At 33.3% G+C, this 72,089-nt stretch overlaps 4 protein-coding genes and 1 long non-coding RNA gene across 6 annotated transcripts; all 5 read right to left on the reverse strand.

Annotated features, from left to right (window-relative positions):
• Positions 1 to 17,510: 17,510 nt before the first annotated feature.
• LOC130591516 (uncharacterized) lies at positions 17,511 to 19,586 on the reverse strand. Its single transcript, XM_057394841.1, has 6 exons — positions 19,537 to 19,586; positions 19,267 to 19,446; positions 19,071 to 19,181; positions 18,918 to 18,984; positions 18,733 to 18,831; positions 17,511 to 17,629 (listed from the first exon to the last, which is right to left on the reverse strand). Exons 1-6 carry the CDS (start codon positions 19,554 to 19,556, stop codon positions 17,525 to 17,527), a joined length of 582 nt encoding a protein of 193 aa, XP_057250824.1. The 5' UTR covers positions 19,557 to 19,586; the 3' UTR covers positions 17,511 to 17,524.
• A 6,407-nt stretch (positions 19,587 to 25,993) lies between these two features.
• On the reverse strand, positions 25,994 to 27,519 carry LOC130591618 (uncharacterized; the record flags this gene model as incomplete). Its single annotated transcript, XM_057395135.1, has 1 exon — positions 25,994 to 27,519. A coding segment is annotated over exon 1 (1,467 nt), but the record flags the coding sequence as incomplete, so codon positions are not given.
• Positions 27,520 to 29,675: 2,156 nt separating this feature from the next.
• Positions 29,676 to 48,936, reverse strand: LOC104884894 (probable inactive purple acid phosphatase 27). The gene is made up of 12 exons (XM_010669597.4): positions 48,693 to 48,936; positions 46,812 to 46,903; positions 41,929 to 42,001; positions 41,658 to 41,780; positions 41,454 to 41,546; positions 41,206 to 41,335; positions 40,781 to 40,862; positions 40,562 to 40,694; positions 35,052 to 35,257; positions 34,100 to 34,225; positions 33,515 to 33,824; positions 29,676 to 30,191 (listed from the first exon to the last, which is right to left on the reverse strand). The coding sequence occupies exons 1-12, from the start codon at positions 48,870 to 48,872 to the stop codon at positions 29,886 to 29,888; spliced, it is 1,854 nt and encodes a 617-aa protein (XP_010667899.1). The 5' UTR covers positions 48,873 to 48,936; the 3' UTR covers positions 29,676 to 29,885.
• A 5,179-nt stretch (positions 48,937 to 54,115) lies between these two features.
• On the reverse strand, positions 54,116 to 56,136 carry LOC104884893 (uncharacterized). Its single transcript, XR_788804.3, has 4 exons — positions 55,963 to 56,136; positions 54,904 to 54,971; positions 54,742 to 54,819; positions 54,116 to 54,545 (listed from the first exon to the last, which is right to left on the reverse strand). It is a non-coding gene; the product is annotated as an uncharacterized LOC104884893 (long non-coding RNA).
• Positions 56,137 to 61,695: 5,559 nt separating this feature from the next.
• LOC125494063 (uncharacterized) lies at positions 61,696 to 65,531 on the reverse strand. 2 transcript variants are annotated; one of them, XR_008969271.1, is made up of 3 exons: positions 64,705 to 65,531; positions 62,619 to 62,777; positions 61,696 to 62,514 (listed from the first exon to the last, which is right to left on the reverse strand). XR_008969271.1 is itself a non-coding variant. In XM_048637571.2 (3 exons), the coding sequence occupies exons 1-3, from the start codon at positions 64,837 to 64,839 to the stop codon at positions 62,430 to 62,432; spliced, it is 384 nt and encodes a 127-aa protein (XP_048493528.1). In that variant the 5' UTR covers positions 64,840 to 65,531; the 3' UTR covers positions 61,696 to 62,429. The 2 variants fall into 2 exon arrangements, 1 of the variants encoding a protein (XP_048493528.1); XM_048637571.2 differs by having other exon boundaries at positions 61,696 to 62,519.
• Positions 65,532 to 72,089: the final 6,558 nt, after the last annotated feature.

The following is a 72,089-nucleotide window of genomic DNA, read 5'->3' on the forward strand; positions in this document are numbered from 1 at the left end:
TTAGGGTTTAGATTGTGGTTTCGGGTTGTAATTTTTGGGTTTGGGGTGGGTGCAGTGTTTAAGGTTTCGAGGTGGGGGTTGGGTGGTTTTAGGCTGAGGGTGTTGGGTTGTTCTGGGATGAAGGTGGGAGTGGGTATGGTGGTTTCAGGGAGAGTGGTGGTGAGGTTGTTTCGGTGGTGGGTTATGGGTTGGGGATGGTTTTGGGGTTTGAGTTTTGGGGTTGGGTGGTGGTTTCGGGATTCGGTGGTGGTTTTGGGGTTTGGGCTGGGTTCGATGGTGATTTTGCGGTTGGGCTGGGTTCGGTAGTGGTTTAGCGGTTTGGGCTGGGTTCGGTGGTGGTTTAGCGGTTTGGGCTGGGTTCGATTTTTAATGACAATGGTGGAGGGGCTAAGGTTTCGGTGTTTAATGGCGGTGGAGGGGTTGGGTTTCAGTGTTTAATGGTGAAGGGGCTGGGTTCGGTGTTTAATGGTGATGGAGGGAGTGGGTTCGGTGTTTTTCGGTGGTGGGGCTGCTGGGTTCAGTGGTGGACCTGCTGGATTCGATGGTGGTGGGGCTGCTGGGTTTGGTGGTGGTGGGGCTGCTGGGTTTGGTGGTGGTGGGGCTAAGTTTGGTGGTGGTGGTTAGTGGTGAAATTAGATTTAATTTTAATTCATAATAATTATGTGAAAGTATTGGGTCAGACCGTCTGACCCAATAGCTTTCGTCGGACGGGCCTGGCCAACTAAAACGCGCGGGCTTTCCTTTTTTTTTCATATTTGTTTTGTTGATCAGCAGTTTTGTTTATTTTTAGAAAAAACATATAACGGTTATTAGGTCATTATCTTTTTTCGATTTTGAAACTGTTTTTTGGATTTCTGCTTGATTCTCGCTAGTTTTAAAACTGATTCTTCTTCATTTCAAAGAAACCGATATATCATTTACTGATTATTTCTAGAATTTTTCTGCTCCTCTGCTTCTCTGCTTCTCTGCTGTTGAAACTTAGCGTGTTTTTTTGTTCATAATCCATTACATTTGCATCGCAAATATGGTGAAGAGGATTAGAATAATGATTCTAGGTATAATTTCGTTTGTTTTTGCTGTAAATTTTTTTTTGTTTTCAAAATTTGAGCGTTTTTGTTGTTGTAATTGTAATGTAGCCCGAAGTCGAAGAAGGTGAAGAGTCTTGGATCTTCAGGAAAAATTTTGGCATGTCTACTGCTGGGAAGAAGAAAGAGAAAGATGGTGATTATGATCCAAGGTAGATTTCAAGTTCTTAGAGTAGTTTAGATATTTTTTTTTTCTATTTTTGAATGTTTTCAGTTTATCAGAGTATTTATTTCATGTTTTTAGGGTTTGTGTTTCAGTTTTTGTTGTTTTATACAGATGTTTTCAGTTGTTGTTGTTTTTCAGTTGATATTATATATTCTTTCAGTTGATTATAATATTCTTTCAGTTGCTACTTGTATTCTTTTAGTTGATGTTGTTTTCAGTTGATATTTATATTCCTTCAGTTGATTCTTGTATTGTTTCAGTTTATTCTTATATTTTTTCAGTTGATTTTGTTTAGCAAATAAGTCTAACTGAAGAGCAAATAAGTCTAAGTGAAGAGTTAATAAGTCTAACTGAAAAACTAAATAAGTTTAATTGAAAACTAAATAAGTCTAAGTGAATCAGTCTAATGAAGAGTAAATAAGTCTAACTGAAGAGAAAATAAGTCTAACTGAAGTGTAAATAAGTTTAATTGAAAACTAAATAAGTCTAAGTGAATCAGTCTAACTGAAGAGTAAATAAGTCTAACTGAAGAGAAAATAAGTCTAACTGAAGTGTAAATAAGTCTAACTTAACACTTAATAAGTCTAACTGAATCAGTCTAACTGAAGAGTAAATAAGTCTAACGGAAGAGTAAATAAGTCTAACTGAAGCGTAAATTAGTCTAACTGAAGAGTTAATAAGTCCAACTGAAAACTAAATGACTCTAACTGAACACTTAATAAGTGTAACTGAAAACTAAATAAGTCTAACTAAAATCTAAATAAGTCTAACTGAAAACTAAATAAGCCTAACTGAAAACTAAATAAGTCTATCTGAAAAACAAACAAGTCTATCTGAAGCACTATATAGACTAGCTGAAAAGAACAAGTCTATCTGAAGCACTTTATATACTAGCTGAAAAACGAACAAGTCTATCTGAAGCACTTTATATACTAGCTGAAAACCGAACAAGTGTATCTTTAGCACTATATTGACTAACTGATAAAAGAAACAAGTCTAACTGAAGTAATGTAAATTTTCAATGAAAATTTTAAGTGTAATTGCAATAGAATGAAATGAAAGAAATAATTATACTAAATGAAATAATAAGGACTAGCTGATAAAGCAACAAGTTTAAGTGAAGCACAATAATGAAGTTACTTTGAATGACTGTAGAGACTATCTGAGAAACAAACAAGTCTAACTGAAAATATATAGACTATGAAAATTAACAAGTCTAACTGAAGCACTATATAGACTAGCTGAAAAATAAACAAGTCTAACTGAAGCACTATATAGACTATCGGAAAAACAAACAAGTCTAACTGAAGCACTATGTAGACTAGCTGAAAAATAAACAAGGCTACTTGAAGCACAACAAATACTAGCTGAAAAATAAAGAAGTTACTTTGAAGGACTGTAAAGACTAACTGAAAAATAAACTAGTCTAAGTGAAGCACAATCTATATAAGCTGAAATGCAAACAAGTCTAACTGAAGCACTATATAGACTATCTGAAACACAAAGAAGTCTAACTGAAGCACTATATAGGTACCTTAAAAATAATCTAGGCTATTGTTTCAGTTGATGGTGGTCTGCTTTTAGTTAATGTTGGTATTCTTTCAGTTGATCTTTGTATTTTTTCAGTTGATGCTGTTTTTTTTTCAGTTTTTGTTTGATTAAACTTTCTTTCTTTCAGATGTGATAAATCCTTGTCTAAGAAGAAAGGCAAATCTGATTTATCACCAATCAAGTTTTCATTTTCAAGATCTATAACCCGATCCAGAAAGACACATTTGATAGATCGTATGTTTTTTTCATTATTCTCCTTTTATATTATATGATTGTGTTTTTTTTTTATGTTTTAAAGTTATTTTGTTCATTTTGTTAGGAATTTCACTGAGCAAGAAATAAAGTCAATTAATCTACAAGTATTGTCAGACTATTCCCATTTAAATGAAGTGGTTAGTAATTTGAGTGATGAGCAAAAAAGAGACATTAGGGATATTGGGTTTGGGAGTCTCTTAGATATTAGGATAAAGAAGTTTTGTCCTAATCTGAATTTGGAGGTGTTGTTAAATTACAATGCATCTGGAATGATGTTTTCAACAAAGAATGGTAAACTGATTTTTAATAAGTTTACCATTAGTGATGTTTTGGGGTTACCTGTGTCAGATAGAGCAGTAGAGGTTATAGATGATGACGCCTTTAGGAGGAAAGGTAGTCAGTAGAGGCTGGAAGTGCCAGGAAGGATTGGCATAGGTTTCTTGGTATTTCTGATCCCAAGAAGGTATATATTGGTAGAAAAAATTGGGATGATTTGTTTAAGAAATATGAATCCGGGGATGATTTCAAGAAGTTATTTGTTATTTTTTCGTTGTCCAAGCTTCTATGTCCTATAGCTGATTTAGGGCCTGTGCTGAAATGTGCCAAGAGTTTAGAAGATGTATCTGCAATTTCAAGTTATGACTGGTGTGGATATATATTGAGAAGTCTTTGTGCTGCTGTTTTGGACTGTCATCAGTCTATTATGATTAAGAAGATTGAGCTTGGACAGAAGAAAGTATCATTCAAGCTTCGGGGATGCGTCAGCGCTTTGACTCTTGCTGTTATTCACAACTTCAAGTGTCGTAATCTGGATTATTCAAATGTGAGTAAGCCATTTATCAGTTATTGGCAGGATGAGAAGGATTTGACTGATGTTGTGAAGCAGTTTGAGATCAACATGGATTTTATTCTGCCGGTGAAGCGTGAAAAACAGAAGGTTGAGTTTAAAACTCCCATGTTAGTGTTGCTAGTAGGAAGTCTGGTTCTCCTATAATTAAGGTGGTTGAGGGTCCATCACCTTCAACTAGGCAGCTTATCATGGATCTTCCTCATAGTTTGATGACTGATGAGGAAATAGATGCTCTTGATGTTCCTGTGAGTTTCATTTATCTTATGTTTTTATTTTTTTTACTCTTGAACTCTAAGTGAAGACTGTTGACCTCTAACTGAAATAATGTCAGTTCTAGCTGAAGAGCAAATAAGACTAACTTAAAAGTAAAGAAGTGTAACTTAGAAATAAAGAAGTCTAACTGAAACTATGTAACTGAAGAGTTAACAAGTCTAACTGAAAATTATATTAGTCTAACTGAAGAGTTAATAAGTCTAACTGAAAATTAATTAGTCTAACTGAAAACTTAATAAGTCTAACTTAGAAGTAAATAAGTCTAGCTGAGAAGTAAATAAGTCTAACTGAAAATTAAAGAAGTCTAACTGAAGAGTACATAAGTCTAACTGAAAACTAAAAAAGTCTAACTGAAGAGTACATAAGTCTAACTGAAGAGTACATAAGTCTAACTGAAAAGTAAATAAGTCTAACTGAAAACTAAATAAGTCTATCTGGAAAGTAAATTAGTGTAACTGAAAACTAAATAAGTTTATTTATATTTCATTTAAGTTTTCATTTGATAGTTTGATTCTTTCAGATGGTCCTTATATTTCTGTTTATGTTGTTTCTGTGTCATCATCATATTGATTTGTTTGTTTATTCTATTTTGCTCTTTTAATTGAAGGAATATGTGAAGAACATGCACAAGTTGAAGAGGAATGCGCTTGCATTCTGTCAAGTTAATTTGGAGATTGCCCAGAATATTCGGGAGGAAGGCGAGAAGCTGTCTCAAGACAGTATTTCTCTGGATGATAGTGAAGTATTTAACCCAGATTTTCTGAGTCAAATTGACGACATATGCAAGCGTCATTTGGAAGCGAAAGAGAGTGCAAACAAAGTTGATCCTACAATTTCACTATTGGTGAAGCGGCCTGTTGAATTGGAGTTTGGAAGAATTGAAAATGTTCCTGATTTGGATTCTGGTGTTCATGGAGTTGATTTGAACGAAGGAAGTAAGTTCCTTTCATTATATTATTTTCATGTTGTAGTTTTGTAATCTGGTTGGAATAAAATTTTAGACTCTAAGTGAAAGAAATGTTTAACTGAAGAAGTGAAATAGCTAACTTTGATACTCTAACTGAAAGAATAAAATGACCAACTGAAAACTTTGACAGTCTAACTGAAATAATATGAGCACCAGCTGAAAATGAGATGAATACTAAATGAATTTTTTCAGTTTATTTTTTTTTTTCATCTGTTGGAAACATTGTTTCAGTTTATGTGTATTTAGTTGTTTTTTTATGTTTTGAATGAAGATGATGAAAAAGAAGGAGAGGAGGATGAGAAGAAGATGATGCTGATGATGATCAGCATAAAGAAGATGATGATGATGATGATGATGATAGGTGATGATAAGGATCACCAGAATTATAATGAGAGAAAGGATGATGATGCTGATGATAATGGTGATCCTGGTCTTCAAGGAGATGAAGACAAAGGAGTAGATAAGGATGCTGGTCTTCATGTAGATGAAGACAAAGGAGGAGATAATGGTGATCCTGGTCTTCAAGGAGATGAAGACAAAGTAGGAGATAAGGATGCTGGTCTTCATGGAGATGGAGAGGAAGGTGGAAGTAAGTTCTTGTTATTGTATTGTTTTAGTTTGCTTAAATGAAAAAGTTAAATAGCTAACTGAAAGAATAAAAAGACCAACTAAAAGTCTGATATTCTAACTGAAATAATATTAATACTAGCTGAATATCATATAAATACCAAATGAAACTTTTTGTATTTGTTTTTATTTAATCTGGTGGAAAAATAGTTTTAGTTTGTCAATGAATTTATTCATTTTGATTTTGTGTTTTTCAGTTATTGTGTATTTATTTATTTTTTTTATGGTTTTTGTTTTTGAATGAAGATAATGAGAAAGAACCGAAGGAAGATGATAATAAGAAGACTGGCAATGCTGATGATGATTGTGGTCTTCAAGGAGATAAAGAGGAAGGAGGAAATAAGGAGTTGGATGCTGGGGTTCATACAGAAGGACAGAAAGGAGGAAGTAAGTTTCTTTCGTGTTATTCCTGATTGAAAAGATTACTTGAACAATAATTGATGAAGTATTATAAAGTGTAGCTGAAAATGATTGTAATAGTATCAAATAAAAGAATAATTATACTAAATGAAATAAAATAAGGACCAACTGAAAAGAAAATAAGTCTAACTGAAAACTAAATAAGTCTAACTGAAAAGTATATCAACTGAAAACTAAATTAGTCTAACTGAATCAGTCTAACTGAAAAGCAAATAAGTCTAACTGAAGAGTAAATACGTTAACTGAAGAGGTAATAAGTCTAACTGAAAACTAAATAAGTCTAACTGAAAACTAAGTTAGTCTAACTGAAGAGTAAGTAAGTCTAACTGAAGAGAAAATAAGTCTAACTGAAGTGTAAATAAGCCTAACTGAAGGGTTAATAAGTCTAACTTAAGACTAAATTAACTATCTGAACACTTAATAAGTCTAACTTAATCAGTGTAACTGAAGAGTAAATAAGTCTAACGGAAGATTAAATAAGTCTAACTGAAGTATTATAAAGACTAGCTGAAAAAATAAACAAGTCTAATTGAAGGACTATAAAGACTACCTGAACAATAAACAAGTCAAACTGAAAGAATATTCAGACCAACTGAAAATTTTGATACTCTAACTGAAATAGTCTTAATACCAACTGAATATCATATAAATATCAAATGGAACTTTTTTATATTTTTTTTTTTTTTTTTTTGTTTTTGAATTAAGATGTTGAGAAAGAACAACCAAAGGAAGCTGATAGGAAGAGGAGGAATGCTGATGATGATCAAGTCAAAGGGGCTAAGGATAAGGATAAGTGTAAAATTTCTACACACGTCCCTACTCGCACCGCTGCTGGTATTGATATTGTTGATCTTCGTACTCCAACTCCTCCTCCTCCTCCTCCTCCTGTTGTTGAAGCAGTTGAGAATGTATATAGCAGAAAGTCTTGGAGAGTTGATTCTTCTGCTAAAAGGAAAAACATTGCTGATTTCGATGCCCCTTCATTCCAACTACTAACTCCTAGTCCTGTTGTTGAGGATCTTCCATACAGTGAAGAGAGTGGTGAGGGTGTTGGAAGTTCAATTCCAATCATCACTCCAGTAAATGTAAAATATCCTCGAGTAAGTATAGTTTTAGTTTCTGTTTTAATTTGTTTATTTTTGTTTCAGTTAGTGTATGTTTCTTGTCATTTAGTATATCTTTTATTTCAGTTAGTGTATGTTTGTTTGTTGTCAGTTAGTATCAGTTTATGTTTGAGTTAGTGTAAGTTTCATGTCAGTTAGTGTTTTCTTTTTGTCAGTTAGTATTATGTTATGTTTCAGTTAGTGTATCATTCTTGTCAGTTAGTAATTGTTTAATTTTCATTTGTTTATGTTTCTTGTCATTTAGTATCTGTTTTATTTTCAGTTAGTGTATGTTTATCTTTCAGTTAGTATATCTGTCATCCTTTTTTAATATTTTAATTGAATGCAGGGTGATGGCTCTTATTCTGATCAATCATCATACAAATCCTCCAAACCTCAGAAACAATCAAAGTCAGAAATCCCTGCAACACCTGAATTATTGAAGGGGTGGGACTATGACCCTTCTTCAGAGAAAGTTGGGAAAGTTGTGAAAGTTAAGGAACCAGGTGATGATTATGACGATGAAGGTTTGGAGGACCTGATTGATAGGATTGCTGATCATGGAGTTGAATCATCATCTGACAAGGCTAAAAAAGAAGAGGATGAGAATGAAGCTGGTGTTGTTTCATCTTCTACGCCTGGTTTGCATGCTGTTCCTGTCAACAACCATGGCATAATATTATGTCGAAGTTTGCAGCATTATAATAGATATTTGAGTGATCTGTCTCCTGACCAGAGGTTGCTGGTTGATTATCTATTTTACAATGAGTATGAAGATGTTGCATATATGTCATTGGATACAGATTCTGAGGAAGTGAAGATGAAAAATGACATTATGCAAAGTGAACTTACAAGTGATCTCATTGTGGATTTTGATAATCCTCATAGCAACTATGCGGTTCAGCTGTACAAATTCGACTTAATTAGCATGCCTCGTCAAGGTTGGCTGACAAGTGGAGTTATTGACGGATGCGCCTTCATGTTCAATAGGCAAGAAGAGGAATCACCTTCTGCAACAAGGAGATTTTGGTTTAATATTATGCCTTTTGTAAGTGTTGTTATTGCTTAGTTTTATATGTTTGTTTTCATTTGGTCATATTATTTTGTCAGTTGTCATCTTCTGTTTTTCAGTTTGTCATGTTTATGTTTTTCAGTTGGTCATATTATGTTTTCAGTCTAATAAAAAGTAAATAAGTGTAACTGAAAACTTAATAAGTCTAGCTGAATAAAAAATAAGTGTAACTGAAAAATAAAGAAGTCTAACTGAAAACTAAATGAGTCTAACTAAAAGTAAATTACTCTAACTGAGAAGTAAATAAGTCTAACTGAAGTTAATGAGTCTAACTGAAAACTTAATGAGTCTAACTGAAAACTTAATGAGTCTAACTGAAAACTTAATGAGTCTTACTGAAAACTTAATAAGTCTAACTGAAAACTAAATGAGTCTAACTGAAAAGTAAATTTGTGTAACTGAGTAGTAAATAAGTCTCACTGAAAACTTAATGAGTCTCACTGAGAACTTAATGAGTCTAACTGAAAACTTAATGAGTCTAACTGAAAACTTAATGAGTCTAACTGAAAAGTAAATAAGTCTAACTGAAAAGTAAATAAATCTAACTGACATTTTAAAAAGTCTAACTGAAAACTAAACTTAATGTTTCAGTTTGTCATTATATCTATTTTCTTTTGTTGTAGAACTATATCAATTGGTTGTGTGCTGAGAAGGTAAAAAAGGTTCAGTTTGAGAGTGAGATTGCTGAAAATGAGATTATTTTGAAGAACCTGGAGGGCACTAGGCAGTATGATCAGAAGTTTAAGGAAATGGGAAGAAAACAAGAAAAAGCTTATTACAAAAGATGATGATTTATTCTACAAGAAATGTAAGGAAGCTATTTCTTCATGGGTGAAATCATTTCCAGGAATGATATTCGAGAAGCTGAACTGGTTAGTTGTATTATTGTTAACCATTTTTTTATTTGTTTTTGATTTCTCTTTAGTTATTATTTATTGTAGTTTAGTCCTAGTTTATGTTTTCTCTTTCAGTTAGTGTAATTTTCTCTTTCAGTTAGTGTATGTTACTTGTCAGTTAGTCCTAGTTTATGTTTTCAGTTAGTGTATGTTTTTAGTTCAGCTAGTGTTTTTAGTATTTCATTTTGTTTTTTGTTCTCTGTCAGGTAGACTTATTGCTTTTGCATCTTATGTTTATCTTCCAGATTTTTGTTCCTGTTCACAAGGATGATCATTATACTGTCTTGGTGCTGAACAAGAAAGCAAAAAGGATTGAAAATATTGACAATCGTACAGACATGAAGGACATTGATAGATATAAGCATGAGGAATTTAACGGTCTTACATACTTTGTAGTACCTTTTTATGAGCATTTGTATTTTTTTTTTGTTCCATTTTATTACTTGTTTTTTAATTGTTGTTTTTTTTTGATCTTCAAATGCAGTGTCGTGCTTTTGATTCTTTTATGCAAGAGACTATGAGTGTCGTGATTTTGATCGTCTCCACCATTGGCAAACATCAACTCTTTACTTCCCTTGGAGAAGCAAGGACAACAATTTTGATTGTGGTTCTATGCAATCAAAACCATGGAGCTGTATGACGGTCAAATACTAACCATGTTGCACTTGTTGACCTGAAAAGGGTATGATTACTTTATTTTGCTTGTTACATTTCTGTTTTTGAAAGTTTTTTAATAGAAAAAGGTATGATAGCAGTTAGTGAAGGACTTGAAAGACTAGCTGAAAAACAAAGATGTCTAACTGAAGCACTATAAAGACTAGCTGAGAAATAATGAAGTCTAACTGAAGCACTGTAAAGACTAGCTTAGAAATAAACAAGTCTAACTGAAACATAATAAATACTAGCTGAAAAACAATCAAGTCTAACTGAAACACAATCATTACTAGCTGAAAGCATTATAAGGACTACCTGAAAAACAATGAAGCACTATAAAGACTAGTTGATGTTGTTGTTTATTTTCAGTTAGTTTTATTTTGTAATTGTTACATTTTTGAAACTTTTTTAATAGTTTTGATTTTTTTATTTTTTAGGCAGCCACCAAAAACCTTGAGCGGTGTAGGCTTGCTCTTCGTCTTGTGGACCATCCTTTAAACAAACTGAGAGAGAAAGTGAAGCATGACTGTTATGTTTGGTCTGCAAAGAAACCTGAACTGATGGCAAGACAGAAGATAAGGAAGGATAAAGAGGCTGTCTAGATAAATTAGCATTTAATCGATCAAAGAAGACGAATAGAAAAGAAGCACACATTTTACGGCGAAGGAGGGATCATGAGGCGAAAGTAGAAGATGTGTTGAATAATAATTTTGGAGACAAAGTGAAAATAGAGCAACTGTTGAAATTTCATTATTTTAGGTGCCAAACTTTTTTTATTATTATTATAATGTACAGTAGAAATAGACACCATTAAATTTTGCAATGTACAGTAGAAATAGCATAGAACTCATTTTACATTTTATATCTGTGTTCTTTAATGAATTGTACATTTACACTTACTTTGAATGGAATACATTTTGTGTAAATGAAGTTGTTTGAAAATTATTTGGAAAAATACAAATACCAACTGAAAAAAGAAAAATCTAACTCATAATAATAAGTGTATGACATATATTTGTAAATATAAATTTTAAGTCTAACTATGAACACTGTAAATAGTAGCTGAAAAACAAACAAGTCTAACTGAAGAGTTTAAGTCTAACTGAAAAATAAAAAGTCTAACTGAAGCTCTATAAACACTAGCTGAAAAATAAAGAAGTCTAGCTGAAGCACAATTAATACTAGCTGAAAAATAAATAACTCTGACTGAAGGAAAATTAACACTAGCTGAAAATACACAAGTCTAACTGAAGCGTAATTAATAGAGCTGAAAATCAAATAAGTCTAACTGAAGCAGAAAATATACACAAGTCTAATGAAGACAATTAATACAAGCTGAAAAATAAATAAGTCTAACTGAAGCATTTAAGACTAGCTGAAAAAGACACAAGTCTAACTGAAGCAGTATAAAGATTAGCTGAGAAATAAATAAGTCTAACTGAAGCAGAATTAACACTAGCTGAAAAATAACAAGTCTAACTGAAACTAATTAATATAAGCTAAAAGTAAACACGTCTAATGAAGCACTAGAAAACTAGCTGAAAAATAAACAAGTCTAACTGAAGGACAATAAATACTAATATTACTGAATTTCGAGTAGCTTAGAATAAACAAGTGTAAATTTCAATACAATTACTGACTGGAATACAATTGAAAACTAATATTATTTGAACACTATTCAACTTGAGGTACATTTGGGGTTTTTGTTCCATATTCGTTCGGATGCCTTGTCTTCATTTTACGCTTCTCAAAATGTCCTTTTACTCTCTTGTTTCCCTTTGGGGTCTTCCTTTTGTCTTTATCACCTCAGGATTTTCAACTGTTTGTCTTCGTAGTTCTTCATCTTCGATTTCTTGTTGTTTTTGTTGATCGTCTTGAAAACTTCTTTCACTGATTTGTATAATTCCTTCAACGACTTGTCACATAATGTTCTTGCATCCTCATTTGATTGACATATTGACACTAGGTTGTAGAAATTCTTGGTTATTGCATGTCTCCATGGTGTCCACAACGTGCATTTTGGCTTTGGTCCTTGTCTGCTTTAATAAATGTTTCTTAGTCAATTATTCATTTGACTAACTAAATTTTTCAGATAGCTTAAAATTCTTTCAGGTGGTGTGTTAATTGTTTCAGTTAGTTAAGTGTTAAACCCCACACCCCCCCAAACCCCCCACACTAATATTCCCCCTCCCACACACAAAAAAACCCCCAATTAATGTTCTGGTAGTAACATTAATTATCAGTTAGTTATAGTAATGTTTCAGCTGGAGCCTTTTTTTTTCAGTTCACTAATTAAATCTTTCAGGTGATCAGTTAATTGTTTCAGTTGGAGTCTTCAGTTTTTCAGTTAGTTGCTTTCATTTGTCAGTTATTATATTGATTTATTTCACTAACCTTGAACATTCTCCCATACTGCTGACTTTGCAAGTCTTGTCCATCTCTTAAGGATATATTTTGTTGTATTTGAAATATGCTGAACATGTGCATGACCCTTATTATGTGAAAGCAAAGCTCCCGTCTCTGTGAAGCATTGACATGAGCACACTAATTCTGTTGTAGCCTCATCGTATGCTACTGTATGTGAATTGTGAAATCTTCTTCTGGTGAGACTTCAAACAACTTCAGCTGTGAGTTTTCTGTTGCAAATGCTCGTAAAAATGATGCCATTGCCCACTCATACTCTGTTTCAAAGTCATTATATCAGTGCTAGTGTGTATACATCAGCTGCATGTTTCAGAAGCTTTGATTTGGATTTGACGGCTTTGGGACGTTCAGTTCTGTTCCGGAAGTTGTCACTAGTTTCATTGCTTCTCCATCTTTTCACTGTTTGCTCAAATATATGATAGAATTCAAACAGGTTTGTTGTTGCTTTTGCATTGAATGATATTGCCTTATTTGTGACTTCACTTCTTTGTGATGATAAGATTCCAGCTGAAAACATATCCCTTTTAATGCGGTGCACCACTTGTGTCTCTGATCATATACTTGCTCGAACCATTCCTTTTTCTCGTGTCCATACAATTCCATCATTTTCGCCCACAATTCTTCAAAGCCTGATTCATTTTGACACCCCATCAAACAGTTCTTGAACATGTTCTTGAAGTCTTCATTGGTCTTGAGGGATCCGAAGTGGCTTACAAAGTTCTTCTCTATATGCCAAAGGCAAAGCCTATGTCTTGTATTTGGGAAAACCTGATTTAAGATAGTACATATTATGCTAATTTAAAAGGTAAAGAAATAATATGAAGGCCAACTGAAAATTTAAGAAGTCTAACTGAAAACAGTGTAAATGCTAACTGAAAATTTCATTAGACAAAAAGAAGTAATATGAAGCCCAAATGAAAACTAAATGAGTCTAACTGAAAACTAAATAAGTCTAACTGATAAACAAAATAAGTCTAATGAAAAGTAAATTGTCTAACTGAAAAGTAAATAAGCTAATGACAAATCTAAATAAGTCTAACTGAAATTAATTAAGTCTACCTGAATAATCAAGACGTCTAACTGAAAAAGAAAGAAGTCTAACTGAAATAGTGGAAATAAATGAGTCTAACTGAAAACTCAATGAGTCTAACTGACAACTAAATGAGTCTAACTGAAACTAAATGAGTCTAACTGACAACTAAATTAGTCTAACGGAAAACTAAATAAGTCTAACTGAAAACTCAATGAGTCTAACTTAAAACTAAATACGTCTAACTGAAAACTCAATGAGTCTAACTGAAAAGTAAATTAGTGTAACTAAAAAGTAAATAAGGCTATCTGAAAAATTAATGAGTCTAAATGAAAACTAAATAGTCTAACTGAATTATAAATAATTAACTCAAACTGAAGACTAAATAATTCTAACTGAAAACTAAATAATTCTAACTGAAAAATACCTTTTCAATTGCATTGCCCATTGCCTTATCTTGATCAGTGAAAATTGTCTTTGGCTCTTGTTGGCACATTGCTCTCTTGAATGTTTCTAGTAGCCATTCAAAGCTCTCTTCCTTTTCATTAGTTATGAAAGCACATGCAAACATTGTTGTTTTCCAATGGCAATTTATGCCAACAAATGGTGCACATATCAGTCCATATTTGTTTGTCCTATATGTTGTGTCAAATATCATAACATCTCCATATGCTTTGAAGTCCTCCAACATCATTGAATCTCGCCAAAAGTAGCTGACGATGTTGTTATGTTCCCCAAATTTCAGCCTGTAGAAGAATGCAGGATCATCATCCGCTCTTTGCTGAAGTAAGTCCAACACACTCTGCATATCCTTTCCTTCAACCAATCTTGTTCTGTACTGTGTGATATAGTTTAGATGGTCCCTTTTTGTGTGGCCCACTACTTCTTCTGATCCAGCCTCATGACACAAAAAGTTGTATGCATGCATTGGCTTTATGCCAGATTCAACCATTGTTTGTATTAGTTGTCCTTTTTGTTCAGTTATCTTCCTTTCTGATTTCAGATGATGTATTTCTTGTTGTATTACCAACTCATGGTTGTGCTGCAACTCATGAGCTACTACAACAAAGTCTTCACCAGGTTTTTCTTGCTTAAATCTGACCATGGCTTTGCATGCTGTTCTTGTTTCATTGACTACTCTTTCCTTTCTTTTGTTGGTTGGCTGCTCAACATCTGGTATCTGAACAGGTTTTTCTTGTTGTGTGTCTTTTTCTTTTGGTTCTGTTATTTTGTTTGTTGATTTTGAGCCTCCTTCCTTTGAGCAAACCAAGTAGAATTCGTATATTGAATTATCAATTCTCCTCCTCCTTAGAGTTTGTTTCCTAATACTAAATCCTAATGCTCTTGAGTGTGCTTGATACAAGTTGTAACCATCTTTGTGATCTGTAACATGTCTCCCTATTAAACTGCTACTGATATTTTCGTCATTGATGTACTTGAGATATTCATGTTCAGCTGTTGAGTCATTGTCAAAAAATTAGGACACTAATGTAAAGAACAAAAGCACTAATTGAAAACTAAACAAGTGTAGCTGAGAATGATTGTAATAGTATCAAATGAAAGAATAATTATACTAAATGAAATAAATTAAGGACCAACTGAAAAGAAAATAAGTCTAACTTAAAACTAAATAAGTCTAACTGAAAACTGAATAGTCTAACTGAAAACTAAATTAGTCTAACTGAATATGTCTAACTGAAGAGCAAATAAGTCTAACTGAAAACTAAATAAGTCTAACTGAAGAGTTAAAAAGTCTAACTGAAAACTAAATAAGTCTAACTGAAAACTAAATTAGTCAAATGAATCAGTCTATGAATCAGTCTAACTGAAAAGAAAATAAGTGTAACTGAAGAGTTAATAAGTTCTAACTGAAAACTAAATAAGTCTAACTGAAAACTAAATTAGTCTAACTGAATATGTCTAACTGAAGAGCAATAAGTCTAACTGAAAACTAAATAAGTCTAACTGAAGAGTTAAAAAGTCTAACTGAAGAGTTAAAAAGTCTAACTGAAAACTAAATAAGTCTAACTGAAAACTAAATTAGTCTAAATGAATCAGTCTATGAATCAGTCTAACTGAAAAGAAAATAAGTGTAACTGAAGTGTAAATAAGTCTAACTGAAGAGTTAATAAGTCTAACTGAAAACTAAATTACTCTAACTGAACACTTAATAAGTCTAACTGAATCAGTCTAACTGAAGAGTAAATAAGTCTAACTGAAAATAAATTACTCTAACTGAACACTTAATAAGTCTATCTGAATCAGTCTAACTGAAGAGTAAATAAGTCTAACAGAAGAGTAAATAAGTCTAACTGAAGCGTAAATAAGTTTAACTGAAGAGGTAATAAGTCCAACTGAAAATTAATTAAGTGTAACTGAAAACTATATTAACTGAAAACTAAAGTACTCTAACTGATCACTTTATAAGTCTAACTGAAAACTAATTAAGTCTAACTGAAAAAAAAGTTAATGAGTGAAAAATAGACTTTTGTTGCAATGTAAAAGGTAATTTTATGCATACTAACTGATACAATCAAAATTATAACTGAAAATGAGTAAATGCAATTGAAAATTAAATTTAGACATATACCTGTTACTTTGTCTTGTATTCCAGCTGATTCTTCATGTAATTTCTTTCTTTTTTTTTCTGATGTGATATCTGTGTTACGGTTTTCATTGTTTAGTTCGATTTGTAATGTGAGATCTCTGTGAGTATTCTCATTGCTCAGATCAATTTGTAACGAACTTGCGATTTGTGAATTCGAATCTTCGGCTGACATTCTTGTTCAATTTGTAACGAACTAGATTTCAGTAGTGGAACTAGATTTGTAGTGAGAAAGTGGAAGTGTTGGATATGTTTTTGTTCTTGAACAATGGCGGATGAAGCGGATGAAGGGGATGAAAGTGTTTTTTTTGTTTTATTTATTTTTTTTTTTATTTTCGGTCTTTAATAAGTCGCGCGCGTTGTTGCGTTGCTCGTCCGATGAGAGTGTTGTGTCGGACGAGTCCGACACAATACGTTCTCAATAATTATATATCATTGATCATAATTAACCTTGATTTATTATAATCTGTTCTAATTAATCATCATTAACCTGTTACAACCTGTATTAGTAGGTAAACTTAAATCAGAAGCCTAAATTTGACAAAAATGATGCAAAGGTTGTATTATAACTGGATTTTCAAAAGGTTGGCTTATTTGGAGAATACCGGCCAAAGGTTGGCTTATTTTTGGCAATTTTTCCAAAGCAAAAAACTTTATCAAGTCTTTGGAATATACAAGCCAATCTCTATCACAATTTTCTCCTTTCGACAAAACTCTAGTATAATTTACAGAACTAAAGCGTCTAGAGAATTTATCTTTAAGACCTTTGTCAAAAGTCATATCTCTTTTAGCACCCTTAGTCGCTAAAACTTCTATCATTTTGGCATCAAGACCATCCCAATTTCTAGGATCATATGCATCAAGTGTATAATTAACATCATCACCATCATTTTCATTTAAATATCACTAGTGGAAAAAAGTAGTAGGGCTGCGCTGAAAATGGTATGTAGGGCTGCGCTTTTAGAGGGCAGCCCTTTCCATCGCAGCCCTTCATTATTCAAGTAGGGCTGCGCGAGAAAAGCGCAGCCCTTCTAGACGAAGGGCTGCGCTTTTTTCAAAAAGGCGCAGCCCTTCCTGATAGGAAGGGCTGCGCCTTTTTGAAAAAAGCGCAGCCCTTCTAATAGAAGGGCTGCGCCTCCTTCACAAGCGCAGCCTTCTTGCTTTAGAAGGGCAGCCTTCTAGCAAAAGGGCTGCGCTAGTAAGCACTAGCGCAGCCCTTCTTGCTGAAGGGCTGCGCTAGTTTAAACTAGCGCAGCCCTTCTTAGTATAAGGGCTGCGCATTTAAACTAGCGCAGCCCTTCACTATAATTTTTTTTTTTTTTTTTGCTTGCACACAGCAGCCTGCACATACCAGCAGCACAGCCTGCACCCACACACCAGCCCCACCCCCACCCATAACCTCTTTGGACAAGAAAAAAATGCAAATTGCAATACGATAATATATGACAAGTGGAGAAAGGTAATAATTAACTTCAAATATATTAAAAATGTAAAAAGTGTACATAGGTGATAGAAACTAGCTAGTACATTATGTTGGAGCGAAAACTCATCCTATGCAATCATCGGTAATGTAGGACGCCAACTTATCCCGAACTTCGTCAATTTCTTCTTTGGTGAAGTTCCTCAAACGTGGTTTGGAACTAGCATAAACCTTGCAAAATAACCAAAAAATAAACATATACAAAAAGTCAATCATTTTACCGTAGTTAGTACTTCTAAAAATGACATACTTTCCCGAAATGGAATCAAAACAAATGCAAGCCTAAAAGTCTACACACTAGTTATAATATATCTCATATAATCATGTTCAAAGAGAATTTGAGGTTAAATCACTTCATAACTACATTTTGGGAGCGAAAAGGCCAAATAGCCAAAATAGGCCGGAAATGGCCTTTTTCGTTCCCGAAATGCAACCAACAAGAAATTAAAGCCTAAAAGTCTACACACTAGTTATAATATATCTCATATAATCATGTTCAAAGAGAATTTGGGGTTAAATCACTTCATAATACATTTTGGGAGCGAAAAGGCCAAAATAGCCAAAATAGGCCGGAAATGGCCTTTTCGTTCCCGAAATGCAACCAACAAGAAATTAAAGCCTAAGAATCTACATACTAGTTATAATATGCCTCATATAATCATGTTCAAAGAGAATTTGAGGTTAAATCACTTCATAAACATTTTGGGAGCGAAAAGGCCAAAATAGCCAAAATAGGCCGGAAATGGCCTTTTCGTTCCCAAATGCAACCAACAAAAATTAAAGCCTAAGAATCTACATACTAGTTATATATATGCCTCATATAATCATGTTCAAAGAGAATTTGAGGTTAAATCACTTCATAATACATTTTGGGAGCGAAAAGGCCAAAATAGGCCAAAATAGGCCGGAAATGGCCTTTTCGTTCCCGAAATGCAACCAACAAGAAATTAAAGCCTAAGAATCTACATACTAGTTAAATATATCTCATATAATATGTTCAAAGAGAATTTGAGGTTAAATCACTTCATAACTACATTTTGGGAGCGAAAAGGCAAAATAGCCAAAATAGGCCGGAATTGGCCTTTTCGTTCCCAAATGCAACCAACAACAAATTAAAGCCTAAGAATCTACATACTAGTTATAATATGCCTCATATAATCATGTTCAAAGAGAATTTGAGGTTAAATCACATCATAACTACATTTTGGGAGCGAAAAGGCTAAAATAGGCCGGAAATACAACAAACAACAATTGGAAACCTAAAAGTTACATACCTTTCGAAGATCAACAACATCTTTGCAATAGTTGACGATATCGAGCATGAACCTCATGACGTAATACCCACACGCAAGTCCACCTTCTTGTACCGGACACTAAAATTCACCAAAGATGCAATAAATGACATGTTATATGTGTATTATGTGTTTTATAAAAGGATGCAAAAAATATTACATGTTACCTCGACTAAATACCAAACAGGAGCTTTTCCTTGTCGAAGTCCAGATGAAGTAATCTTCTTCATCACACTACATCAATACACATTATTATAAGATTAGATGTACATTTAATATTTAATAAGCTAAGTGTGCATATATAGTTTCAATTAGGCTACCTATTTAACAATGATTTGACTAGTAAGGACCGTATTGTTCCTTTACGCAAAGAATCAAAGTGGTAGACTTCGTTACTTGACACACATATTGCAATGAGTGTCCAATGGTTCCTACAACAATAAAAATAATGTTATTGTTATCGTAGAACAACTAATAGGTCAATTTAATTAATTAAAAATCAGTTTAGAAGCATACGATTCAATGTAAGGAAGAAGAACGATCTTATATCCAAGACGAGAACATGCGTTCAAAGAATCCTTGAGATATACTTTCACCTCTTTTTCGTTTTGTACGCAACTGTCATCTCGTACAAAGCTTGGACATAACCAACCAAAGATTGGCTGACTAGATCGCCTCACATCATTGTATAATAGCCTGAGAATTCATATTGATAAAAATAAAACTTACTTATTATGGAAGTTATTATTAGTTGGATTGAATACTACTTAATTAATAAAGTATTACCTCATGAATGTTTGTATCATGGAAACATTCAACTCTTCCCCAAGTAAGAATTCTTTATATCATCCTTACAAATGAAGGTCGATGTTCCTCATCAATGTAGTGGAATTGGTGGTGCGACAACTTAATCTCAATCATTGCTCCATCGCTGCATCACTAATGCACTCATGTAGCCAGAAGCACGGTTTAGTAAGGCGTTGCACCACCTCCATATCCGTAATGAGTGGATACTTTGCTGAAGATTTTGTTCCCACTTGGGCACGTCGGCCTCCCTGAGGTGAAGCTACCTTCTTTCCCTTCCTGTCGGCCTTCCCCGAACCCTAGTAATTAGTTAAATTAAAAGATATTACTGACAATCATATATAGGAACTATAAAAGAAAAACTATGTATATAACTTATGTTAGAGATTGTACCTGATATGCTAACCGCACCAATGCACGCGGCCATAGAATATAACTGCCAATGGAATCAGACAATAACTGTAGACCAACTGCTGCATTCGGCAGCGGAAGAGGAAATGCTTCGAAACCGGTCACAATGTCTTCAACGCTGACCACATAGTGAATATCAGCTACTGGCTGGTTGTGCAATAGTGGCCGGTCCCTAGGGGGCTGTACAGATCCATAAGCCACGATAATGAATCTACCATGACCATCTCCTTGATTACATAGCTCACATGGTGTCTCTTCCTTTAAAAAAAAACTCTATTCAAGGTTAGTCTATGAAACAACATATTTAAGAACAATAGTGTTGTGATATTAAACAATTACCGTTAACTCCGGTTGTGGACGAGGCTGCGTAGGAACAGGCTGCGTAGGAACAGGCTGCATAGGAACATTGCCCTGCGTGAAAGCACCAAAAGTCGGTAAGCCCATCTGCGCCAAAATGGCGTTGAAATTCTGAGTCATCTCCGCTCTGAGCTCCTCCCGAAGTTCGGCTTTCATAGCCTCCACATCTATGGAAGGTGATGAATTGACACTGGAGGTAGTGGATCTGGACGTAGAGGTGTATTGATCACCATACACCTTTCTCACCCCGAGGCGGACACCTCCTACGCCCCTACACGTCCATACTGGTCCCGTCCTAGAGTCTCGTGTAAGGCATCAACTTGTCCTCTAGGAGTGAACTCACCAGCTGCCTCCTTTTCCTTCAAGCCAATCTGCATAAATGATGAGAGAAATACTCGTGAGCGCAGAAGTTATATTATTATGTAAACCTTATCAATAACTTATAATATGTACTTACAATGGCATTAGCTATCTGTTTTGTTCCGGGATCAGGTATGATCTCTGTCCCTTTGCATCAACCCCATGCATGGAACACCACCAATCGAGCACTCTATCTGGTTGCCGCTGTGCAGCTGTCGTCGTAGAGCTAGTGCCCGATTGCGTCGTGGTCGACGCAACGTGGGGTAATGGTCATACATCCACGATTCTCTCGCCTGACCATACGAATGAGCACCCAGATGGTGGTAGTGCTTCCTAGATTTTGCATTCGCGCTATTTTGCTCACGAATTGCCTGAAACACACAAATATAAACAAAGGTTAGATATGGTGTTATATAATATTGGATCTGAAGTATTAAATCTTAGCTAGTAAAAAATTCTTACAACAACTTCTGGGGTAGTTGTTTTTTGTGCAACAAATGCATGCCACTGCTCAGCTGTGATATGCCTCCATATCTGATATGGAAGCTTGGAGGGATCCTCGAATGATGTGTCACGTGAAGCCTCAGAAGAAGGTGTTGCTTCCCCGTCGTAGATTTTCTTCTTCTTTGTTCCCCCGACTTTTCTCCGCTTCGTGATCCACCCCGACACTAGCTTGGCCTTGAAGTCTCGGAACCTTTGGGCAACTGCGGATAGAAACAGATTCTTCTTCGCTTCATCGTTTGGAATATGGAATTGATTCTACAAAGAACGCATATCACAAATTACTCAATATTACATAGTATATTTAACCAAAGTGTTAAAATTCTAAATAAGTATACGCGAATCTTACCATAGTATCTTCCCAAATCATCTTCTTCAAAGACTCGGGGACCTCTTTCCATGAGTGGAGAATGTCGAGCTTATGCATGCAAATCCCAATTTGCATGGCATACTTTTGACGCCATTTTCCACAAGGTTGCCCCAAGTGATCGTACTCCAAAGTCATTAGGGTGGGTTTCCCTAGTGACTTTGTAGGTCCCCTTCCTTTCCTCTTTTTCGTCTGCAAGTTCTTACTTGCAATTGACGTTTGTATACCTTTTTCTTCACGGCGAGCCATAACCATTTGCCGTTGTTCCTTTTTGTGATCGAAACACTCATCCTCGGTAGTGTGTTCCGCACTCGTATCCGTATGCACATCCTCCATGTCCCTGAAATGGTAAAAAAACATACGAATTAATTAAAAAAAATGGCAAATTAAAAATGTAACTAGTATGTAGAAGGGGGGAGTGGGGGGGGGGGAAGGTGCTGCAGGGGGGGGGAAGGGGGTGGCAGTGGGGGGGAAGGGGGTGGGCAGGGGAAGGGGGCAGGGGGGGAAAGGGGGGCAGGGGGGGGGGTGTGGGGGTCGCAGGGGGGGTGTGGGGGTCTGCAGGGGGGAAAGGGGGCAGGGGGGTGAGGGGGTCTGCAGGGGGAAAGGGGGGCAGGGGGGGTGAGGGGTCTGCAGGGGGAAAGGGGGCAGGGGGGGTGGGGGGCTGCAGGGGAAAGGGGCAGGGGGTGAGGGGGGTCTGCAGGGGGGAAAGGGGGGGCAGGGGGGTGAGGGGTCTGCAGGGGGAAAGGGGGCAGGGGGGGGTGTGGGGGTCTGCAGGGGGGAAAGGGGGGCAGGGGGGGTGTGGGGGCTGCAGGGGGGAAAGGGGGGCAGAGGGGGGGTGTGGGGTCTGCAGGGGGGAAAGGGGGGCAGGGGGGGTGTGGGGGTCTGCAGGGGGGAGGGGCAGGGGGGTCTGCAGGGGGGAAAGGGGGGCAGGGGGGTGTGGGGGTCTGCAGGGGGGAAAGGGGGCAGGGGGGTGTGGGGGGGCTGCAGGGGGGAAAGGGGGGCAGGGGGGGTGTGGGGGGCTGCAGGGGGGAAAGGGGGGGCAGGGGGTGTTGGGGGGCTGCAGGGGGGAAAGGGGGGGCAGGGGTGTTGGGGGGCTGCAGGGGGGGAAAGGGGGGGCAGGGGGTGTTGGGGGGCTGCAGGGGGGGAAAGGGGGCAGGGGGGGTGGGGGCTGCAGGGGGGGAAAGGGGCAGGGGCGTGTGGGGGGTCTGCAGGGGGGAAAGGGGGGCAGGGGGGTGTTGGGGGGGCTGCAGGGGGGAGGAGGGTGGGCAAGGGGGGGTGGGGGTGGGGTGGGCAAGGGAGTGGGCGGGGCAAGGGCCGGAAATGGCCTTTTCGTTCCCGAAATGCAACCAAAAAGAAATTAAAGCCTAAAAATCTACATACTAGTTACATTATACATCATATGATCATGTTCAAAAAGAATTTGAGGTTAAATCATTTCATAAGTACATTTTGGGAGTGAAAAGGCCAAAATAGGCCGAAATAGGCCGGAAATGGCCTTTTCGTTCCCGAAATCCAACCAACAAGAAACTAAAGCCTAAAAATCTACATACTAGTTACATTATACATCATATGATCATGTTCAAAAAGAATTTGAGGTTAAATCATTTCATAAGTACATTTTGGGAGCGAAAAGGCCAAAATAGGCCGAAATAGGCCGGAAATGGCCTTTTCGTTCCCAAAATCCAACCAACAAGAAATTAAAGCCTAAAAATCTACATACTAGTTACATTATACATCATATGATCATGTTCAAAAAGAATTTGAGGTTAAATCATTTCATAAGTACATTTTGGGAGCGAAAAGGCCAAAATAGGCCGAAATAGGCCGGAAATGGCCTTTTCGTTCCCAAAATCCAACCAACAAGAAATTAAAGCCTAAAAATCTACATACTAGTTACATTATACATCATATGATCATGTTCAAAAAGAATTTGAGGTTAAATCATTTCATAAGTACATTTTGGGAGCGAAAAGGCCAAAATAGGCCGAAATAGGCCGGAAATGGCCTTTTCGTTCCCAAAATCCAACCAACAAGAAATTAAAGCCTAAAAATCTACATACTAGTTACATTATACATCATATGATCATGTTCAAAAAGAATTTGAGGTTAAATCATTTCATAAGTACATTTTGGGAGCGAAAAGGCCAAAATAGTAGGCCGGAAATGGCCTTTTCGTTCCCAAAATCCAACCAACAAGAAACTAAAGCCTAAAAATCTACATACTAGTTACATTATACATCATATGATCATGTTCAAAAAGAATTTGAGGTTAAATCATTTCATAAGTACATTTTGGGAGCGAAAAGGCCAAAATAGGCCAAATAGGCCGGAAATGGCCTTTTCGTTCCCAAAATCCAACCAACAAGAAATTAAAGCCTAAAAATCTACATACTAGTTACATTATACATCATATATCATGTTCAAAAAGAATTTGAGGTTAAATCATTCATAAGTACATTTTGGGAGCGAAAAGGCCAAAATAGGCCAAAATAGGCCGGAAATGGCCTTTTCGTTCCCAAAATCAACCAACAAGAAATTAAAGCCTAAAAATCTACATACTAGTTACATTATACATCATATATCATGTTCAAAAAGAATTTGAGGTTAAATCATTCATAAGTACATTTTGGGAGCGAAAAGGCCAAAATAGGCCAAAATAGGCCGGAAATGGCCTTTTCGTTCCCAAAATCAACCAACAAGAAATTAAAGCCTAAAAATCTACATACTAGTTACATTATACATCATATGAATCATGTTCAAAAAGAATTTGAGGTTAAATCACTTCATAAGTACATTTTGGGAGCGAAAAGGCCAAAATAGGCCAAAATAGGCCGGAAATGGCCTTTTCGTTCCCAAAATGCAACCAACAAGAAATTGAAGCCTAAAAATTGGAGAAATTACACACACCTGAGTTTATGTCTCATGATTCATTGAGCTTCCGCCTTTTCTTAGGATCCTCAAGTACATGTATCCCTTCCGTGTGATCTACACGCATATAATTCTCCGACATATTTACATCATCTTCCACACGAATTTCAGGATAGGTAAAGGGGGGAGGTCCTCAAATGCATCATATTCTTCCTCATTATCAACATCACCAATACCGAGGATACTCCTTTTACCAGGTACAACAATTGACCACTTATGATCAGCAGGATCAGTTACAAAAAATACTTGCTTCACTTGTGATGCAATTACAAATGGCTCCTCAGTTTCACGTAAACGACTAAGGTCAACAAGGGTGAAACCGCAAGGATCATCGTTTCTTACACAACGGCGATTATTGTCAACCCACGTGCAACACAAGAGGCAAATATTAAATTACAGTAGTCCAGCTCCCAGATTTCTTGTATTCGCCCATAGTAGTTGCTTTCAGCATGTACAGGCGACTTATCTTTCGAGCTTGCATATTGTGTAGACGACGCCACAAGTGAAACACCACTATTTTGTTGCGATCTTGACTTGAGATCTTGACGTTCAGTCCAAAAAGTATACCCATTAATATCATAACCCTCATAAGAGCGTACAGCTTCACGAGGACCAAATGCTAACCACTTGACTGTTTCAGGAACACTTTCATCCAAATCATTGAGTACTCGTTTATGAAACCAATCAATGAAAGTCTTGTTATGCATTTGCGTCAATGCCCTCACTCCTTTTCCAGGATTGCTAACACGTAATTCCTCCATATGTTCACTTAAATAAGGATGGACATCTGGTACGTGATGCAATACAAATAAGTGAGCTTGTTTACGCTTTTCTACGGAAGGTGTGATCAATTTTGAACCAATTGTACCCTTGCCCTCAAGTCTGCCCTCGTGTCGGGATGTCGGAAGTCCAACAGGATCAACACTAGCAAAATACTCAGCCACAAAATTACTGATCTCTTCACCCACAATCCCTTGAATTATACTACCTTCTGGTTGTGCAGGATTACGAACTTTATCTTTCAAAGTTCCCATATATCTCTCAAAAGGATAGCACCACCTCAAAAACACTGGACCACACAGCTTAATTTCTCGAACTAGATGGACAATGAGATGGACCATAATGTCAAAGAATGCAGGGGGGAAATACATCTCAAATTTGCATAGAGTTTCAACTACTCTAGTCTGCAAGGAATCGAGGTCGACGGGTCTAGGACTTTGCTGCAGATTGAATGAAAAAATGAACACAGTTCTGTAATGGTGTGCCTCACATGCTTTGGAAGTATCCCACGAATTGCAATCGGTAAGAATACTTGCATCATGACATGACAATCGTGCGATTTCATACTCGATAACTTCAACTCACCATTTAAGGTAACAAAGCGCTTCATATTCGATGAGTAGCCAGTAGGGACCTTAATGCCATACAATGACTCGCAAAAAATCCGTTTCTCTGCACGCGACATCGTGTAGCAAGCTGGTGGCAAATAATTCCTCTAGAATCCTCCACCTTTTTACTTTTATGTGTTTCATCATCATCAACCCTTTCCTCCCCTCTTTTCTTCTTTCTTCCGTCCCTTTTCTGAGCCCACAACTCTGGTCGAATCCCCTCTTGTTCCAAGTAAAGTCGTGACGCCTTAACATCTTTTGTCTTACCCGGAATATTCATAAGTGTCGCGATAATAGCTTCACAAACATTCTTCTCTATGTGCATGACATCCAAACAATGTCTGACCTTTAGATCTTTCCAATATGGGAGTTTCCAAAAAATGGACTGTTTTTTCCATAATCCTGTAGGTCTATCAACCTCACTAGCAGGTTTACCAAAGACTGTTTCAATGCCCTTCACCTGATTATAAACTTCAGTACCAGTTAATGGTCTACGAGCAACTTCTTCTTCAACCGTCCCATCGAATGCCTTCTTCTTAAACCGATAGGGATGGTCGCGGCTGAGGAGCCTTCGTGTGCGCATATACACATGTTTGCAGCCCTTAAGGTGTGTAGATTTCATGTCATCTAAACAAATCGGGCAAGGTTGTTTTCCTTTAGTCTTATACCCAGATAAGTTCCCATAAGCTGGATAATCGTTCATAGTACAAAAAAGCATGGCACGCAGAGTGAACATCTCATTAGCATACGCATCAAATACTAACACTCCTTCGTTCCACATCTTCTGTAAATCTTCAACAAGCGGCTGAAGGTATACATCTATGTCATTTCCAGGTTGTTTGGGCCCCGATATAAGAAGCGACAACATCATGTACTTACGTTTCATGCACAACCAAGGAGGCAAGTTATAAACCACTAAAACTACTGGCCATGTGCTATGCTGCGAGCTGAGATTGCCAAAAGGGTTCATGCCATCCGTACATAATCCAAGCCTCAGATTCCTATCCTCATTACCAAATGACTTATGCACCCTGTCGATAGTTTTCCACTCAGGCGAATCAGCCGGATGCTTGAGCAGACCGTCTTTCTTCCTACGATCTGCATGCCACCTCAAATTCTTCGCATCTCCTTTCATTGAGAACATGCGCTTAAATCTAGGTATTATGGGTAGATACCACAACACCTTGGCTGGTGGTCCTTCACTACCTCCAGCTCCTTCACGCTTGTACCTCGACAATCCACAACGTGGACACTCATGTAAATGCTCATACTCATTACGATAGAGCACACAATCGTTAGGACAAGCATGTATCCGCTCGTACTCTAAACCCAAAGGACACATCAACTTCTTCGCATAATAGTACGACTTTGGCAGTTCATTTCCTTCAGGGAGCATCTCAGCTAAAACTTCCAACAACGATGTGAAACTAGAGTCCGTCCAACCAGCGTTCGACTTAATGTTGAACAGTGTTACCACTGCAGAAAGTTTGGTGTACTTTGTACAACCTGGATACAACGGCTTTTCAGCAGCCTTAGACATAGACTCAAAAATACGAGGTCGTCTACACGACTGATCTTCAACCTCGTGTATCATCTCGTCTACCCGATCCCTATCATCATCTCCAAATTCATCATCCAAATTCTCATCCCCTAACTCATCATATCCTTCTTTTTTCTTCTTCACATACATCATTCTTTAATCCAGAGCTTCCCATATACCTCCCCTGCTCACCATGCCAAATCCATACATGGTATTGAGGCCTAAACCCACGGCGAAATACATGCTCCCTAACCACATGTATACTACTAACCTTGCTCACATTTCTACAATCCAAACAAGGACAATAAAAGTCGACTGCTCCAGAGGATGTTTGATATTCTAATGCACTTCTACAGAATTCCGAGACCCCATTCACAAACTCAATCGATTCACGACTACCATACATCCAAGTACGATCCATCTCATTCAAGAAGACCACCTCTAATAATTAAACACAACATTCATTATAATGCATCAATCATTATTAAAGTACACATACACTCACATATTCAAATCACACACGTATACAACAAGCTAAGATAGTCACATGTTCAATTGTATGCATGCAGTCAAAGGTCCTTATCACTCCAACCTAACCCATCCTTGGACGTCTAATCTCACTAGTGAATATATGCCAACTTTCCAATTCTAAGGAAAATCCGGCAGCATTTCCCTACAGTTCTCCAAGTACACAATGTAGATAATTGCTTATCTACATATGTACCCAGAGAACAATGTAGCGAAACGATAAGCCAAGATTTTCCTCAGAATTGAAAAGAAGACACACATTCACCACCTAAGTGAGATCAAACGTCCAAGAACAGTCCCAAACCGGGGACTATTCAAGACTTACCCCTAATGAGTAAGTCTTGAACGGGTATCTAGGCATATATGATGATGATTCAAACAACTACTTATATATTTTCATATATATAGCTAAATCACATTGCGTTTTCATACAATCTCATATCAACAAATAATATATTATATATACATTATAAAAAATACATATACATTCAATAAATTATCAACTTTGTCTACATGTTAAAGTAGTTACCTCTTAACACCAACGACGAGCAATTAGAGAAAAGAGATACTTGGAACTTCACTTGCCTTCCTTAGCCTCTTCTTCCTACAATTGACAAAACCCACATTGCACATTAACCATTTAATTCAATTTAAACAAAACAAAAGTAACTTAAAAACAAAATTAATCCATACCTAATTAACCACTCAAATGGTGGAGAAGAGAAGAAAATAAAAGAGAAGAGAAGAGGGTGGTGCGCAAAGGGGGTGGTGCGCAAGGGGTGGTGCGCAAAGGGGTGGTGGTGCGCGAAATGTGGTGTGCGAATTGGGGTGGTGGTGCACGAAATGTGGTGCGCGAAGGGGGTGTGGTGCGTGAAGGGGTGGTGGTGCGCGAATTAGGGCACCAATGTGGTGGTGGTGGTGCAACTCGAAGAAGTGAAGAGAGAGAATGAAGGAAAATCGCACTTGGGGTAGTAAGAAGGGAAGAGAGAGAATGAAAGTGGGAAAATGAAGTAAGGCGCGCTACATTGCATGTATCGAAAAAAAAAATTTGAATGAAGGGCTGCGCTAGTTTCAAAAAAGCGCAGCCCTACACATTGAAGGGCTGCGCCTTTTAGAAAAGCGCAGCCCTTCTGCATGTGAAGGGCTGCGCCTCCTAAAAAGCGCAGCCCTTCACCTACAGAAGGGCTGCGCTTTTCTAAAAAGCGCAGCCCTTCTGTAGGTAGGGCTGCGCTTTTTAGAAAAGGCGCAGCCCTTCATACAAAAGGGCTGCGCTTTTTTTAAAAAGCGCAGCCCTTCATCAATAGGGCTGCGCTTTTTTAAAATGCGCAGCCCTACTTGCGCAGCCCTTTCGATTTTTTCCCCTAGTGATATAGATGAAAAGTAAAAAAAAATTAATTTGTTAAATGAAAAATTCTAAATTGTTGTGCTTTTTGATTGATTTTCGAACGAAACGGAACTTATCTAATCATATTAGTGGACGACCACAATACCACATCCAATGACAAATGAGAAATGCTCTCAAAAACAAATATAAAGTTGTTTTTTGGGTTTTAAGTCGCCTTCGAAATCCTTGATTCTATTCGTTTTCCTATTTTCTCCCTTACCTTTGCGATTTTATTTCATATTTTAGTTGGTCAAAACCCTCAAGCCTAACACTCATATACGAAAAACAAATTGACATTTTTTATCCCTTATTTGCTCAACATTAATGAAATAAGAGAAATAAATAGGCACAAAAAAATTCAATGAAAGAGTTCCAAACAATGAATAACAATTACAATTCAATCGTTGTTAAAGATCTAGAGTTCTTTTAAATAATAAATAAAGAAAAGACCTAGAGTTCTTTCCTTCTAATGCCACTTGTACATTAAGTCCACAATTATTCCTCCTTCCAACAAGAACTACTAACAAACTTATTGTTTGCCATTTTATTAAGGTAAGGTCCTTTCTGTTAAGTTGCCCAAGTGGTGGCTTCACAACCATCGTGAACACAAGCCAACACATCTTTGTAATCTCTAGAGATGGTAAAAGAATCATAGACCTTTCCATCACTGCTCTTCTTGTATTCAAATAACAAAGAAGAATGGTTATATGCTGTGAGCTTGGTGAAACCAAAATCATAGTCTTGATAAATACTCCAAACTGTCTTTAATGTACTAAATTGTGACAAATGACTTCCTCCCCCTCCTGCAACTACATGGATTGTGCCGTTTACAACTCCTGAGTAGTGAGATTTCTCCTTGTTCACACATTGATTCTGCACCATACACACCAAAATATATTACTTATTAACAATATCTATCTGGAAGTTCCAATCTACTACTAGTATATAACACATACTCCCTCCGTCTATAAATAATTATTATACTTATACTCTTCACGCACGTCAATGCAAAATTTTAAAAACTAATAACTCTAATTTTGTGTTTGAAAATAATAAATAGTACATATTAATAATAGGCAAAAGCTAACAAACGCCCCAAGGGCGTTAGATAAGAAATATATTATTCTACTTAATTACTCATATTTATATAGAATAATATAATAATGTAATTAAATGTTTTGCATTGTAATTAAATATTTTTTCCTTTCCTTTTTGAAAACATTAAACGTTTTGCATTGGAATTATATACAATTCTATTATTTCGTATAAATATGAGTAATTAAGTAAAACAATATATTTCTTATCTAGCGCATCGCGGCGTCCATTAGCGGGATCGTTAATAATATACTGCCAAAAATAATTATCATAAAGGCTATCTTTTTGCTCTTTGCTCACTTGGAATCATCCAAATGTGCAAAATGTACATAAAAGGAGAATTTCAAATGATCAAAAATTACTATAGGGTGTGCAAGGCACATGGTACACCCGGGTGTATAATGAATAAACTCAAGACTACCTCTATTTTTTAATCTTTCTCACTTGAAATCTTGACACTATCCATACTTATAGAGAATCAAGTCAATATTTCTTAATTTATAAGAAAAATATAATCATGTGGGGTTCTTGTTTGATTCGTCTCAATTAGTATTATTTTATTTATATTCAACTGCTATAATTTTTATTAATATATAATGATAGATATTTGAGTTTAAAGACGTGCACTTTGAAATGCGCACAGGAATGTGAGAATGATATAAAATAGATGGAGTAAAGACGAATATAACATGATTCCACATGACTATATTTTTATTCACGTATAGATCACAAACGGTGGTCAAAGTGAAATTTGTGATTAGTGTAATATATCAAAATGCAAGAACTAAATAAAACTGAGGGAGTGCGTGACTAATTTACAATGTCTATTCAATGTTATCAAACACACGAATTTCGTATTGTGATATTTTTAATAAGGGTATCTTCCCTGACCTTCAAAAAAATACGAATAAGGAGAATTAAGTGAAAAATAAGTTTTGATATATATTAAAAAGTTATTCAACAAAATTTAAGCGAAGAAAATGCACCATAATCATTTTCTTTTTTTTTTTTAGTAAAAGTACTTTTAGTTAAGAAAAATCAATTTTAGTTGGAGTAAACTTCATGTATTTAATTTAGAGGGATATCAAAAATCTGTAAAAATCAATCCTAATTAATAACATAGTTTTACTTAAATAAATAAGAAACTCATAATAATATAACAAAAATTATGTGACATAAACCCTTTGGCTTCCAAATTAATCGATCTACATAGTTGACAATTACTACCTATAATTTTCTATTCATGAAAATTATAAAAAGTTAAATTTTGTTGATACACTTTGACATAAATTCAGCACCATCTTAATTAGTACACGAGTCCGTTTTTGGAAAAAGACGGTCTCACGTTAGTGTTAACGTGAGACTGCTGATGTCATGCTGACATCACACACGTGCATCAAACCAGCATTAGAATTAGTTAAGCGCTTAAGCTTGCACTTATTAGTTATGTTAGCCTTAAATTGCTTCTGGTTGAATAGTTAAGCGCTGAAATATATTATTAGTTAAGCGCTGGAGTATATTAGTTAAGCGCTGGAGTTATATATTAGTTATATCATATAAGACCCTAATTTCAGCATCACACATAAACATTCTCTCTTTCTTCTCTAATCCATCGAGACGCCCTAAAACCTGTATTGTTTTCCCCATCCATTCTATGCATACAACCTTCATTGGATGTTTAATTGGATGTAAGTAAAATATTTGAGCACGAGTTTGCAATGACAATATCCACATACACTTACTTTGTTTATATTTTTTCATCTGATAAGAAGTTTATCATATTTGAAGTGAAAGAAGAGTTTGACACATATTCATCACAAAGGGTAATATATAATGCCCATTGTTAGATGATAACTTTCACTTGCAAAAACTTTGAAGTAATAGATCATATCACTTTTGGTACCGAAAACTTAACTTTTGCATTTGAAAGTTCAACTTTTTATTTGAAAAACATAACTAATATCTAAATATTATTAGTTATTAATTTATTCGTAATATTTAAATAATATACAGTAATAGTTATATGCTGTTAAGGTTGTTGTATTTTCATGCCTTGAGAATCATGCGCATGCCTTCAATCACAAAAATACTACATAAGTATATGTGCAAAAGGTGGATTAGAAATGTAAAAAGGAAAGTGTGGAAAAGAGAATTTGAATAGATAAACCAATGTAACCCCATGACGAGAAACCGCGAGAAAATTAGTTCCACAATCTCATTTTCAAAAGTCAAGATAATAAAGATGCAAGAAAGACACTCCAAGAAGTCTACGGAAATACTACTGCAATTATAAACAAAGTCTTAACTACAAAATCAATCGTAGAAGAACGATGCTCATCAAGTACAACTACATTGGTTATTTTATACCCGTATGGTTCAAAAACATATAGAGGAAGTGCAAGAAAGAAAAGTCATTTTGAAAAAACTAAAAAAATAAATTTCAAGAACCAAACTGAAGTTGGTACAATAATTACTCCAAATGCTAGGTTGTTTTAAGTTATTTTTTCAAGTTTTTGAACCCTAAACCCTAAACCCTAAATCCTAAACTCTAAACCCTAAATCCTAAACCCGAACCCTTTTGTATTTGACGTTTTAGATTTGTAAAAAAGTTTTTTTTCTTTTATATTAGAAATCAAAATAATGCTTAATTAATCTTAACTAAGTATAGAACAACACTAACTAATGTATTGAATATGTTAACTAAAAAAATTAGAAGTCTACATAAAGATTATTACCAGCTCTAAACTATTGTGCTAAATTATTTAACTAATTCGCCAAAAATATTAACTAATTTGTCAAAATATTATCGTGAGAATTTTTGAGATGCGGTCCATTTTCTAACCATATATATCTATTGGGCTGGTCAGGTCTCACGTTAAGACTAACGTGAAACCTTTTTTTAAAAAACTTTATTTTAGTACACAATAAATTGTTTTATATACTACATTTGTCAAAAAAAAAAAACTCAATCAAAGTTATCACTTTCAATATGAGCATAATATAAACGTAGAAATTAAAAATGTTGCATCTAATACAAAGAAACAGATGTATAGTATAATTTTGTATTTGAGATTATGAAGTGCATGTGATTATAGTAATACCTGGTATATAGGGCACACTCTTTCATAATTATGAACATGACCCCAAAATGCAATATCAACTTTGTACTTTTGCCACAACTTTTGAAGGTCATCCCTTCCCATTGGCTCTTCAAAAGACCCTTCTAGGCCAAACCATGAATTAGAGGAGTAGCCTAGTGGTCTATGACCTGCAAAAATTAGCCAAGGTTGTTTGTGCCTATTTGCCGATGCAAGGCATTCCTCGAGGAATTTGTATTGTTCAGTTCCTGCCCTCCAATCATGTTCTGTGTCTGCTATGCAAAAATGGAACATTCCATAGTCTGCAGAGTACCTATATTTGCATCATATTAACAACTCTGTGAGCTATGTTTCTTTTTCTTTGTCAAAATAGATCATAGAAGAAAAAGACTAAACACAACAATTTGTTCGCAAAGTGAGAGCGAGAAAATGTAGGTAACTGAAGTTGTATGAGCCTTATCTCATTTCCTCTCGTTTGCTAACAAATTCTTTGTTGTCTAACCATACACATAATAAATTATAGGAAAAACTTATTTTTGTGATGATTCTTCATCAAATGACAAATGAAATTACTAACTTTGTACTTACCAAAACTTAGCTCTGTTTTTTGCAGGAACGTAAAATATTGTCTCCGCAGGGACACCGCATTCACCTCCTGAGTCATCAGTGTCGTAGAATGATCCAGAATTTGGTGAATCACGCTCATGATTACCGCTAATAGCAAAAGAAATTTATGTTAGTATGTGGTAATAGTTGTTTCAAATTAAGCAAGATTCTCTAGTCCCACATCGAAAACTAAACATATTTACTCCCTTTTCTTCTCACTAAATTTCTTAATTCTCTACTTAGGAAACAAACTTCTTAAATTTTGATCATAAATTCTAAGCATATGTGGAAAAATATAATAACCTGAGACATTATTAGATATCCATATTCACTTTATTAAAAGAATTGATGATTACATCTTTGTGTTAGATATGTGTTGAAACAAATAGGCATCACATCCACCACGACCAGACTCGATTTGGCCAGTCGCCAAATCAAACACATACTTAGTGCTCTCGTTTGGTTGAATGTAGGAAGTGCAAATTCTTTGGAATATTATCTTCCCATGTAATTGTATTTCTTAGGAATTACTAGATGTTGTTTGGTGATTCAAGGGAAATGAAAATTTCCATAGGAATTTCCACTTATCTAGGCCCCCCTAGGTAAGTAATTTCCTCCATTTTGAAGGAAGTGGAACTTCCTATGAATTTCTACTTTCCATGAATTTGTCAACCAAATAACACCAAACAATTCCAATTCCTATGATTTCTAACTTCCTATGTTAAATAATGTTAGATCTTAATAGTCTTAAGAAAGCAAACAAAAACACGTGGGCGACGACAATATTATATCAGCAGTGTTGAAATGCGTAATTTAGAACATATTTATGTGGCATATTGACTCATGAGTTTTAACTTTTAATAATGACACTTTATAAAACGTGGCCTATTAATTTGGGATGAAAGAAAGCACATTATTGAAGTATAGATGAAACCTTGCGACCATGAAGGGCACAGCTGATGCTAGTGGCTCTACTTGCGCGGTGTATTGGTCCCACTGTGAAATGTATCCATTGGCATATGGCATGTCTCCGATCAAGAAGATGGCATCAATGTTATCGATATCATTAGCGAGCTGATCTGTGGTGTTTAATGATCCTGGTTGGTAATCTGCATATTCATTTGATCCATCACGTTCTGCCTGAGACATTAGATAAGGCATTATTACTTATTAGATGTTAACTAGATTTTGGACCCGTGCATAATGCACGGGAACTTTAATACAATAAAAATATAAACATATCCGCTACATTGAAAACATATAAACGATTATTTACGTCTACTTGATCAAAAACTTTGTGTTTAAGAGAAATACACATTTATATTAATTATAAAGTTGTTTAACAGATACATGATATTCATATGTTTTGGAAGACTTCTTTTTAATTAGAGCAAAACAAAATGTTTTAAGAAGCTACTTCATCCGTTCGTAGTCTAATATAACAATGAGATTTTTACACTATTCATTCACTATCATACCCTTTCACTATATATTGTTATTTTTATGTAAAGACAAATATAGTCATGTGGGGTATTGTTAGATTCGTCTTGATATATACTTTTAAAATATCAAATGTGTATAATTTTACTAAATAGTAAATAAAGATATTAATAGTAAAAATTGAGCATTGGCAAGCGTGAAAACCCAATTGCCGCAGTAGAAAAAGAACGGATGAAGTATAATATAGTCAGAAGCAATTATATCATCATAAGTAAAGCCAACAACACCTTGGGAGGAAGATTGGAATTCCAGATTTTCTTCCACACTTCCGATACAATAGAATCGCCAACAACTGTATGGGAATTCTTAAAAAAATTAATAAAGTGATGGTCTTATTTAGTAGAACATACCAATTTTGGTGTAGCCCCATAGAAAGCCATCATCTAAGGGTTGAGATGGTAAAGGTTAAGGATCTCAACCGCCTCAACAGGGAGAAAATTTGCACGAACTTAGTTTTCATCCCAGTAACCAGGGGGGGGGGGGGGCAATCGTCTCGGAAACTCTCTCTACATTACATCTTCATTTTTTCCTCGAAATGGCCTTAAAGTATTAGACTTCCCATTATCTTTCTGATATAGGAGTACTATTAGGCAATTTTTACCAATGACTTAGAAATGGCTACATAAAATTGGCCATGACTGAGAATTGGTCTCGGGAGATACAAACCCACCATGCGATAGGGACGATTGTCCTTGACTTTTGACACACGACCAACTAAAATTGCCTTTTTTGAAACCTCAGAGGAAATCTGTTCCATCTGACGGAATGAGTACCATACGGGGTATAAATACCTTATTCCGCGTTGCTACCTAAAATGACCACAATTTCGATGATATATTGTATCATACTTTATTCCCCATTTCATCTGGTGGAATGAGTATCATACAGGGTTTCCCCACTCTACTTTTTTCCTAAATACCTTATTCCCCGTTGCTACTTGAAATGATCACAATTTCGATGATATATTGTATCATACCTTATTTCCCATTCCATCTGACGGAATGAGTATAATACAGGGTTTCTCAATTTACTTTTCACCTCCCAAAGACTACCTCAAGTGACTTCAATGGTCCACAATTAACCCTTATTCATTAATTTCTTCCTAAAACCAATTTTCAAATATATTAAGCGAACTAAAGTTTTAATATTCATTAAGACTAATTTAGAAAATGTAAACAAATATAAATACCCACTACTTGTATAATATATGTGTGTTTTATAGGTTCTTTATAAGATGTACATTTCAATATTATCTTCTACATCAAAGAAAAAAAAAAACCAAAACAAAGTTAAATAAATTAACAACTTTTCCAATTCAATAACTTTATTTGATCTTTTCAAAGCAGTTTCACTCTATTATAAACCAATTAAACTTGAATACTTATAAATCCCCCCTTTTTTTTTACATATAAGCTTGACAATTAACTCATCTTGTTGATTCACCTTCTAAATTAGTGTCGCAATGCTCATTAGATATCTCTCTTTCCAGTTTGATATCGTCCACACGATTTATGGTTTAAAAATTGTAACATTACTTTTATATAAAATTATAAGATAATTATTTTACTTGTAGTTCCCTAAAATAACCACAATTTTGATGATATATTTTATCTTACATCATTCCCCATTTCATCTAACTGAATGAGTATTATACAATATTAATTATATAAGAAAATCATGGCGCTGGTTAACTTTAATGATGAATAAGTGAGAAATATCTATTTTAGCAAGGAAACTATATTTAATCATGCATATAAGAAATAATTATTGATATTCTGTAATGTCAACTACTTCATGATTCACTCATACTTTCATAGATAATTTGAGTTTAGGATGTTAAATTTATGAACAGTTATATTAGTTTTTTTTTTTTTTTGCAAGAATAATTAGTTAAAGAATATTGGATTATATTGAAGAAAAATAATTACTATTCTTAGTTTCTTAATACACGCAACATATTTCTTTTTGGGATATTTCATAAAACTTGCAAAATAATTCGCAAACTATTATAAAAATTAAAGAAAGCTTTATTTTATAATTTAAGCACATGTGTCATGTTTTCACTCTCTCTCCTACTCTTTTATTTTATAATTTTTATAGAATGGGCCAAATTCAAAGTGTGTGAATTTTCTTTAAAAATGATATTAGTATCAAGCGTAAGTTCATAAGTGTATGTACTTATATCGTTTGTTTCATTTGAATGTAAGAATGTGGGAAAATATTTGAGTGACCCTAGTCTCTAAGCCTAAGGTTGTCAACCTTCTTAGTCGCAATAATAGAATAATAGAATAATATATTAATATATATCCAATAAATTGGAGAGAGAATTGCCATAGATTAATGTTTTAATGTACTCTTGACCTTAACTTTTTAGTAGTGAGAAGAATATTGATTTTTATCTTTAAACAACTTATCTTGTCTGACATTTTCTTAATTCTCCTTTAAGTTGTCTGAAAAACACTTAATTATTATATCTAAATTTGTTTAATTTTATCTAAATTTTCCAAACTTATATTATCATAGTTATGTCAAAATTAGTTAAAGTAGACAGATGCTTATATATTGGTTTTCATTTTTTTTTTTACCTAATTCAATTTCTTGAACATATATATAGATGAACTCTTATTTTACCTCTCTCACTCTAACTTTATTTTTTTAAAAAAACTACTTTTATTATGTATTGGTCATGGATATGATTTTTTTATGATTATCATATTAGCTTACCTAAACCACTTTGGGACTAAAAATTGAATATTTGAGTTGTTATTGTTTTTGTTATATATAATCTCTAGTCATAATCATGGTGTGTTTATTTTTTTCAACAAAATCATCTTTTTATTTCTTGTTTGGTAATAAAATAAACTTGCATTACTATTATTATTACATTTGCATATTTTCTTGAAGGGGCTAGCATCTCATGATAATGGTGTGGTATTCATTACCAAAAGTGAATAATATTAAAAAAAAAAACTTATTAGACCAATGTACCCATTGGCTTGAAATTAGGTAATTTTTAAATTAATTATATTATATAAGTTTGATAGGTGTGATGAAAAACTTAAAGTTGTTATACCAACGCACCCATTGGCTTGTACTTAGCTAATATTTGTTTTATATTTGAAATTTCATATTTTGACTTTTTGAGTATCTTGTATTAGTGAAAAACTTAAAGTTGTTATATCAATTCATCTTTTTCATTGTATATTTTCTCTCTCCTCTAAATTGGTATTTAGCTTGAAAATAATTCCATAACTGGTTTTTGTGAAAATAATAAGAATGACCGCTAAGATAATATATGATTTTCGTTTTAAAAAAAAAAGATAATATTTGATTTGTTTCCTTAATTGATAATTGGTTGATTGATTCCTTTAGTTATTGTAGTTGGTATTATTTCCTTCATTGTTAAATTAATTGATTATTGTTAAAATTATTTTTAGCAATGCCACGTGGCATAAGCAAGCATTAGGTTGAAAAGTTGAGGGTGAAGGAGAACAAAGGAAGGTTGAGGTCTTGCCACGTAGGACAATTTTTTCTTGCTTTAATATTATATATGATGCTCCCGTTACTCTATATACTACTTTCCTCCATTTCAGGAAAACCAACTTTTTTTAGGCATATGAATATATGATACTTTGGCATACATATAACATATATATTTCACTTAGGGATTCAATTATTAGTGATTATATCTCATTTATGAGAGAATGATAGTATGTTGAAACAAATTTGTTATATAAGGTAGTTTTTTTTTTTGAAAAAAAAAATTAAGTTAGTTTTTTGAAATTTTATATGAAATTTTCCCTTGCATTTATTAATATTTTACATTAGATAGATGATACTGAATATATATCACTTGTTTTAGTGGTTAATACTTTTTTTTTTATCCATATGAGCCATGAAGGCAGTACAATGAAGGGGAGGGGGGATTTGAACCTGTGACCTATCGTTCACAGCACCTCAATCTTACCCACTAGTCAAGACATCCTTGGTAGTGTTTAAGACTTTAGTAGAATTCCCCCGTTCTGTTTTAAATGAAACGTTTCCTCTTTCACGCTATGCAACATGCTTCTTTAATCATTAATATTTTTAGTTATGCACGCGAAAAAAATATAAAAAAGTTATAATTTGATAGTATGTATCGGGACGAATCTAACAAGATCCCACTTGAGTATGTTTTTCTTTATATAATGGCGACAAATGGAGTTAAAATTGATCAATTAATAGTGTCATTTCACCCAATGTTTCATTTAAAACAGAACGAAGAAAGTATATAAAAAACTTGCAATCATGAGATCAAATTTTATATCATACATATATTAATTAATTTAATATATTAGGACTCGTTCTTTATCGTTTTTTGTTTTCAGTTTTCAGTTTTTTTGAAAACCAAAAACAAAATTATGGAAACCACAAAAAGTAGTTTTTAGTTTTTTTTAGTTATCATTTTTCAAAATTGACATGTTTGATATAAGTATGTCTAATTTTAAGTTTACTATCCCTCTTATATCATATGACTTTTATATTCATAAAACCAAAAACTGGAAACCTATTATGATGCTGAACGGGCCCTTAATATAAAACAATATTTTCGCTTTTTGTTACTAGTTTTGATCGTTAATAAGATTCAAAACACTATGCTCCCTCCATTCCTAAGTAATGGCAGGTCATATTAGATGAGTCTTCTCTCTAAAAGTAAAATGGACTAAAGACCGATAAATTAACTGCTTAATGTGCCACACTACTGCCACATTTTTTTATACTATTTCCAAAATGAAATTCTATTTCATTTCCTTTTGTACATAATTGTTATGACCTGGCCGGCTATGTCATGAACTAGATACAATGAAGTCCCAACTTTTAGTGCAAATGTGCAATCATATCATGAGTTAAAGTGCAAAGAAATGAGAAACGCGAAAAAATAGAATGGTATAAGTTTTACAGTACCTTGCCCATGTCACCAAAAATAACAACACGTTGTAAGGAGCTTTGTCCTGGAAATGGAGCTGACTTAAATTTATACATCTTGCTCCAAATATATGAACCGTTTGATAATATATGACCCATCCTATATGAATATCTGGAAAACAACCAATGCCATCAAAATTTTGTGGTAGCGATAAAAATCGAGATTATGATTATCATCTCAATATGTAGCATACGTACACGGTATTGGGCCACAAATCCTTTAAGAAGCTAGTGTGTATAAATCCAGGATCACGCCAACCAACAGTCCGTGCAGGTGCAGCTACATGATTGTCAAATACATTTATCATTACCCGAACTTAATGGTGTTCATTTTATTATAAGGTTATTTGAACTTATTAAATCAGATTTTTTTTTTAATTAAGATTAAGAAAACACACCATTAATAGTACATCAATATGATATGCAAATTGTTGCACATCGATCAAATTACTTCTCTAGTAACCATGACGAAATCGATTGATTTAATAAAAAGCGCAAAAAAAAAAACAAAGAATATTTTGAAAAAAAAAATCATAGAAAAGTTTGGAAAAAATGACAGAAAAATATAATTATGATATTTACATATCACAATTATAAATTAGGAGTTTTTCATGAAAGCATACCACACATTTGGTTGCGAGTAAATGTCAATGTTCCTGCAGGTGATCGCATGGTAGCAGCACCAGGAAGACCCCACTCAACAAAAGGGACTGCTTCATCTATATCGTAGCCGCTTGTCCATGTTACTGTCATCTAAAAAGTCACAAGGGGAAAAAAGTGTCAAAACTTCCTTAGACTAAGTAACCAAATTAAGACTCTTAAAATATATCACTGATTTTTTCATTATAGCAATAAAGAGATTTAAACATACCACATCCCATGTCTCCCCAAGAGCAAGACGTGGATAGACTGGTGCTTTAGGATTTGCAAATGATATGGTGTTTGAAAGTGCAACTAGCTTTGGCTACAACATATTCAGCAAACATATAATATATAATATGATAGGTTAATAGATTGTAACAATAACAATATTACTAATTAATATTTTGAGCATTTGTAAATGAGAAAAACTCACAGAAGATAATCCACCAGAAAATAGTGCAAAGGAGAAATCAGCTCGTTGATTGATAAGTTGAAACTTCAATGTGGATCTTCCAGTTTTTGTATAATCCGAATTGGAGTAATTTGCATACTGGTACTGAAATTTTATAATAATTGCAATAATAACAATATAATGTTAAAAACCATGCCTTCTTAAATCCTACCTTGCTAATCTCTTTTCTCTCGAAAAATAACCCTAATATAATCTCTCAAAATACTATTTCTAGTTAAATATACGATCGTACCTTAATGGGTGCAGTGCAAATAAATGGTTGTTGAACTCTTGTGTTTCCAACTTCTTCACAAGTTGCAGACGCACTGTCATGTTCATGTAAAAGGTCGTCATGATACACAGAGCATTTAAGGTCTAAGAAATATGCTAAAATGTTTGTAGTACTAGATTGTGCTATCAAAAAGGTGGGATTACATTTTGCCAATTTTCTTAAAACATGGAGTGATTAGTACTTAGTAGTGGTGTAGTATTTAGAAAAAAAAAGAGAACATAAATCCACTTTTATTTCCAATAATCAAAAATAAAATTTTGTCCTTGTATTGTTGTAGCACTTTTTTTCAATTTATTTTTTATAAAAAAGTTGGTAAGAAAAAATCACTTCACTATATTTTCAGCTACACTAAAGCAAAAATGCGTTGTTTGAGATTAAGAACAGACAAAAAATAAATGAAAAAGCTGCTGCGTTTGTCAAGGCCACTAAATTCTCGCATTTTGCCAAATTTGTCAGAAAGAAATATATTTTGACCAATATTGTAATGGTCATATTTCAAAAGATACACAGCGAAAAAAAAGAAAAAATAAAATTTAATGGCTTTCTTTTTCCGAACTCTACAAGTAGGAGCCCATTTTGTAATTCTTTAACATTTTTTTTTGCTCTTTTAGGGCCTGTTCTTTTCGGCATAAAACAGCTGAACTGAACTGAACTTATTGGAGCTGAACTGAACTGCACTGAACTGAACTGAACTGAACTTATCAGAGCTGAACTGAACTGAACTGAACTGAATTGAAATAAAATAAACTGGATGTAATAAATATATAAATAATATTTTAAAAAAGAATAATATGAATATTAAATAATAATTATAAAGATAAGTAATAATAATGAATAATAATAAGAATAATAATAATAATAATAATAATAATAATAATAATAATAGTATTTTGGATATTTTTAAATGATAATTATAAATAAAAATATTAATAATCATAAATTAATAATAATAATAATAATAATTAATAATAATTATTTTATATTATTTGTATTAATATATTAATACTTGATGATGATATATAATAACAATTATATCTAAGAAGTAAATTAATATACTATTTTAATAATTAGATTTAATAATATAAAAATATTTAGTAATAAAAATAATGATTGGGTTGGACCGCAAAAATTACATCATAAACCGTCTTGACGCGATTTGATTGGTTTATGGGCTAAGAAAAGTGGGTTTATTTGTGCTTTGACCTAAATCATGTTCCTCCTAATAATAATAGTAATAATAATGAGTAAAGATATAATAAACAAAATAAAATATAGAAACAACAACAACAATAATAATAATAATAATACTAATAATACTTAATAGTAATGATATATATTTAAATAATAATAATAATCATAATAATAATGATAATAATAATAATAATAATAATAATAATAATAATAATAAATAATAACAATAATAATAAGAGTAATTAGTAAAATACATTATACCAACATAATAATAATATTTAACAAAATAATTATAAAAGAATGGAGCTGAACTAAACTGAACTGAACTGAACTGAACTGATCTGAACTGAACTTATTGGAGCTGAATTGAACTGAACTGAACTGAACTTATTGGAGCTGAACTGAACTGAACTTAACTGAAAATAAGCTGGGGAGCGAGGACATGCCCTTACTAATTTCCTTTAGTTTTCCTTAATTATTTTATATTCCCTACTCTTCTTCTAATATTTTAAGTTTTTTTAATCTACCCCCTGTTCATTCTCAGCCAAATTTTATATTCCCTCTATTTTTTTATATATCTACTTTATTCTTTTTTTCACCCATATCATCCAATTTTTAATTTTTTAACCTACTTTATAGGTTATCTTTCTCACTTTTCAGTTTCTCTCTCCACTTTTTAAGTTTTTCTCTTACTTTTTGGACTGCATTCCTCCTTGATTCTCCCCTAAAATGAAATGAGTAAATTAAAAAGAAACGGAGGGGTATGGAATATTTTTCATATTCACATTTCAAAAAAATAAATTAAATATTAAAAAAATCTCATTGTGTATCAAATTTAGTCATTTATTTCATTAAGAATTAATATCAATAATCAATGGATATATCATATTATTATTACAAAATAAATAATAAATATTTTGGATAATGATGATTGGGTGATGAGAGAGACAAATAGTTGAATAGGATACAGGGGGGATTTTATCCCCTTTGTTCGCCCGTTCGATTTCCGTAAGAAAATTAAATGAGGAAAAAAGTAGGAAAGAGAAAAATTAAATTAGTTGGGATGATCTTTTCTTTTTTCTATTGTGAAGGAGAATAGTTGGAAAGATTACAGAATGACAATTTTTAGAAAGAAAAAGTTAGAGTAGGATGATTGTTTTTTCTCATCATTGTTATTTGTTAATGGTGCTTTTAATGTTGTCGTTTGTTTGCAAAGTTAACGAATTGACTTTGTACAAACAAGCAGTGGCGGAGCCATCAGAGGGGACATAGGGACAGATGTCCCCCCACTTTTTTTAAAAAAAAATTATACTATTTAAAAAAAAACAAAAAAAAGAAAAAAATAAACGCTGGGGACTCTGAGAGACTGAGAGATGCGTGAAGCTTTTGAAAAAACACGCTTGAAACAAAAAAAAAGGAAGAGAAAGAGGAACGAAGTCACCACTCACGAACTTCGAACGAACCTCAAGTACTCAACCTTCATCTTCGAAGTTCGAACGAACGAAGGTATCAGAGACGAAGCCACGAAGCGACGCCGCTACGCTACCGCCCACGGCCAAATCGCCAATTGCCGACCTCCAAAGTCTCGAACCCGACGTGGCGACGCCCAATCAGTCGTCAGTCATTCAGTAAGTTGCTTTTTCTAATTTCTAAACCCTAAGTGGCTAAGTTTTAGTTTTTTTAAGGTAATATATATATATATTGTTTGGTTGTGAAAATGTGAATTGTGATACTTGTGAAATGTGAATTTGTGATTGTGGATTTATGGTTGTTGATTGATTTGTTGTTGGTTTGAAATTGGTCATGAACTCATGATTTAGGAAACTGTTAGTTTGCAATTTCGAATTTCTAATTAGGAAATTGTAAATATGACCATATGAGTTGATTTATAATTGAAATATTGAATAGTTTGGTTTGATTACTTTGATATGTAATTGATTAATGTTTATCAATTTAATAGGAATTGTAGAGTGATTCACATTCACCTAATTCTAGTTAAAGGCTAAGGGAATACAACCCGATCTTCGATAATTTGAGTTAAGTATTAAACAATTTGTGTTGTACGGTCTTTTTTCTTAATTTTTTTTTCCGAATGCTCAACCGTCGGATTTTGTCCCCCCACCTTGAGAATCTTGGCTTCGCCACTGCCAACAAGGGCCTATATGACACCAAACTCAGCCCCCGGCCGGCTTCAACACTAAAGTAACTACTTCTTCAATTTCTTTTTAAATACAATAATGGAATATTTTATAAGATAAAAAATATTTATTTATTGCATTTAAAAAGAAACGAAAAAGATATATATATTGAGGTCATGCATGTCTTTTGTTTTCATCCACACATAACAACTTTTTAACTTGTCGTCTTGAAGGTTGAAGCATAACTTGTGAAACATGAGGTTTTGGATGTAAGGATTGTTATATCCTCTTCCACAACAAAACAAAACAAAAATCTGAGAGTTCCATGTTATCACACTTGTCAATTGTCATGTCTTTATGTTCTAATTACCAAGAGGCATGTTCCATGTGGAAGAGTTGTACTAATTTCTTCATACCCCTAATATATATATACGACTTAATTAGTTTGTAATTTCGAGTTATGTCACGGATACTTGTAATTTCTAATTGTACTTTAAAATGATATTATCAAATATTATTAATTTAGTGGTTAAGAATTTAATATATGAACTTGAAGTTTGTGGGATCAAATTCTATAATAATGCATTTACTATTTTTTTTGTTGTATATATAAATCATGTATAGAAAAAAAAAACTTACAACCTAAGTAAGAGTGTCACGTAATATCGTTCCTTTGTTAAGAACACCTTTTAATATATTAGTATAGATTGATGTTCTAACTTCTAACTGTATTATATCATTAAGAATGTATTAGAAAAATTAGTAGGCAATCAAGAACTTAAGGTCTTAGGTTAATTAGAGCGAGATTTAACCACCAATCCAATGAGAAATATTGAAGTAGATATAGAAGACGTAATCTAACAACATCACATTTGGTCATTTGCAATTATTGTATACAAGATGTTCTAGGAGGCAGTAATAACCTTCTCCAGGTGTGAAGATAACCAGCGAATAGATTGTGTTGCTAAAAGATTGTAGGAAGAATAATGTGGAATGTATGAATAAACTATTCTCTCCCCCCTACATGTTGCATAAATATGTGCCATTAAAATTTAAAAACTTTTTAATCTGTAATGTAAGTGCATCACTCTCCTGTTTTCACTAAAAAGAAATTTTTACAATTACCGTGGTTAGAAATGGTTATGAGAATTGCAAAATAATACATCCTCCGTTTTATTTTAATCTACACATTTTGATATTTTACACTATTCACAAATTTCACTTTGACTATCATTTGTAATTTATACGCGGATGAAAATATAGTCATGTGGGATCTTGTTAGATTCATTATAACATGTATTTTATTAAATGTACTTTTTATAATTTTTACAAATACAAAACTAAAGATATATGTCTTCAAAGTTTTGCATTAGCATGCGTGAAAAGTGTAAGTGTGTAGATTAAAATGAAATAGAAGGGGTATTACATAAAATTCGGTTTAATATAAAATGCACATTTGTAACAATTAAGTTAACAAAAATATATTGCTGAAGTGGTGAGAGATTTAATAGGTACTTGAAATTTGCTGGGGAAAATATTCCAATCCAGTCATCTGGAGACGGATGGGGAGATTGGAGCTCCACTGTAACCCATTCAGTATCCTCATTCTGCAAGCAAATGAGACAATTAAAAACAGTTTAAATACTATTGACAACTTTATTTTATCAATCTTAAGGGGAAAACCGTAAAACTTGAGTGGTACAACATTAAGAGGATAAAGCTGACTTAAATTCATATGATTATCTGGATAACAACTAATGGAGTCAAAACAGATTCTCGAATAGGTTGTGGGTATATGCACGGCAAACTATCAGACCTAGACAGGTCAGGATTCTGACAGTCAGTGGCACAAATCGTGATTGATCAGATTTTGTTCATCAGCTAGGTCGATCACATTTGAATTATGGGATCTCTGGGTGATGCCAGACAAGTCTAAGTTCCATTTACAAGTCGATTCATTCCCAAGTATAATCATCTTGGTACATTTTTTTACCGAGTTTGAGCAGCTCGTATTTGGGTTTCATGTACGCTTGGGTAGAGTCAAATGTATTTGGGTTGAATCCTATTACCTACTAGTGATTGGGAGTAAATATCACGTTGACCTTTATAGCTGGGTTGGCTAGGCTACGATAGGTGTTCGTCCAGTAGGGTCCAGTAAGAGGTTCCCAGTGGGGGAGCCCGAAATATATATATATATATATATAGGGTTGGGTTCTAATGAGAACCATCTTCTGGTGAGAACCGTGAGAACCACTTAAAATGAGCAAAATATTCCTAAAATGAGCAAAAAATAGTAACCAATGAGCAGAAACATAAAATGAGTAGAAAACATTAAGTTATCAAAAACATAAAATAAACAAAAATGTAAAAGAAGAAAAGCGTAATATGAGCATAAAAAAGTTCAATGAGAAAAAAAGTAAAATCAGCAAAAAGTAGAATGAGCAAAAACGTTGATAAATGAACATAAAATTGTTAAATCAGCAAAACCATGAAATAAGTGAAACAAAAAATGAGCAAAAATGTTATGAAATGATCAAAATCTTCGTAAAATGAGGAAAAATGAGTGGTTCTCACCATAAAGGTGGTTCTCATATGGTGAGAACCGTGAGAACCACTCATTTTTCCTCATTTTACGAAGATTTTGATCATTTCATAATATTTCTGCTCATTTTTGTTTCACTTATTTTATGGTTTTGCTCATTTAACAATTTTATGCTCATTTACAACGTTTTTGCTTATTTTACGTTTTGCTCATTTTACTTTTTTTCTCATTGAACTTTTTTATGCTCATTTTACGTTTTTCTTCTTTTACATTTTTGTTCATTTAACGTTTTTGATAACTTAATGTTTTCTACTCATTTTATGTTTATGCTCATTTGTTACTTTTTTTGCTCATTTTAGGAAGTTTTTGTTCATTTTAAGTGATTCTCACCATAAGAGGATTCTCATTAGAACCCAATATATATATATATATATATATATATATATAATATATATATATATATATATTATATTATATATATATATATATATATATATATATATATATACTTACATACATATACTTTCTCATTGTCTAAATACTTAAAATATTGGGACGTTTTTAAATACATAACTTTGAGCATTTTGATGATTAATTTCCTGTACAAATAATATTTATAAAAAGTTTATATTTAGAAAGTATATAAATCAAAAGTAACTATATATATATTTTGAAAACCTCTATAATAAAAACGAAGATACAAATATTCCAAAAAAATATGATAAAAAATGATGAAGTTAGTAAAATTACGAACCAAATCAAGTGTTGCATTTGTTTTGAAAATGACGTTGTTTCAAAAGGAGGGAGGAACTATGAGGATGCGTTGAAAAGAAGAAAAAAAGTTCTATACGCACCTTCAAACCAAGCAAAGCAGGAGAAACTTTAATAGAAGCCTTTTTGTGAAGAGCTAGAGTTGTACTCAGAATATCAATCTTCGATAATGGTTGTACACCATGGACATGTTCGTGAGCTAAAGTTTTTGATGGATAATTGAAGAATGCTATTATTGCGGCGAATAGTAAAAGTTTCAACATAATTGAAAAAATGCCCTTTTATTTCTTGCTTAATGTGCTTTGAATTGGTTGTGCACACTCCTGTGGCTATACCTGCATTATATACACACAATGGCACCATAGGAGTACAAATGTACAATATTATACTCCAATACGTCATTGTTCTCTGGCCCAAAGCTAAGAGTAAGTATATTATATTCCCTTAAAGAAATAACAATAAAAAGCTAAGAGAGTGTACACTTTTTACCCCTCCTAAATATCCTAAGTTAGAATGTTTAACTTATAGCTAGCATGAAAGAGGAAGTATTTGCCCATATCCGATATGGGCTGACAGTTGCCCATATCGGTGGCAAAATTGTAATAAAATTGAAGTTCAGGATTTTTAATAAAGGCAAGGGAAATAATTCCCGTTTGTTGGTTTGAGGAACAGCAGAACTCCAGAAAAGGGAGTTGAGATTGGTCATTTAGTGCTTTTTTTTCTACCAATATTCATCTACCAATAATCTCTTGCTGCCTAATATGACACTTACCGATGGTCTTAGGTATGGTAATTGGTAATTGCTGCCTCATAATATTGGTCATTTAGTGCTTTTTTTCTGAAGATTTGAGATTAGAAAGAACCTAAGTGTCTTCTTTGAAAGAAGGAGAATGAAGAGTTGTAGCTTCCATTAATGAAGTGATTAAGTTTCTTTTTGTTGGGAGTTTTTGTATGTTTGGTGATGGAGTTGAAATGGGTAGTTGAGATAATGGAGAAGATGCTTCCATTTTTATTTTATTTTTGCTCTGTTTTTCCTCTGTTTTTGGTAATAATTTATGGGTTTTTAGGAAGAAATAAAATGTGGGTTTTGTAGAAAGAAGTGATTTGAGTAATGGGTAGAACTCATTTGACTTATATGTGTGTAGTGTTTAGTAATGTTTTGGAAAATTCATCCCTAATTAGTTCTTTATGTTTAGTAATGTTAAATAATGTTTGCTAAGATAGCTATGACTATTAGATCATATCATATATTAAACGAATCATATTATATATTGAACGAATCATGTCATATACATAGGAAATGATATTACTACTCAAATGAATCATATCACAAATTGTGAACATAAAGAACCATATTATTTTTATTATTCGTAACCGACTACCATATAAAAACTCCTATTTAATTAGGCAAGTAATTATTTATTAGTGACCGACTATCATATATAAACTCCTATTTAGGCAAGGTACTACCTATTATAACCAATTATCATATATAAACTCTTATTTAGGCAAGTTAGTAATGACTTATTAGTGACCGACTATCATATATAAACTCCTATTTAGACATGGTAGTACCTATTAGTAACCAACTATCATATATAAACTCCTATTTAGGCAAATTATAATTTATTAGTGACCGATTATCATATGTAAGAACATAAGTTAATCATATCAATACTAAAAGAATAATCATATAAGAACATAACTTATTATATGTGTGAATATAATTTAGTAATGTTTGGTAATATTTTGGAAAATTCGGCCCTAATTATTCTTTAGTTTAGTAATGTTAAGTACTGTTTGCTAATATAGCTATGACTATTGGATCATATCATATATTAAACGAATCATATTATATATTGAACGAATCATGTCATATATATAGGAAATCATATTACTACTCAAATGAATCATATCACAAATTGTGAACATAAGGAACCATATTATTTTTGTTATTCGTAACCGACTACCATATATAAACTCCTATTTAGGCAAGTAATTATTTATTAGTGACCGACTATCATATATAAACTTCTATATCGGCAAGGTAGTACCTATTAGTAACCGACAATCATATATACTCTTATTTAGGCAAATTATTATTTATTAGTGACCAATTATCATATGTAAAAACATAAGTTAATCATATCATTGCTAAAAGAATAATCATATAAAAACATAAGTTATTATATGTGTGTAATGTTTAGTAATGTTTGGTAATGTTTTGGAAAATTCGGCCCTAATTAGTTCTTTATGTTTACTAATGTTAAGTAATGTTTGCTAATGTAGCTATGACTATTGGATCATATCATATATTAAACGAATCATAATATATATTGAACGAATCATGTCATATAAATAAGAAATCATATCACTACTCAAATGAATCATATCACAAATTGTGAACATAAGGAACTATATTATTTTTGTTATTCGTCACCGACTAACATATATAAACTCCTAGTTAGGCAAGTAATTATTTATTAGTGACCGGCTATCATATATAAACTCCTATTTAGGCAAGGTAATACCTATTAGTGACCCACTATCATATATAAACTCCTATTTAGTCAAGGTAGTACCTATTAGTAACCCACTATCATATATAAACTCCTATTTAGGCAAATTCTTATTTATTAGTGACCGATTATCATGTGTAAGAACATAAGTGAATCTTATAATTACTAAAAGAATAATCATATAAGAACATAAGTTATTATATGTGTGTAATGTTTAGTAATGTTTGGTAATATTTTGGAAAATTCGACCCTAATTAGTTCTTTATGTTTAGTAATGTTAAGTAATGTTTGGTAATATGGCTATGACTATTGGATCATATCATATATTAAACGAATCATATTATATACTTAACGAATCATGTCATATACATAGGAAATCATATTACTACTCAAATGAATCATATCACAAATTGTGAACATAAGGAACCATATTATTTTTGTTATTCGTAAGCGACTACCATATATAAACTCCTATTTAATTAGGCAAGTAATTATTTATTAGTGACCGACTATCATATATAAACTCTTATTTAGGCAAGGTATTACCTATTAGTAACCGACTATCATATATAAACTCTTATTTAGGCAAGTTAGTACATACTTATTAGTGACCGACTATCATATATAAACTTCTATTAAGGCAAGTAATGACTTATTAGTGACCGACTGTCATATATAAACTCCTATTTAGACAAGGTAGTACCTATTAGTAACCAACTATCATATATAAACTCTTATTTAGTGATCGACTATCATATATAAACTCCTATTTAGGCAAGGTAGTACCTATTAGTAACCAACTATCATATATAAACTCCTATTTAGGGACATTATTATCTATTAGTGACCGATTATCATATGTAAGAAGATAAGTTAATCATATCATTACTAAAAGATCATCATATATATAAGAACATAAGTTATTAATGTGTGTAATGTTTAGTAATGTTTGGTAATGTTTTGGACAATTCAACCCTAATTAGTTCTTTATGTTTAGTAATGCTAAGTAATGTTTGCTAATATAGGTATGACTATTGGATCATATCATATATTAAACGAATCATATTATATATTGAACTAATCATGTCATATATATAGGAAATCATATTACTACTCAAATGAATCATATCACAAATTGGGAACATAAGGAACCATATTATTTTTGTTATTCGTAACCGACTACCATATATAAACTCCATTTAGGCAAGTAATTATTTATTAGTGACCGACTATCATATCTAAACTTCTATTTAGGCAAGGTAGTACCTATTAGTAACCGACTATCATATATACTCTTATTTAGGCAAATTATTATTTATTAGTGACCGATTATCATATATAAGAACATAAGTTAATCATATCATTGCTAAAAGAATAATCATATAAAAACATAAGTTATTATATGTTTGTAATAATGTTTAGTAATGTTTGGTAATGTTTTGGAAAATTCGGCCCTAATTAGTTCTTTATGTTTAGTAATGTTAAGTAATGTTTGCTAATGTAGCTATGACTATTGGATCATATCATATATTAAACGAATCATATTATATATTGAACGAATCATGTCATATACATAGGAAATCATATTACTACTCAAATGAATCATATCACAAATTGTGAACATAAGAAACCATATTATTTTTGTTATTCGTAAGCGACTACCATATATAAACTCCTATTTAATTAGGCAAGTAATTATTTATTAGTGACCGACTATCATATATAAACTCTTATTTAGGCAAGGTATTACCTATTAGTAACCGACTATCATATATAAACTCTTATTTAGGCAAGTTAGTACATACTTATTACTATCATATATAAACTCCTATTGGGGCAAGTAATAATTAATTATTAGTGACCGACTATCATATATAAACTCCTATTTAGACAAGGTAGTACCTATTAGTAACCAACTATAATATATAAACTCTTATTTAGTGACCGACTATCATATATGAACTTCTATTGAGACAAGTAATTATTTATTAGTGACCGACTATCATATATAAACTCCTATTTAGGCAAGGTAGTACCTATTAGTAACCAACTATCATATATAAACTCCTATTTAGGCAAATTATTATCTATTAGTGACCGATTATCATATGTAAGAACATAAGTTAATCATATCTTACATAAAAGATCATCATATATATAAGAACATAAGTTATTTATGTGTGTAATGTTTAGTAATGTTTGGTAATGTTTTGGACAATTCAACCCTAATTAGTTCTTTATGTTTAGTAATGTTAAGTAATGTTTGCTAATATAGCTATGACTATTGGATCATATCATATATTAAACGAATCATATTATATATTACACGAATCATGTCATATAAATAGGAAATCATATTACTACTTAAATGAATCATATTACAAATCAAATGAATCAGGTCATACACATTTAAAATCATATTGTAAAATCAAGGATTAGGAAATATAACCTCTCCAATTTTAACTCCAAATTATTAATTTACTGAATAGTATTGAATGATCACCGTTTTGAAACTCCAAATTATTAATTACTGAATAGTATTGAATGATAGATCGATTACTGTATGAATTTTCTTTAGTAACTATAGGTTTAACATAATTGCCTATTACCATATAAGAATTGTTATTACTTGCTATTAGTGTCCTGTTCGATAATATACGTTTTAGTAAGTATTTATGTGCATATCATATCATAGATTTAAGGAATCATATTATATATGATGCCAATTATGTCAAAACCATAGGATATCATATTAAATCGTAAACGGATCATATCACAAATGCACACACATAAGGAACCAAAGTTATTACAACTTATAAATGTGAACATGAATAGCCTTTTTATGTTATATGTGCCTTTTGTTATAGCTGTTTAAAAAAGAATCATATCAGCAAGTAATAGAATCATATTGGAGATTAAGTGAATGATATGAATTCGTAGTTAATTTATAATCAACTTGCGAATGTAATAGTATAGTAGACTGAAAATGAATTTAAAAAGGGAAACATATTATTTAATAAATCCGAAAGTTGAATACTACAGACATTTGAATTACTAATCATAATGTAACAAATTAAGATCCATCTACTTAGCGAAAATAAACAACATAACAACATAACATAACAAAGTTGAATCACAATAGCATAACGAACGCGGCAATCTTCTATGCTTCAACTCCAACAAACCTCCAAAAACCCATGCCCATAACCCACTGCACTTTCAATGCATTAAATCCACCAACAACTTTCCCTAATGTCTCCACCCTACAATTCACATTAGGATGCGCATCTTTGCAGTTTATTAGTTGCGTTTTACAAACCTCACCATGTGGTCTCACTGCACCACCTTCACTTAGACCATTTATCTAAACATATCTCTTGTAAATTTAAATTCCCTCCTCATACATTCGCTTCCAACCTGCCCATTTAGCATTTTAAACCATTATACATTATTCAATTTTACATATGCATTGCTAATACAACATACTATATTAAACATATACAATCATATATATTGCACCTACAAATTATGTTAAGCAATATTAAGCAATCATACTAATTAACCATAAAACATACTATATTAAGCAATCATATATATTACAAATTATTCTTACCTCTTCTGCCACACATTTCAACCACTTCTTCCTCTTACTTCCTTTGAAATTCTTCTTCCTCTTTGATCCACCTCCTACCTACTCCAATAATAATTAATTTTGTTACATTCTATTTACAATAAATACATCATCCTAATCTAATGAACACTTTTACAAAATTACCTGCTCCAAACATTCTGCTTCCGACTTGTACTCATCTGACAAAGTTTCGTCATTCTGCCGACTCATATCTATACAATTCCAACATTTTCAATACCAATATACTAAATCCATCTACCAGCATCTAATAATATTATCCATCTAACAATATTATCCATCTCCCAATATTATTCTACCTATATTATTCATCTACCAATACCAATCAACTACCAATATTATTCATCTACCAACATCATATAGAAACATTTTCAAAATTCTTAATCTTGATCATATAATATAATGTTATGATAATATAATGTAATCTTGCTCATATAATGTAACAGAGGTGGATTAGTGACTGCTTTATTGATTGAATATTACCAATTGCTACTATGTCACATTTTTGGTATGGTGGATGAATCTTCAAAGCTTCAAGTTTGTTACTATTTTATGAATAAATATAGGAAGTGGTTGCTTTGAGTATGATTTACTTCCAATTTAGTAGATTATCCTACTAAGTGATTCCTTTGTTTTCTGCCACATAATGTAAACACCACTTTTTCTTCCAACTCCATTCATATGAAATTTGTCAATTAATTAGAAAGAAAGCAAACCTAATTTACAACTACTATTATTCAAACTCCATTGTGTCAATTAACTACAAAAACCTAACACTCCTTCATCACCTCCTTCACCATTACAACAAACCCAAGTTTCCCAAAAAAATTCCCCTCAAATTCAATACCTTCCACATCTTATACGAAATTCTTCAAATTCAACAAAAAACACAAATTTCAACGCCAACAACCCACAATTCATAGGAAATTATTTAATTACACAAACAACTACAAAATTTAACCAACAAAACCACTCCATACATACGAATTTATTACTTTACCCAAAAATCAAAAATTTCACAATACACTACACATTAACCCATTTTCTAAACTGATTTCATGAAAAATTGATAACAATTTAACAAAATCCCATCTCTTTCAACGTATTTTTAAACTAACTCTAACTATTTTCAAAAAAAAAAAATTACCAAAATCAACGAACTTTTTCCAAGAAAATTCAACATACCTTAATTGCGAACAAGGAGATTCAGATGTCCGGAAGTCGTAGATTCGAGATTCGCTGCACTGATTGAGAGGGAGAAGAAGAAAAATTGAGGGTTCTGACCCTTGTTAAAGAAGCTGCTGTTTAACCGTTGCCTAATTCTTCTGCCTTTTACTAACTCAAGCCCCTTTTAACTTCTACCTGGAAATTACTAAAATACTCCTGATATGGGCAACTGTCAGCCCATATCGGATATGGGCAAATCAGTGCTCAGCATGAAAACCGTGACAGTATTTTCTTGCCAATATATAAACTATATTATCACGTTAAATTTAGAATCTTGTGAAGTTGTGATATTTGTTACTATGTATTTTATATGTATAGGTGTTTTTTCATTTCTACATGTTTTTTTTATTTTGCCTTTTTTGCTCTCTCAAAAAATTCTACATAGGAAAAACAAATAGGAAAAGTAAAAATTGTTAATTTGATTAACCCTCATAAATTATACCTCTTTCATACTCTAACAAGCCTGGGGAAAATATTGCATCAAATACGGCCTTTGTATTAGGCGTGAGTTTGTTAAGTTTGGTGTACGTAGATGATGTGAATTTTCTTGGGTTGACTTTGTTTTCTTTGGCTTTGGGAGATTATATATTAGAAGGTGATGTGATAATGAATCAGGTTCAAGTAATGGATAAGCTTAGGAGTAGAGATGGCAATGGGTCTTAGATATATGTGATCAGTGGCGGAGTATGGATTTCAAAATCGAGATGTCACAAAAAAAGACAAAGGATATTCAATATTGAAAATTTTACAACGCAAAATCACATTGTCTAATATTCATTGTCATACATTCCAGACTAAGAGAAAATTACACAAACAAAAGTAAAAAATTACAAGTGCATTCGCCGAGTCTTCATTTTTTCGGAAACGATCAATAATATCATCATCGGAAACTTAAAGAAACAATTCTTTCTCAAGAAAAGTAACCAATCAATCATTAAAAAATTGATCACCCATGCTATTTCGCAACTTATTTTTTTATGTAAGTCATTCCCGAAAACACTCTTTCCACACTTGCCGTAGCAACCGGAAGAATCAACATCAACTTGATGAGCAAAAATACAAGTGGATAAGCTTCATTCCTATTTGTTTCAACAAACTTCATTGAAAGGGAAGAAAGATCATTGACATCTTGGAATTCACCACTATTATCTTCTCGCATATCTTCCATGAATATATCAAGTTGACAATCTAGAGTATCTAAATCATTAATTGTAAATTCGGAAGGATAAAGAATGGAAAGTTTAAGTACCTTTTCCTTGTTGAAAGAAGAGAATCCATCGTTGGGATATAAGCAAGCCATGCATATAAGCAACTCCATAATAACCTCATCAAAACGGTTGTTAAGTTCTTGAAGTTGTAGATTTAATTACTCGTACGAACACTTCTACCCAAAAATGATGAAGATATGTCGCTTCTTTAACAAAATGTCTTAATCTTCCTTGATGATTGTAATTATCCTCCATGTTGGGAACAACAATGGCATGTTTATTGCAAAATGAGGTAACCTTACTCAAATGTCTCCCACCCACCATCCCTTATTTTTTGCGATACTGTTTTAGTCAAAGGAACAAGTCTCATGGTATTAAAAATGTCTTGATTTTTTCTTTATAAAGCACTACACAAGTCATTAGTGTACCCAAATATTGTAGACATTAATTGTGCTATAAAAAAAAATCAAACGATTCTAGTAAAAGCACAACACCTTAATCTTTTGCCTTATCATCCACATTTGAACCATTTTTTCCAATCATCACAAGTACATCAACAATTGTAGGAAACAAGTTCATGACATTTTTTAGAGTTTCGTAGTGAGAACCCCAACGAGTGTCACTGGGTCTTTTCAAACCAGTTTCAATAACTTGAGCTTAATTGATTTAACCCCGACCCCGTTTCAAGTTCACCCATTCTAAGGATCGAGCAATAATTTGAGCTTGGATGTCTCGAATAATTTCTCTTCTTTTACAAGAATTTCCAACCACATTCAACAAGGTTCCAAGTGTATCAAAAAGCCAACCACACTAGTTATTCTTTTTAGCAACCGCAACAAGAGTTAATTGAAGTTGATGAGAAAAACAATGAACATAGTATGCATTTGGATATCATCCATAATCAAGTCTTGAGGCCATTTATCTCACCTTCATGTTACTAGCCCATCATAACCTTGCCCTTGAATCTTAGAAGGACTTAATGAATGATCAACAAGCAAAGATATAATTGCACTTCTAAGAGACAAAGCGGTGGTATCCCCTACATGAACAAGCCCAAGTAATCGCTCTACTACCTTTTCCATTTTCGCTCTTTTCAACTTAACGCAAAAAAAGAGCTAATTGTTCCTTTTGGGGATACATCACTAGATTCATCGGTCAAGATAGCAAAGTAATCATTACCAATTTCCTCTATAATCCGCTTTGGCACAACAATTTATGATACTTTTTGAATCATGGGGGATGTTAATTGACAATTTCCAAGAGCATTTTCAAAAGTGACTTTTGAAACAACTTCATTATGTGACTTTAACCATTTCAAAAGCTCAATGAAATTTCCCCTATTAAGAGTTCTTCCTCTTCTCTATGTCCATGAAATGCCAACCCTTGCCGCAATAGATAAGAAAAACAAGAAACCGAAGCTCTCAAGCGAGTTTCATACTCACTTTTAATCACATCACTACATCATCAAAAGTTTCAATGATTGATTTTTTTATCTTTCAAATTCATATATTTCTCATAAGCAAGATTGTGAGCACTTTTTACACCTCCAACATGTGTCTTAAACCTTTCCGATTTATTCCATGACCTAAATCCTCCATCTACAAATGCATCTCCTCCCACATTAACTTCAATATCATTCTTAAACAAGTAACAAACAAAATAAAATGTCGCATCTTTCTCGATACTATATTCAAGCCAATCCCATTTATCAAACCAAGAAGCAACAAATCAATGCAGACGCGGCCCACCAAAATCTCTTTAAGGGAAGTTATGAGTTTTTGGTTGACAAGGTTTTTTAAGGGTATATGCCCTCCTAATCGCATTATATTACATTGATTTGAAGGATAATCCATTATGTTTATTCTTTTTCCCGGATCATGAGGAAGAAGTTCAACATCATAAACAAACTCTTCATTCTCTAATGACACATTATCCGTATTTGAACCACCCAAATTCATATCATTTTTGTTAATTTGAGGAGAATCATAAGATGGAGAAGCACTAGCATTAGATGATGGAGTACCACTATCTACCAGTGGCATTGAAGAACATGAATTATCTTGAGATTTCATTTTCTTGAATATAAATTATTGAGGATCGGGTTGTTTTTCCATTGCCTTTGATTTTTTTTGATTGAGGTGTATCACTCATCGTTTCCTATATTCATTATTTAATACAAATTAACACATATGAACTAACTAATAAACTACATGAAAATCAATCAATAAATTACCATCGTAAAGAAACTAAATCATCATAGAAAATTATAAATTAATTAACACTACCTAATATATACAAGTTCACATTTCACAAATTCAACATTCACAAAAAAACTTAACAAATTCGAAATTCACACATGTATGCAAATATTACAATTTATATCAACCAAATAAGATTTTAAATATGCAATTTAGGAATTAAGAAATAAATAATGTAAAAGAATCAAAATTTAAACTTGTAAACGTTAATACCTGATGGGTGATGGCTGGTCGAGTGGTTGGAGGAGCGGTGTCGCCTGCCGGTGCGGGACTGCGGGCGTGCGCCGCGGTGCGGCGGTGGTCCTTGGTTGCCTGGTCGGCGTGTGTCGTCGTGCAGGCATGTGTCCCGATGGTCGACGGACTCCGGCGTGGCGGCGTCTGAAGTCTAAACCCTTGGTGACGTTAACGGTGGACGTGAAGCCGTGAAGGCTGCCTAAAATAGGGTCTGGGCAGTGGGCTATTTAATTTTTTTGTAGCGTGAGAATTGAGATAGGTGTGTTGGGAAAGGAAAAAGGGTGCAAGTCATAGTCTTCAAAATTAAATGATTTTTAATTTTTAATTTAATTAAAAATCTGATAAAAATTAGGAGTTGGGACCACTGCAAGTAATAAAAATAAAGTGTGCAAGCCAAAAGTGGTAGACAAACTAACATGAATAGCGTGCGTGACTTGTTGTACTTCCCTGATTTAATTTTTTTTTTTAACGAAAAATCCTTAATTTTTTTTTTATTTGAGGGGTCACGTGACCGACTGTAGCTCCGCCACTGAATGCGATCCAGACCCGTTAGGACCCGCCCCATTATAATGTCTGGGTTTAGACTTTTTTAGACCCAACATATTCGGGCCAGGTCTGGGTCCCGAAAAGCATGAATTGGGTTTGGGTTTGGGTCTGGGTATATATATATATATATATATATATATATATATATTATATATATATATATATATATATATATATATATATATATATATATATATATATAGAAAGTGGGAAATGGTAGGAATTCCATGCTGCCATGATGTTGCCTGTATCTATTTCCTACATAGAGAAGCTGAGGATTATGTGGATCAATGGTATACAAGATATGTATACCTTCAAGCTTATGTAGGTGTCATTACTTTCTTATTTGTAAATCTTCATGCTTTTTTCTTATTTCTATATATATATATACACTTACTTTCTAATTGTTAAGGGGGAAAGGCATTGGCCTAGACCAGAATTGTATACCCTCCTCCCATCAAAATTGGTCTTGGAAGGCTAAGGAAGAACATGATAAAGGATCCATTTGAGCTGCCGAAAAAGGCTGGAACTTTGTCAAGGACTAGAATGGAGATAACATGCTCACTGTGTAAAGTAAAAGGGCACAACAAAAGGAGATGTCCCAACAGGGACAGTGCTGCTGTTGTTGTTAGTGAGCCACCTCCTAAGAGACCAAGGGATAGACCAAGGACTGATGGACAACCCCCTCACTCTCAGCCCAGTACTACAGCCCAGCCAACTCAACTTGGTAGAGGGAGTAGGATGATAAGGGGTGGCAGAGGTTCTAGGGATGGGGAAACGCAAAATGGTGAGAGAGGTTCAACTTCTTCACAGAGGGGTGGAAGGGGTTCAAATGCTTCATAGAGGGGTGGAAGAGGAAGGGATAGAAATCAGGTTTGGCCTTAGTTTTTTTACTAGTATTTCCTCAAATTGTGTGCATGGTCTTGCTCACATAATAACTTTTGTTATTTTTTTCCCTTCTTTTAGGTGCCAATCGGGGTAGGGAATTAGATTCCATGTGATGGACTCCTGCCAAACAATCAAGCCAATCTGATGCTTAGTGGATGCTTAATAGATCTTCAAATTAGCTTACTTTATGTCTTAGTTAAATGCTAGATCTTAGAAAGAACTTCTATGAGTTGTAATGTACTTTGCTGCTAGTTTTTTTTTTATTGTTTAGTACTACACAGTACACAATAAATCATATCAATTGTAATGTACTTTGCTTTCATGCTAATTTAAGGTTTCATATTCATATCTATTGTAATTCCATTATCATTATTCCAATTACATAATCAGACCATAATTCAAGCAAGCTAACTTTCTTCATTGCTTTCATAATCAAGCCATATATAGTACATTGCTTATAGAGCTGGCAAAATATTACCCAATCCGCCAACCCGACCCGAACCTAACCCATTAATAATGGGTTGAGTCAAAATTTTGAACCCATTTAATTAAATGGGTCGACCTGACCCAACCCGTTTAATTAAATGGGTTGGGTCAGGTTGAGAATTCCAACCTGATTTTGACCCACCTAACCCATTTATGAAAAACAAGCTAAAAAAGCCCCTAAAAATATTTACAGTACTCTACTGCTCTTGCTTATTATGACTTAGTCATTACACTTAAGGTTGAACAATTGCTTACGAAGTTGTAATGATGTTAATTTTGAACATTTGTGTTGATTTTGAACAATATTATCATATGGTTATGTAATGACTTAATTTTAATTTGTTGCCTACTGTTATTTGCAAATAAATTATGTTGTTTTTATTTTTTTTCTAGAAAAAACACGAGAAAAAAATTAAACGGGTCGACCTGAAGGTTGACCCGTTTATCATAAGGTTGGGTTGGGTTGTAAATTTCAACCCGTTTAAGTTAGCAGGTCAGGTTGGGTCAAGGAATTCTCAACCCGCCAACCCACCAACCCAACCTGATCTTGACCCACCCGACCCATTGCCAGCCCTAATTGCTTACATGCTAATTTAAAGATCTTTCATTGTCTACTTATTATATACTACTCCTACAATGATTGTAAATACAAGCCAAGATAAAACCAACATAAATATCAGATTTTCTCCTTCCTTGAACTCTTCATCAACTCCACGCATTTCATAAAGATCACTTTTCATCTTTCTTTGCAACTCCAGTTTCTTGATTTTCTGTTCCAACAACTTCCTCTCATGCTTTAGTTCACTTATGGTGTTCTCCTTCTGCAGTAATTGATAACGCAATCATCATCTTCATTGTTGTCAATTATCCACTTCATAAAATCACACTTACTGTCCTACAGCACAATCACAATAATATATAGTAAAATTTAGGAGAAAATTTGAAATTGGGGGGGGGGGGGGTTTGAAATTTCAGGGAAGGAAAATTAACTTACATGCCATAAAGGGCAACCATATAACTTCATTCCGATGTGAGTTCCATTCTTCATAGTACGTATTACAACATCTCTTCCACATCTACGCTTCACTCTTGGCCCCCCTTGAATGTGAGGAACACCCAGAACCAGATGTTGGCCTTCACATATTTGACCTTCCTTCGATTTCGCAGAATGGTGGGGAAGATGGAGAAAAAAAAAGGAAATTCAAAACAAAAGATATTGCAATGAAGGAAAAATGGAGAAATTGGAGGAAAGAAGATTCGGGAGAGAGAGAGTGTGTTAAATAAGGTTAGAACCAAAAAGCAATGGTAATATGCCACGTAGGATAGTTTACCTGCTTCTCTAGGTAAATTACATGTTAGGTGCACTAAAAATTAAAAAAGGTCAAAGGTTAGATTATTAAAAATTAATTCAAAGGTTGGATTATTTTGAGCGAATGCTAATCAATTTTTCCAACTTATTATAGTGTTTTAGAAAGTGGGCTTTTGCAAAACTATTCATAAAAAGGTTTCGAAGCTGGGCTTAAAAAATAGGTTAACATATTTTATTTTGACTAGTTATCTATTGTTTCCTCGATCTGGACCAATTAAAGCAGGGTATTAGTCATCATTGGGTACTACATGGGGAGACACGATTTTGTTACTACACTATGATAAAATTATAGCCAGCCACCGGGTAGGCTTGTGATGAGACCTACTCGTTTATCGGTGTTTTATACTACGGCGTGAAAAGACATCATGTAAGTTTTTTGAACCATTTATTGTTAATATTAGATTTTCATTATACATTAAGTTAACATTATAATTAAAATTTATACATCAATAAATTTGTGTATTAAAATTTTTATATATTAATTGACTTTATATTCTATAAAAATCTTCGCTAATGGTGATAACTAAATATCTAAACAAAGAAATGAACAATAAAATGACTAAATACATATGTTCAACGACAACTTGTTTTCATTTTTAATTTTTTGAAACTAGGGTTTTCTCTAATTTTTCTATGTTTATGAGGTTCAATCAAATCAATTGGCAAGATTAATCAACAGAAATAAAGGATTAAGATTCCAGTAATTATAATGGCTACAATTCTATTGTAGCCATTCAATAATTATCCCTTAAACTGTCGTTATAACTTTTTCATCTTGTTGTTCTATTTTTTTTTGTTTACTCAATTGGTTTTCTTTCTCGGGATACATAATAACATAACTACCGCTAATTTAATGAAAAGTTAACGGCATGTTAAAATACTAATGATAATTAAGGTTGGTCAAGTTAGCTGCAAGCCCTCCTTCCACCCCTATAATAGGGATTCGATTCTTACCTCCTTAAAAATTAGGATTCCCAAAAGCATGCAAACATATATCAGAAATTTATACAAACTAATTACTATAACTTGATACTTTTATATTCCAATTTACTTGCAACTTGTGAAATTTTACGCCTCCTGATACACAATTTTGACCTATAATATATTCAATTATCAATATGTAACATTGTCTTTTTCGTGACTCATATGGATAAAAAAAATCGATATGTAACATTTTAAAAAAAATTGATATTTTAATTGTATACATTGAAATTCAAAATGGATTTACAAATCTCACATTTTGTGAGAAACTATCAAGTAAACAAATTTAAGAGACAAAAATCCACCATAATTTTTTTTTTACCAATCACTGGTTTCTGACGGGTTTACTTTACATTTTGATATGACTCACACGTATTTTGCACGTGCTAATTACCTATAAAGAGAAACTTGAGTTCTTACAAGAGGGAAGATAAGCAGTGGACAAAGAAAAGGAACAAGGGAGATAAAGAAATAGGGCAAAATAAAAGTCACATGTAAGGCACATGTGTGTATCAACGTTCGCAAAATATAGACAAACCAACATAACTCATCTACTAGTACTTTTTTCGCAAAACAAAAGTTAAAAGATATTTTTTCCATGATTCTTTTAGTTAGTTTTTTTTTTTGACAGGAAGAAAATTATCATTTATTGAAAAGTCATCCGGTATCTACTATCTACATTGATTGATAAATGAGATACAAGAGTACATATGAAAACAACAAGTAATACCTCATCCAAATAAGATAACTGAAAATCTATTCGAGCCCATTTGAATTGATGTCTACGCATCTTTAATTGAATCTCCACTGGACGTGTTGTAACTTTTTGAATATCAATACCCTTGTTGTAGATCAAATCTTTCATCTTTCAAATCACAACAAACTTCTACTAGATGAGAAGACAAAACCTTTATTGAAAAGGAAGATCACCGCCTCAGGGCCACCACAATCAAACACTTTGTCTCACCTTCTCTAATCAGAATAGATGGGAGGGAAAAAACCACAACCCATAATCTAACCAGAGTAAAACGATGAGGGCAAAGAAACTTTGGGGATGAGGAAATAGATCGGATGTAAACACAAAGAAACAAACAAAAGAAAAACACATGGAGGGAGGGGAGACACACCTTACACAGTTACACCAGCCGTGAGGCTAGGCGGTGGCCTCCCAAAGGGGTTTTTGAGATAGGGTTTGGGGATTTTTTCTTTAAAGGGGAGAGAGGTTTTTTTTTTTTTAGTTAGTTAATTTCTCACATAATTAATTATGTTTTAGTAGATAGTTTCTGGGAAAAAAAATTACTCTGTAATAGTAAAATTGTAGAATAAAATATACTCAGGAGTCAAGAAGATCTCTTTGTGAAATGTAAAATTGTTCTAGTCCTTCTTTTCTTTTAGCTTAATTTTTTTTTCTTTCTTAAATCGTACTGAGTGTACAAGATTTTTTTTCAAATCATATGTAAAACAGTAGAAAAGTCGAGCTCTAAGTATAGAGTCATGTTACCTTGGAAAAATCGAGAAATCTTAAAATACGATGTCCAACAAATTATAAATGTTGGGCAATTATTTATTAGGTAAAAAAAGTAGTAAAAAGACTTATATGAATTCAGGTGCACCCATTATAGTTATGTAGGTTGTAATGATTACATCTTTTACTATTTTTTCTTTTTCTCTTCTCAAATTTCCTTATCTTTTCAATTTTTCTCTAACTGCTTCATTTTCTCTCTTTTCAAGTTCTTACTTTGTTTTTCAGTTTCTGTGATATAGTTTATTATCAATTGAATTTATTATAGAAGATTAGAATTATATGGTCAGTTTCGATATAGTGTGTTTGTGTGTGTTATAGTGTCTTTCTCTGTGTTATAGTATGTTGTGATAGTATTTCTTTGTGCTATATTGTGTTTGTTTGCGATATAGTGTATTTATTTCTGATATAGTGTATTTGTTCGTGATATAATGTTGTTTCTATGTATTATAGTTGATTGCACAATTGAACTTGTTATATAAGATTATATTGTCAGTTTCGATATAGTATTTTTGTATGTTGTATAATGTGTTTTTTAGTGATATAATTTTTTTGCAAGAAATATAGTGTATATTTGTGGTAGTGTTTCTTTGTGTTATAGTGTATTTGTTTGTGATGTAGTTTATTTCTCTCTTATATAGTGTATTTGTGTGATATAGTGGGTTTATGTGTACTATATTAGTGCGTGTCTCGATTCACGTGCGTGAGTATGGTGGACACTAATTTTACAGTGAACCAGATTCACGGAAGAGAAAGTAGTATTAATAAAAACCTCCCTTTCATACTTCTTCCGTTTCATACTACTCGCTACACTTCTCAATTCACGGACTCTTAGACAATTTTTGGAGAAGAAAGAGGTAAAGAGTAAAAAGAAAAGAGACTCATGTGACTGGAAAGATATAGAGAGAGTTTATTACTAAAAAAGAAATTGTAATAAATAATGTGAAACTTCCCGCAATGAAAAATGTAATAAGTATTAAGAAACGGAAGAAGTATTTTCACCGTTGCCTTTAAAAATATAAAGAAATGAAGGTAAAAAAAAGAAAGAAAAAGAAAAGAGAACAGATGTTAAAAGAGTATACGAATACGTTGGATCTAAAAATGCAAGAATAACGTGGAAACTGTTATTTTCAGATTTTCTGTCGGTAGTCGAGCAATGATCAAAGTGTGGGGATTGTGAAGGCAGCTGGCGTATTTTTGTGTTTTCTTATGCTTAAAAAGGCTCGTGATTAAATTTGTCCTTTATCTAGATATCTAGCACGTTAAATTATTTAGCCATAATCGGGAGGCCCACTCAATCGAGAGCAATCTTGCATCTTGGAGTCTTGACTATCTAAAATGAAATAAAAGGTGCCAAATATAACCACCCAATCGTGTGTGGCTCTACTCATTGACGGAATATTAGGATGGGTGGAAGCCCATCACCTAGAGATATCAATTCACAATTTGATCGGTGAAACCAATCACAATGACTTGAGTTCAACCTAATTATAATTAACTTTTTTTGCATGCTATGTGTGCGTGCTATCTTAACGTTTTTTTTTCTTAATTAGTTATCTATTAAAATTACTCGAACAGACATCTATAATTTTTTTAGTCCTCTCAAATTATTATTTTTTAAATATGTTTTTCTTAAATCATTCGAACATACATCTATAATTTTTTATAATTTTTTTAGTCCTCTCAAATTATTATTTTTTATTATGTATTTCATAAATCAATGTTTCTTTGATTTTTTTAGTTGTTTGTTCATCATTATTCAAATATAGTATCGAGAGAGAGTGTGATGGATAGCCTAATGGTTAGAGCTTCCCTTCTGGTTCTAGGAGGTTTTGGAACTGATTCTCTCCCTTTCCAAGTCGGGATCCCATTTAATCCCCCGACCCAACTTGTCAAGTTTCTCCTTGCCTCATTAAATATATATATTGAAAGAGATTCCTCACACCAAGTGAAAGATCACCTTTAAGGATAGTTGAAGAAAGTGGTAGTGAATATATACACAGATTATTACATGCTCATCTCAATCTATGTAAAGAGCAATGAAGATTAGATAGAAACATATTTTTACAACTAGTTACTTGTTTGTCGGAGAAATAATTATTATAAAGTGGTAGATTCATTGAAGTGGCGGAGCAAATAGGAATTTTTCTATATATTATAGCTAAAGGAGGTTCTTATCATGGTGATGCCGCTGATCGATTTCAACATTCAATTGCAACGATTAGCTTCTATTTCAAACAAGTATTGAAGGCAATTGTTCATCTATCTACTGAGATCATAATACCATATCAAGATTTGAATGAAGTACCTGCACAAATAGCGCAAAATCAACTATAATGGTCATTCTTTAAGGTAACACTGTACACCACCTTATAACTTTACATTGCATTACTTGGCATATTATATCTTCTATCTACAATGTCAATAACACATTATTTGTTGTGATGCTCTAAGGATTGTGTTGGAGCTCCAGATGGGACTCATATAAATGCACTTGTAAGCGACAATGATGATATATCATTTCGAGGACGCAAAGGAAACAAAATGTGGAATGTTTTGGATGCATGTTCGTTTGATAGTTTATTCACATTCGTTAATGTTTGAATTGAACGGAGTGCTCATGATATCACAGTTTGGAGTAATTGCTTAACGGAACCAGAATTTCAATTTCCACATCACCCTGCAGGTATAAATTAGTAAAAAGTTTGGATTACTACAACTATAATACAAGAAAAAATATGTACATTCTCATTTTTTTTTAACAAAAAAATACTATTTGGTAGTTGCTGGACATCAAAATACTATTGGATACTTGAGTCCATTTAAATACAAAAACATAAGATATCACATTCCCGGATTTCAAAATCCCCCCCCCCCGCCCTCTACAAGGCATGTTAGAAAACTTTAATTATCGTCACTCATCTCTACATATTACAATTGAAAGATGTTTTAGGACCCTTATAAAGAGATGGAAAATATTGTCAAACATGCCGAACATGGATGTCCCGTATCAATTGGCTATTGTGGTTTATGCATTCACACTCCAAAATTTCATCCGATTGTATGAGTTGGATATACCAATTTCAAGGACCGTAAATATTACACCAAGTAGCGCATAACTGATTGTCATATGTTCAATGACTTGCACAAGAAAGAAATGGATATGGTGCAACTTCAAATAGCTAAAGAAATTTTGAATTCAGTAGGAAGAGGTATAGCAGAGGTAAATTTATAATTTGTATCCCGCACTTAGCTTATTTTGAATTATAATGAACTTAGTAGTTTCGTTGTCATGACTATGAGCTATCATATTTTATATATTTCTTATTTTTGCGCCAATCTTATGTTCTTAGCACGTGGTTTTTAATGTTCTATTATTTAATAACAACAAATTAACTTAAATAATGATAACAATGACATTTATAATGATACCAACGAGATTAATAATAATTACCAATATTAATAATTAATAAGTACATTACAAAAATCAAACCATTTTCTCAGCAACAATAATAATCCTTTTGAATAGATGTACTATTAAATAATAGTATAAATAGTAATAATAAGTTTGTAAATATAAGCATGATTTGATCTGAACTTATATGATCTGACATGAACTTATTTTTTTTAATCTGATCTGATCTGAACCTATTTTTTCTGATCTGATCTTAAATAAGTAAAAATAAGGTGAACTGAACATAGCCTAAATCGAGAGTAATGTTGCATCTTGGAGTCTTGGATATCTAAAATGAAATGAAAGGTGCCAATTATAACCACCCAATCGTGAGTGGCTCTACTCATTGGCGGAATATTAGGGTGGGTGGAAGCCCAACACCTAGAGCTATAAATTTACAATTGATAGTTTGTCGTACACATGTCAAAAATAATTCCTGCAAAACCTTCTAACAATGTAGTAGGGTAATTAGGGCCGAATCTAGAGAGATGGTCGTCTTAATTTAGTTTTAAAGGTAGATAAACTAAACAAGATCGGGATTATGAATATTAAAGTTCTAAACTAATTAAACTACGAAAATGAAGCTAGAAAGGATCTAGGGCAATGGCTCACCATGTTCATATATATAATATATCAAAATATCATCAATAGTTCAACTAATCAGATATCTAGAGCACATGTTAATCCTACGGTAGGGTCTTAACACTCTCAAATAAACATATGCAGTATTGTCGCCAACATAATCAAATTTGCTAATTGTAGGAAAGCCTCTAAGATCTTGGTCAATACAAACAATTATTAGCAATATTTATTCAGATAATTGATCAGATCGCAAGATTAACAATAAAAACACTAATCAATTAGAGATATCAATAACTAATCAAACCATTAATAAATATCAATCAAATCATAGCATATAAACATGGATTTCCAAACCCTAGAAATAAAAACTACTCAATCATGAAATAGATAACAAAATATAAATCTACAAAGAAAAACATAATCAAAGAAATCAATGAAAGAAAAGAGATGAAAATAATAAACTCATGAATTAATGATGAAGAATAATAACTAGGGTCTACTAAAAAAAACTAGAGAGGAAAAGGAGGAGAAAACTAAACTAAAACCTAGAAATATAAAAATAACATGTTAGGGAGGAGGAGAGGAAAGAGTAAAAACCTAATATAATTAACTAGTTTTAGGACCTGTGCATAATAAACGGGTGTATTTATTACTTTATAACATAATTAAATTAAGTCGATCACATAATAACAATGAAACAAATTACACAAATTCATATAATCTAAATGTAAGAGTAGTAGAGAGCACAAAGTACAAGTAAAAGCTTATAAATCAATCTATATGTTTGGGAACACTTCCTTGTTATTTGTAAACTACATTTGTTGTACTTGTACGCACACCGTGTTCTTTATCAAACGGAAGGATCTTGAGACCTTTTTTGCTCGTGACTCTGGAAGCAGCAACTTAAAATTGACCATGGCTGAAAACAGGTCTTGGGAGATACAGGCCTACATGAGACATAGATTGTCCTTGACTTTTATTTAAAATTATAGCAAAACAAACCATTAAAGAAAATTGGCGTCTCTGAAATCTGATAGGAAATTTAGTCGAGTCAGACGGAGTGAGTGTCATTCTTGGGATAAATACTTTTTCTCCGGCATTGCTTTCAGAAATAACAGTAGTTTCAATAACATGATTGCCTAAATGTTTACCGACTAATCTCGTGCCATTACATAATCCCAAAGTTTAATCAATATTCCTTAGAAGCATAATTGCGCACCAACCTTTAATGATTGTATTGAGGAATTCAGTGGAGTATATTTCATGTACTCCAAATTTACCCTCTTCGCTGCTTACAACATCCAAACTTAAATACACTTTCTCTTCTCCATGAATGGTAGATAGAACATGATCATTGACTATCTCCCCTACCTCATTTGTTGGCGCCAAAATAGCTCTTTCCTGAAAGTATTTAGCTTCCCAAATATGGTCATGTAGGTTTGGATAAGTTCTATCAACAATTGCTAAAATTGGATCGACCCTTGGATCTATAAGGATATATTTTGCAACCTCAATTACTGCTTTACCATCATTAGGACCTCCAGCCTTTCCATCTTTACGCTTAATATCCACTCTGAGAATTCTCGCAGTTCATCAACAAAAGATTTTGAGGAACCTAATTGTAGTCTCATATTGCTAGTAAGTCTTAGGACGTTATAGGGATCCCACAAATAAGATCAATTAATGGTACCGAACATGATATCTTGTCTCGTTCCTTATGGTACTATTAATATCCACCTGAGCTCACCATCATATACCATAACTTTGCCTCCAAAAGGTCGATGCAAGTTATCCCTATCAACATACCTCATTATGTCCCTCAAACTTTTATCAAGTGCTTCAAAATAATACTTATGCATCATGGTCGCTTCATTCCATATAATAAGTTTTGTCTTGATAAGAAGATCAGCCTAATCCGACCCTGGGCGAATGTCGGCACATGTAGAATTCTTATTTACATTCAAAGGGATACCGAATCTCGAATGCGCCGTTCTTCCTCGTGGAAGGAGAGGAGAAGCAATTCCACTCGAAGCTACAAGCAATACAAGTCAACCTATCTTCCTTATTGCAGCACATAATGTCTTCCAGACATATGTTTTTCCGGTCTCTCCGTAGCCAGAAACGAAAAAGACACCTCCTTCTTGACTCGACACAACATCCATTACTTCCCGATAGATCATGGACTGCTCATCAATTAGACCTTTATACAATTTATCGTGTTCCAAGGTCATTTCTTGTATGTTGTAAGAAAGCTCATCTACTATGAGCTTGTTATGTCCTTCAAACATGATTAGTTCATCTAGAAAAGGCATCTCACTAAATCTACGCAAGCTGCTACCATTAGTTTGGAGCGTGGTTTCAATCTCAGCCAACGCAAAGCTTTGATTTGATCGTTAGTTAACTATAGATCCGTGAAAACATATATTCAAATAAAACAATAGTAACTTACATTAAGTACACACATTGGTTTAGAATATCATAGTAACTATTAAATAATGTGTTCATAGTTGTGTACCTTTATTTTTCTGAATACCACACTGCTTGTACATAATGTCGT

The sequence above is a fragment of the Beta vulgaris genome, chromosome 5 (genome assembly GCF_026745355.1).
Source record: "Beta vulgaris subsp. vulgaris cultivar EL10 chromosome 5, EL10.2, whole genome shotgun sequence".
Classification (NCBI taxonomy): Eukaryota; Viridiplantae; Streptophyta; class Magnoliopsida; order Caryophyllales; family Amaranthaceae; genus Beta; species Beta vulgaris.

What these genes read in the sequence shown, in the direction of transcription:
- LOC130591516 (XM_057394841.1), bottom strand. Translation starts at nt 19,556, where the DNA reads ATGATACAAACATTCATGAG. An exon ending in ATGATACAAACATTCATGAG is followed by an intron (nt 19,447 to 19,536) that starts GTAATACTTTAT and finishes ATGAATTCTCAG; the next exon opens with GCTATTATACAATGATGTGA. An exon ending in CTTCTTCCTTACATTGAATC is followed by an intron (nt 19,182 to 19,266) that starts GTATGCTTCTAA and finishes TTATTGTTGTAG; the next exon opens with GAACCATTGGACACTCATTG.
- LOC104884894 (XM_010669597.4), bottom strand. Translation starts at nt 48,872, where the DNA reads ATGTTGAAACTTTTACTATTCGCCGCAATAATAGCATTCTTCAATTAT. An exon ending in TTTCTGGTGGATTATCTTCT is followed by an intron (nt 41,547 to 41,657) that starts GTGAGTTTTTCT and finishes AATATGTTGTAG; the next exon opens with CCAAAGCTAGTTGCACTTTC. An exon ending in AAAAACAGAGCTAAGTTTTG is followed by an intron (nt 33,825 to 34,099) that starts GTAAGTACAAAG and finishes ATGCAAATATAG; the next exon opens with GTACTCTGCAGACTATGGAA.
- LOC125494063 (XM_048637571.2), bottom strand. Translation starts at nt 64,839, where the DNA reads ATGAAAGATTTGATCTACAACAAGGGTATTGATATTCAAAAAGTTACA. An exon ending in AGTTATCTTATTTGGATGAG is followed by an intron (nt 62,778 to 64,704) that starts GTATTACTTGTT and finishes GCGAAATCGAAG; the next exon opens with GAAGGTCAAATATGTGAAGG. An exon ending in ATGGTTGCCCTTTATGGCAT is followed by an intron (nt 62,520 to 62,618) that starts GTAAGTTAATTT and finishes ATTGTGCTGTAG; the next exon opens with GACAGTAAGTGTGATTTTAT.